General features: G+C 31.6%; 8 protein-coding genes and 1 long non-coding RNA gene across 20 annotated transcripts in view; 2 read left to right on the forward strand and 7 right to left on the reverse strand.

Moving 5' to 3' along the window:
* The window catches only part of LOC108346090 (cyclin-dependent kinase D-3), a 4,608-nt gene extending 1,580 nt beyond the window's left edge, over positions 1-3,028 (forward strand). The window contains exons 5-8 of one of the 2 annotated variants that reach the window (XM_017585061.2): positions 639-764; positions 1,245-1,480; positions 1,560-1,871; positions 2,363-3,028. In XM_017585061.2, coding sequence (XP_017440550.1) covers positions 639-764; positions 1,245-1,480; positions 1,560-1,871; positions 2,363-2,408 — 720 coding nt within the window. In that variant the 3' untranslated portion in view covers positions 2,409-3,028. Of the gene's footprint in view, positions 1-638; positions 765-1,244; positions 1,481-1,559; positions 1,872-2,134; positions 2,336-2,362 lie in introns of those variants that run through there. The other variant, XM_052867526.1, reaches the window with a different exon arrangement.
* A 1,708-nt stretch (positions 3,029-4,736) lies between these two features.
* Positions 4,737-9,639, reverse strand: LOC108345149 (protein DETOXIFICATION 16-like). The gene is made up of 8 exons (XM_017583726.2): positions 9,436-9,639; positions 7,681-8,225; positions 7,067-7,153; positions 6,870-6,926; positions 6,523-6,761; positions 6,080-6,198; positions 5,852-5,938; positions 4,737-4,991 (listed from the first exon to the last, which is right to left on the reverse strand). The coding sequence occupies exons 1-8, from the start codon at positions 9,631-9,633 to the stop codon at positions 4,917-4,919; spliced, it is 1,407 nt and encodes a 468-aa protein (XP_017439215.2). The 5' UTR covers positions 9,634-9,639; the 3' UTR covers positions 4,737-4,916.
* Positions 9,640-10,411: 772 nt separating this feature from the next.
* LOC108345232 (protein DETOXIFICATION 16-like) lies at positions 10,412-15,886 on the reverse strand. The gene is made up of 8 exons (XM_017583815.2): positions 15,678-15,886; positions 13,938-14,482; positions 12,676-12,762; positions 12,470-12,526; positions 12,123-12,361; positions 11,818-11,936; positions 11,581-11,667; positions 10,412-10,668 (listed from the first exon to the last, which is right to left on the reverse strand). The coding sequence occupies exons 1-8, from the start codon at positions 15,873-15,875 to the stop codon at positions 10,594-10,596; spliced, it is 1,407 nt and encodes a 468-aa protein (XP_017439304.2). The 5' UTR covers positions 15,876-15,886; the 3' UTR covers positions 10,412-10,593.
* Positions 15,887-33,996: 18,110 nt separating this feature from the next.
* Positions 33,997-38,008, reverse strand: LOC108344009 (protein DETOXIFICATION 16-like). 2 transcript variants are annotated; one of them, XM_017582471.2, is made up of 8 exons: positions 37,365-38,008; positions 36,184-36,728; positions 35,887-35,973; positions 35,717-35,773; positions 35,306-35,544; positions 34,606-34,724; positions 34,417-34,503; positions 33,997-34,194 (listed from the first exon to the last, which is right to left on the reverse strand). In XM_017582471.2, the coding sequence occupies exons 1-8, from the start codon at positions 37,557-37,559 to the stop codon at positions 34,138-34,140; spliced, it is 1,386 nt and encodes a 461-aa protein (XP_017437960.1). In that variant the 5' UTR covers positions 37,560-38,008; the 3' UTR covers positions 33,997-34,137. The 2 variants fall into 2 exon arrangements, with proteins under 2 accessions (XP_017437960.1, XP_052723143.1); XM_052867183.1 differs by having other exon boundaries at positions 37,415-37,509.
* A 281-nt stretch (positions 38,009-38,289) lies between these two features.
* On the reverse strand, positions 38,290-39,665 carry LOC128193533 (uncharacterized). The gene is made up of 3 exons (XR_008244837.1): positions 39,451-39,665; positions 38,805-38,891; positions 38,290-38,714 (listed from the first exon to the last, which is right to left on the reverse strand). It is a non-coding gene; the product is annotated as an uncharacterized LOC128193533 (long non-coding RNA).
* A 2,444-nt stretch (positions 39,666-42,109) lies between these two features.
* Positions 42,110-45,420, reverse strand: LOC108344739 (protein DETOXIFICATION 16-like). Of its 2 annotated transcripts, XM_017583216.2 has the most exons (9): positions 45,035-45,420; positions 43,923-44,467; positions 43,711-43,797; positions 43,545-43,601; positions 43,192-43,430; positions 42,608-42,726; positions 42,411-42,497; positions 42,271-42,332; positions 42,110-42,182 (listed from the first exon to the last, which is right to left on the reverse strand). In XM_017583216.2, exons 1-8 carry the CDS (start codon positions 45,344-45,346, stop codon positions 42,273-42,275), a joined length of 1,506 nt encoding a protein of 501 aa, XP_017438705.1. In that variant the 5' UTR covers positions 45,347-45,420; the 3' UTR covers positions 42,110-42,182; positions 42,271-42,272. The 2 variants fall into 2 exon arrangements, with proteins under 2 accessions (XP_017438705.1, XP_017438704.1); XM_017583215.2 differs by having other exon boundaries at positions 42,110-42,332.
* A 4,599-nt stretch (positions 45,421-50,019) lies between these two features.
* On the reverse strand, positions 50,020-52,622 carry LOC108345353 (WAT1-related protein At3g18200). Its single transcript, XM_017583952.2, has 7 exons — positions 52,310-52,622; positions 51,998-52,060; positions 51,788-51,904; positions 51,460-51,703; positions 51,089-51,247; positions 50,816-50,967; positions 50,020-50,717 (listed from the first exon to the last, which is right to left on the reverse strand). Exons 1-7 carry the CDS (start codon positions 52,495-52,497, stop codon positions 50,555-50,557), a joined length of 1,086 nt encoding a protein of 361 aa, XP_017439441.1. The 5' UTR covers positions 52,498-52,622; the 3' UTR covers positions 50,020-50,554.
* Positions 52,623-59,553: 6,931 nt separating this feature from the next.
* LOC108344703 (probable protein phosphatase 2C 8) lies at positions 59,554-63,888 on the reverse strand. Of its 5 annotated transcripts, none has more exons than XM_017583163.2 (10): positions 63,558-63,888; positions 62,897-63,005; positions 62,032-62,068; positions 61,869-61,913; positions 61,521-61,573; positions 61,218-61,370; positions 60,557-60,640; positions 60,327-60,416; positions 60,186-60,233; positions 59,554-59,876 (listed from the first exon to the last, which is right to left on the reverse strand). In XM_017583163.2, the coding sequence occupies exons 1-10, from the start codon at positions 63,797-63,799 to the stop codon at positions 59,766-59,768; spliced, it is 972 nt and encodes a 323-aa protein (XP_017438652.1). In that variant the 5' UTR covers positions 63,800-63,888; the 3' UTR covers positions 59,554-59,765. The 5 variants fall into 5 exon arrangements, with proteins under 5 accessions (XP_017438652.1, XP_017438650.1, XP_017438648.1 ...); XM_017583161.2 differs by having other exon boundaries at positions 62,905-63,005; positions 63,558-63,596; XM_017583159.2 differs by lacking the exon at positions 61,869-61,913.
* A 161-nt stretch (positions 63,889-64,049) lies between these two features.
* The window catches only part of LOC108345803 (2-oxoglutarate and iron-dependent oxygenase domain-containing protein CP2), a 7,749-nt gene continuing 1,165 nt past the window's right edge, over positions 64,050-70,633 (forward strand). For 2 of the 5 annotated variants that reach the window (XM_017584564.2, XM_017584565.2), the window contains exons 1-8: positions 64,050-64,878; positions 66,795-66,842; positions 67,811-67,987; positions 68,119-68,269; positions 68,362-68,448; positions 68,712-68,836; positions 69,183-69,301; positions 69,461-69,572. In XM_017584564.2, the coding sequence (XP_017440053.1) occupies positions 64,609-64,878; positions 66,795-66,842; positions 67,811-67,987; positions 68,119-68,269; positions 68,362-68,448; positions 68,712-68,836; positions 69,183-69,301; positions 69,461-69,572 (1,089 nt within the window). In that variant the 5' untranslated portion in view covers positions 64,050-64,608. Of the gene's footprint in view, positions 64,879-66,774; positions 66,843-67,810; positions 67,988-68,118; positions 68,270-68,361; positions 68,449-68,711; positions 68,837-69,182; positions 69,302-69,460; positions 69,573-70,633 lie in introns of all 5 variants that reach the window. The other 3 variants (XM_052867187.1, XM_052867186.1, XM_052867185.1) reach the window with 3 other exon arrangements.

The following is a 70,633-nucleotide window of genomic DNA, read 5'->3' on the forward strand; positions in this document are numbered from 1 at the left end:
TCTGAGTAAATTGTGAATTTAAATAAGACTCAAATAATCTGTTAATTATTCCACTTTCTTCATATTCTTCCATAATAAAACTAGTAAAGTTGCCTAGAATTTGGATGGTTAGAATTTGCATGATTGGAAAATAATTCTCCATAGACATTTTATAATCAAATTTAGTGTTGTATGATTCTTTAGTTCAAATTTGTATGATTCTTTAGTTCAAATTTGTAGGAACCACAATGTAAGTCAAGCTGCTTTTACCATGAAATCTCTATTATTACTGCCTGATTTTGGCCCAAAACTTAAAGCAAATAAGGGAAGGAAAAAGAAATATTATGGGTAAAAAAGTATGGACATGTAATTAGAAGTAGAAGTATTCTAGATTTTTGGTGAATATGTTTTAAGATGGTGGTTCTTTAGGATAAACAACTATTTCATTTCCTGAAGAGTGGAGTACTATTTGTTGAATTAGTAAAAGATTACTTATCAGCCTCTTTGTAACAAAAGTGTTTCTTTTGAATATCATGTCTTCATTGCCTCCTCTAGATATTAGCTTCCGTGTACCATTGAACTTATTATGTTTATTCTTATGTTTGTGCCTTGAACTTCTTTTAATTGGTATGCACTTTTGACGCTTAATACATGAATAGGTGTTTGCAAGGTGGTATAGAGCACCTGAACTATTATTTGGTACCAAGCAGTATGGTCCAGGGGTAGATGTTTGGGCCGCAGCCTGTATTTTTGCTGAACTTCTTCTTCGTCGACCCTTCTTGCAGGTAAACCAATATTGTCATGGTGATCATGATGAACTAGTAAGAAAAGGATATATATTCACTTTTTGTAGGTTAAAAATTAATCAATAGATCCCAAAACTATTTGGGAACTTTTAATTATGTCTAAACTAGAAAGAAAATTCTGGAATACATGGATTTTTTCTAGGAATTTGACCATTTGCATGAGAAACTATTAAACCTTTTTTTTGTGTGTGTATGATATTAACTATTTGACTTCATCTTTTAGTTCAAATTGCACTCTGAATAAAAAGCCTTTAGAAACTGTTTTACTGCTCAGAAGCTGTTGGATATGGTGCTTATCTACATTATTGACACTAACTTTTGCTTCCATGTTGTTATTCCTGTTCTGATAATTCTTTTACGTCACTGGTTTACTTTTTAATTTCAGAGTGTGTATTGTTTTTGTGTACTTAGCTATACTTCTTCTGGTGATTTCATGAGTTTGTGTTTGTGATTTGGTAGGGTTCAAGTGATATTGATCAATTAGGAAAAATTTTCGCAGCATTTGGAACTCCATCTCCTTCTCAGTGGCCCGATATGATCTACCTACCTGATTATGTTGAATATCAACATGTTCCTTCTCCACCTTTGCGTTCTTTGTTTCCAATGGCAAGTGACGATGGTTTAGATTTGTTGTCAAAGATGTTTACCTATGATCCAAAAGCTAGAATTTCAGTGCAGCAGGCATTAGAGCACAGGTACCGTAATCATTCTCTTAAGAAAAATAGTTTCTTTCCTTTCTTGTTCCGATTTTTAATCTTTGCCCTTCCATTTTAGGTACTTCTCTTCTGCACCTCTGCCCACAGATCCTGTTAAACTTCCAAGACCTGCTCCTAAGAAGGAATCTAAGGTTTCGGATGTAATTTCAAACGAAGGTCCTACGGTCTTGTCACCTCCTAGAAAGTCTAGGAGAGTAATGCCAGGGCGTGATGGGTCTGAAGGCAATTCTTTGCAAGGAGATAAGTTTGATGATAGTGTTAATGTCAGACAGGCAGCTGCTGATAATACAGGCAAAAATGAGCCAGTTCCAATGTCCCTAGATTTTTCTCTTTTTGGATTGAAACCTCCAAATAGACCTACAATTACCAGGTAAAACATGTTGATCCTCCTATCATTTTCTAAGTGGCCTAATAGTTTGTAATCAAGGCTCTATATACTATGTTAAATATTTGAGTATAAAATTGAATCTACAGGTAGAGTGTGAAGTTAATAAATTCTGCTAAATTTAAATGATAGAGCTATGTGATAACAGCAATGCTATCAGTTATTACACCTTATTTCTGTGCTACACTTCTTATGTGGCAACTTACACTCTTGCAACCATTTTGATTCCCAACCTTCTGCATGACTAGGATGTTGGAGACCCAAAATGCTGTTAGTGTGAGTGAGGTGTTAAATATTTTTACTCTATATGTAATCCATCAAGAGTATCATGAGAAGCTTAACGGGGAAGGGAAGTGTAGAATGCAATTTCATTTTTTCTATCAGAGTTGAATAATGAAAGTGTGCTACATTTTTTGTCTTTCAATTTATATTTGTAAGTGCTATTTAATTGATTAATTTTATCTCTTATCCTGCAGTGCTGACAGATCACATTTAAAAAGAAAGTTAGATCTAGAATTTTAGCAACCAGGATGAAATATTCTATGATGGTTGCATCGGTACAATGAGAAAAAACACTGCGAATCAGCTTCGCTTGTATGTCATTCCTTCCTTCTCTCTCTGCATGAAGCTACTATGATTATGTTGATTTTTAAAGGAAGAAGAACGTAGCAGTGACAGCGGAATAGCATCTCACTTATATACTAGTTCAAGAGAGTTGAAAGTAACTATCATAGATTAAAAAAATAAGTAACCGTACTCTTTGGATCCCTTTGCTCTGAATTTTTTGTTCTCAGCATTCAACAGAACTTGTATCTCTTCATGGATGCCTTGGTTGAGAGGGCTTTTTCTTGAGCCCTTGTCTGACGCTTGACAAAGTAATGGTGGGGAAAACTGGATGTTAACATTGATTTGGTATTCAACACAAAGAGAAATTATTGTTTACACTCAAAGTGTATAATATGTATTTTCTTGGGGGGTTTTCAAATAGGTTTTGCACTGATCAAATTTTTTTTTGTAGACATTGTGGTTGATTTTGGCTGATTGCATGCTATTCTGGCGTGCCGTGTTTGGTCCTTATTGGTTTCAAATGTGCAGAACCTTGGTTTAGTTTTTGTTTAACAAGCTAATGATTTCGACATTCATTTCAGTGTGTGCTTAATTTACTGTCTTATTGCACTGTGTGCTAATTAAAGCATTGCTGATGTTTCTTATAGCAGTTTTAGATGGAGATGCTGTCGTGCATGTTTGTGTGCAAATTAATTTTGAAAAAAAATGTATTGTTTTTTGAAAGTTGTTTCAGAAAGGTAGAAAAGAACAACAAATAATTAATTACACATGTTCTTATCATCATGTATTAATGTTCTTATCTTCTACGTGTTCCTTTTTTCACAAAAGAATCATTGTAGATAAACTTCTTTTAACTATTGCCATATCGCTGATAAAATATAATCACTATCCAAAACAAAAACACTTAAATAACAATTAATTTTAGAGACAAAAATAGTTAGTTATTATAGTAATTAATTACTTTTTATTTCTAAAATTAATTGTTATTTAAAGATTTTTGTTGTAGTGGATTAAAATTAAATTTAGAAAAAATGGTTAAAAATGTTAATTTTTAGATAAGTTTACCAAATTGTATAAATATTAATTTGAAAAGTTCGCGTATCATTTTTCAGTAAATTTGTATGTACCAAATTGTGATAGGGATGTACGGGATTTAAAATATATAACATCATAATTCAACTATGCACCGTCAAGATAATACAAGGATAAATCAGTGTGAAATATTAAATCAAATTAACATTTTAAAAAAATTATACACGCATATTAAAAAAATAGATTAACCTTATATAAAAGAATAAAATTATATTAAAAAGTTAATTATTTTTTAAATAGTCCATAATAGACCAGCTGTATTAAAGATGGGTGAGAAAAATGCAGTTGGTAATTTATAATAAGATTATGCTAACAACTTTTTTTTTAACAAATTTTTTATAATAGGATAAGTGTCGTCACTTTTTGATCTGCTTGAATTTAATTTTAAAAAAAATATTTAAAATTGACCGATCACAGGTCATATATGTTGTCAAAAAGTTATAAAAAATGTTGTTAAATTTTTTTTTTCTTTATAATAATGCAGACAAAAATCCAAAAGTGAAAAATAATAATGGCATGTCATAAAGTGGAAAGCAAGTTAGAAATCAAATATTAGGAGGAATAGAAAGTATAAAAAGATTCTCTCTTTTATATATATTCATAATAAAATGAATGGATAACTATATTTACTCGATTGATCTGAAATACTTGAATTTCAATATATTCGGAAAAAATTTAAAAAAAAAATATTTGAAACTAAAAATCAAAGAATTTGAATATATAAATATGATAATTATCATTTTTCGAAAGATTTCAAGTAATAGAACCTGATTAACTAGAACCTGATTAACATATCTATATTCATTTATTCTTATAAATATAACATTTATGAAAGGCTTACTTAATTTCTTTTCATCACTTAGTATATAATATTTTTCAATTTTTTATTGAATTGAACGTTAAAAAATTTGTGCAATAAATGATTGTCTTCATTTCTCTTTGTAAATTGGAATTCTTTCACTATGAAACAACAATTTAATTCTTCAAAGTCTCATATTCCATCTTGAAATTCCTCCATCCAAATCCGATAAAAACAATAACATTATTTTAATTTATTTATTACTTTACCATGACAATTTTCTTTCATTTGAACGTTACTTTTACTTCTCAGCAAATAAATATATTTTTTACTCTCTTTCCTTTTTTTTTCTTCACACATTTTATTTTATTTTATTTTCTTGCACCAGAATATAGACTAAAAGAAATTGGTTCATACTTTCTCAGAAAATTGAGGGTTATTGTTTTGACAGTGTGCTGTAAAGTTATAATTATGTTATGCTTAAGTACATTGATGCTAAGTTTGGGATTCATATAATTAAGCAACATTAATTTTCCAAGATAAGTGCTCTACTTAGAACAAATATTGTTAAACTATGAAGCAACATCAACATTTTGGCCTTCAACTTTGGCTGCACTGTTTCTTACTCTTGCAACTGCCCTTTCTGCCTGAACAATAAACAAACTGATATTAGTTAAGGAACAACCACCAAAGAATCAAATTAAGAAAACTAATTAGTTTAATCACTTACAATAAATTTATCTTAAAGTTTTCTTAAAGTTCCCCTAATATATAAATTAGATGTACAATTGGTTAGAAATAATTGCTTGAATATATGACATTGCAACACAATTGCATCATAGTGAGATATCACAAGGAAGACACTAAAACTTCTTTAGAGCACATTCAAAAGATCTAGAATCACAAACAAAATTTCATAGAACACATGTTTAAGACAAGTTCAATCGAGTGAAACTAATGTGATAAAATTATTAAGAAGTGAATTTTAAACTAAACTTAATAACATAAAACCGACTTGTTAGATGAGATTTTCATAAACTTATATATTTTAAATTGATTTTATCTCTAATGAACATGGAATTTTCCACAAAAATAAGATCAAAAACCCAAAATTATATTAGTAGAACTAGAACTGGTTAAAAACTCTGATACCAGATTAAGAAGTGTACTTTAAGCCTAATTAAATCCCATAAAATCAGCTTGTAAAGTGAGATTTACATCATTTATATATTCTAAATTGACCTTATCTCTAGTTGACGTGGAAACTAGCAGTACATAAAACGAATCTTTAGTTATTTAAAGGGAAAATGGACCATGGTCTTGTAGCAAACTTTCATCTTTTATGAGTATGAATCAGATTTTCTCTTCGATCTTTTCTCATTCCTTAACTCTATATTTTGTAAGATGTTAGCAATGACAAATCATTCAAGATTTTGCAGTATCATATTTCTATCTCTGGTAATATTCATAATTCATAACATATTGAGTTGAAGATAGGATAACTTACTTCTTTCTCCCAATTGGCCTGTAAGGTGAGAAGAAGAAAACACACCACTTGCACAGTAAGTGCTAATACAATCCCCAGAAATAGCCCCTATACTCATCAAGAATCAACACATTAATATTTAATAGTTTCAGTTAATAAATTACACAATGCTATTAGCTTAGCTACAAACCAGAAGGATTTTGATATTTACTATAAGATCTTTTCTCAAAAGTTAAATGGCTAATTTACCTGTCCCTTCATGTGGAATACAAAAGCTGAGACAACGGAAAAAGGAATACCCAAAATATAGCAAGATCCTAGATTGATATATGCACCAAGTTTCTGCCAACCACATCCTCTGGCAATACCTGTTCATAATCAGTGAAAAAGTTCACATTTTATAATAAAAAATATTCTTTGACGTACCTAAACTTTTTTAGGTTCATGTAACATTATCTTTCTCTATTTTTTACTTTATTCTTTCTTGAAAAAATAGAAAAAATTTACATTTTTATAAATATTTTACTCTTGTATTATGTATTAAATGAATGGTAATACAAGAGAAATGATGGAACTGGATGAGATTACTTTGTTTTCGTTGAATCAATTTAATGCAATCTTGAACATTTAATCAAAAGTGAAAGGAAAAATGGACTTTTTGAACCTGATCATTGATTGAACTTATTCAATACCTTGAAATGCTGTTTGAATTGAATCTACAAAAGCAGCACTTGCAACAATTGGCATCATGGAAATCACATGTGTGAGAACTTCATGCACATTGGTAAAAGCACGCCCCCAAACTTTCCATAACGACATAAGGACAGAAAATTCTACAAGCCCCACCAAAAAGGCCATGAACATGGTGACTTTAACTGCTAAATATGCAGCTTTTGGTCTACCAGCTCCTAATTCATTTGAGATCCTTGTACTGTTTGAGAGGTAGAATGTAGTTAGCCATGTTATGATCAATAATATGCAAAGTTCATTACATATGTTATTACCATATAAACAATGCAATTCTCTACGAAAGACTAACCTTCCAGCAGCACTAACTCCAAATGGTACCATCCAAAATATACCAGACGTGTTAAGACTGAGATGCAAAAAGAAATACAACTTATCATACATTAAGAAGGAAAGAAAGTGGGGTTTCGATTAAGAAAATATAATAGCATACTGTATACACAGAACAAACATTAGCTTATCAATTCAGATATCAACAAAAAACCTAACCATATAGAAAGAACCGATGTTTCCAATTTCCCATTAGCAAGAATACCAGACAAGATCACAATTGTTTCAAACGTCCATGATTCCAAGCTGCAACATAATGATACAATACAACAGAAGCAACAATCAGAATATCTCAGCATCAGTCATTCACATTCTAGTCACAAGGGAAACGAAACAAGTTCTTACAAGTAAGATTAAAGTAAATGTACATTGCCATCCTCCAAAAGTCACATAACATGATCTTAAGATGATTACATAGTGATATTTGTTTTGCTTAAAGAGCTAAATTGATGACAAAAGCATGGCATGTATGGAGTAAGTTGTGTACATATTTTAATAGGATTAATTTTATGACAAGTAAAACTAATTTACTATGACATGTTTTCGCAATGTCTCAATGTCACATAAAGAGTGAATTTTCTATAACTTTTACAATTTAAAAGCTATAATATTGGTCATAATAAATCCTTTTTATCTGTCATAAAAAGTCCAGTGTATACTAGTAGGGTATCTTTAAAATGATGCATGAAAATGTACTCATTAACTATGTTCTTGCAATGCTAAGTTGTTATATTCTATGAAAGAAAGATGTGGTTCAAAAAACAAGATCTTACCACACCATGACTGCTGAGGGAAAGGCCAGTCTGAGAAATTTTGGGATGTTATGCAATGATTTCTTAGAGAAACCAGTCCAAGTTTGTTTGCATGAAGGGGATAATCGAATGTAAAGTGCAAAGATTATGGTGTTAAACCAATTTGATATGCAAATTGCAATGGCAGATCCTTTGATACCAAGGTCAAGTTTTAGAATGAAAACCCAACAGAGAAGCAAGTGCAACAAGCTAGTCAAGCCAGTGGCTAGCACCATAGGAAAGACTATGTTTTGGGTCTGTAGGAACTTAGTAATGCATCGAAGAAGAGCATTGGCTGAAAGACTTGGGATCAAATATCTGGCATATAGTTGAGCTAGTTTTGCAACTTCTTTGTCTTGATGTAAAAGCACAAGAATAGGCTCTAAGTATACCCAAATAATGGACACTGGTATACTAGCAATGATAAGAACCACCATGGCTCCTTGGGTGTGCACACCAAGCATGTGATACTGCTTTGCTCCATATGCTTGACCACAAAATGTGTCCAATGCACTTGATAGACCCATCTAAGCAAATTGAACCATCAACATTAGTCAATAACATGTGTATAATAATCATATACATAATATAAAACATGTGTTGTACTATTTGATAATAATGAGTTACTCATTCTATTAAATCAAAATGAAATGTAATAAATTTGAATTAATAATGTAAAGAATTTAAGTATGAAATTGTAAGTTTATGAGGAAAAAAATATTAATATATGAACAATATATATATAAAAAGATATCTATAAACCTATTATATTAAAGTTTTAGGTTAAAAAATGTTAAAGTATTATATTCTCTGTAAGATTAATTGAACATTAATTTGATTTGGTTTTGAGATGTTAAACCCTAAATTAAAACAATCTGTGTAAATTAACCAGCAGACAACCTTAATAATTATGCACATCAAGATAGGAAAAAGATGTTTAGGTTTTGAACAGGAAAAAACCTAGAAAACAGACATTCTTATTACCATCCAACAAGACATTAATAACATGTTTGAGTTCCAACACACACCAACCTAAAAATTACTGGTACAGGACTTATTAATAATAATAATAATAATAATAATTATAGTTTTAATCGATTTCTGTAATTCAAATTATTCTCTTTATTTTTTTAGGGGTTAATTGTTTTGAAAGATATTTTTTTTAATTCAAAATTACAATTACTCTTTTCCTATTTATAACAAGTAGAAATAAACAGATAAAAAATACAAGAACTTATTAAAATTAAAAAAATTATTTATCTTTTTATTTATTTTAAAAAAACTTAACAACATTTAAAAAGAGAGTAAAGTGGAAAAAGTAACTTCCCCAAATAAATTCAACTCACATTCAACCCAGATTCTTATCAACTTGTGTAAATCTACAATTCCAAAATGAATAGTGTTGAACACATATCTACCATTATTGAGATCATAATCTGATATTCAAAACTCTAACAGCTCAAGCAAAAAACTATAAAAGATCTGTCATAAACTTGGTACATGTTCTTTTCTTCTTAATCAGCAATGAAATTTGTACTTATTGTTTTATACATTTTTCTTGTTTGAGAAAGATATACAGGAATTATGCAAAACTTGAAAATGGTGTGGCTGAGAAAGAAAACTTCCATATATGACATATAATTATGCAGAGTAATTATAATTAACATGCATGTATAGATCTTATCTGGGAAAACATTCTGCAAGAAGTTGGTAAACTAGAAAATGGTGTAAACTTACCATAACATTGAAACCAGTAGAATTTACAATTGAAGTTGACAGAGATACAGCAGCCAAACTTATCTCACTCAAATGACCTACAAACATGAGAGATATAAGCTGCAAACTGAACTGAAACACACACACAAATATCATAGGTCCTGCCAGCCATAGCTGTTTCTTTGCTTCTTCTTTCATCTCCTTTCTCCACAACGGCATTCTCTCTTTCTCACTATAATGACAGTATTTTCCCCAACAACACAATACTATCTATATAAACAAAATCCTCATGGTAAAAAGGTAAATAAAATATTTACTTTTATTAAATTGATAAAAATACATAAAACATTAATTAGAATCCTGTAAAATATTTATAGGATTTCAAATGAATTTTTGTTTAAAATTAACCTAATTACAATCCAATTTTATCTTATTAATAACTTGAGGTATTCTTAACATACAAGATGAATTACTAATATTGCTAACAACTGGTTGTTTTTGTTTTAGAGATTTTGAAGGATTGACTAATCATTAGCTTTGGATTTGCGTTGACCAGTGTACAATAATTATTATTTAAAAAAAAATTCAAGTAATAGAACCTGATTAATATATCTATATTTATTTACTCATGAACTTATAAATATAACATGAAAAACTTACTTAATTTCTTTTCATCACTCAATATATAATATTTTTAAATTTTTATTGACGTTAGAAAATTTCTGTAATAAATGAATGTCTTCATTTCTCTTTGTAAATTGGAATTCTCTCACTATGAAACAACAATTTAATTCTTCAAAGTCTCATATTCCATCTTGAAAATCTTCCGTGCAAAAATCCGATAAAAACAGTAACACTATTTTAATTTATTTATTACTTTACCATGACAATTTTATTTCATTTTAATGTTACTTTTACTTCTCAGCAAATAAATATGTTTTTTACTTACTTTCCTTTTTTCTTCACACATTTTATTTTATTTTATTGCACCAGAATATAGACTAAAAGAAATTGGTTCATAATTTCTCAGAAAATTGACGGTTATTGTTTTGAGAGTGTGTGCTACAAAGTTATAATTATGTTGTGCTTAAGTACATTGATGCTAAGTTTGGGATTCATATAATTAAACAACATTAATTTTCCAAGATAAGTGCTCTACTTAGAACAAATATTGTTAAACTATGAAGCAACATCAATATTTTGATCCTCAACTTTGGCTCCACTGTTTCTTACTCTTGCAACTGCCCTTTCTGCCTGAACAATAAACAAACCGATATTAGTCAAAGAACAACCACCAAAGAATCAAATTAAGAGAACTAATTAGTTTAATCACTTACAATAAATTTATTTTAAAGTTCCCCTTATATAAATTAGACGTACAATTGGTCAGAAATAATTGCTTGAATATATGACATTGCATCACACTTGCTTCATAGTAAGATATTACAAGGAAGACACTAAAACTTCATTAGAGCACATTCAAAAGATATAGAATCATATTTGTAAAAACAAAATTTCATGGGGCAAGTTCAATCTTGTGAAATCTACAATCACATTTGTAAAAACAAAATTTCGTAGATCACAGGTTTAAGACAAATTTAATTGTGTGAAACCAATTGATAAAATGATTAAGAAGTGAACTTTAAACTCAACTTAATCACACAAAATTGACTTGTTAAGTAAGATTTATATTCATTTATATATTCTAAATTGATCATACGTTTAGTCGACATAAAATTTTCAATAAAAATAAAATCAAAAACCCAAAATTTTATTAGTACAAATAGAATTGGTTAACAAATTGAGCTGTGAAGATATGATAACTTACTCTTGAGATAAACTTAACTTTTAGAATTTTATTAATAATTTTGTTTAAATCTTATTTTATTAGTTTTAGGTCTAGTAATATTTAGTTTTATTTTGATAGAGATAAAATAGGAATAAATAGTTATGATTTTCTATTTATTTAGATAGATTATTATTTTATGATAAATTAAGCAAATTTTATTTTTAAGATAGTTAAAATTTCATTTTCAGATTTTATTTTTATTTTCATAATATGATAAGTATCACGGTAATTTACCCTTCAATTATCAATAAATAACATACTCAATCTCAGAAAAATACGAGAGAGTGTGTATAAAGTGAATTTTTCTCAACACTTACTTCTTTCTCCCAATTGGCCTGTAAGGTGAGAAGAAGAAAACACACCACTTGCACAGTAAGTGCTAATACAATCCCTAAAAATAGCCCCTGTAATCATCAAGAATCAACACATTAATATTTAATAGTTTCAGCTGTTAATAAATTACACAATGCTATTAGATAAGATAAAATCCAGATTCTGATGGATTTTGATATTTACTTTAAGATCTTTTCTCAAAAGTTAAATGGCTAATTTACCTGTCCCTTCATGTGGAATACAAAAGCTGAGACAACGGAAAAAGGAACACCCAAAATATAATAAGATCCTAGATTGATATATGCACCAAGTTTCTGCCAACCACATCCTCTGGCAACACCTGTTCATAATCAGTGAAAAAGTTCACATTCTATAATATAATGGAAATATAAGAGAAATAATGGAATTGGATGAGATTACTTTGTTTTCGTTGAATCAATTTAATGCAATTCTTGAACATTCAATCAAAAGGGAAATGGAAAAATGGACTTTTTGAACCTCATCATTGAATGAACTTATTCAATACCTTGAAATGCTGTTTGAATTGAATCTACAAAGGCAGAACTTGCAAGAATTGGCATCATGGAAATCACATGTGTGAGAACTTCATGCACATTGGTAAAAGCACGCCCCCAAACTTTCCATAACGACATAAGGACAGAAAATTCTACAAGCCCCACCAAAAAGGCCATGAACATGGTGACTTTAACTGCTAAATATGCAGCTTTTGGTCTACCAGCTCCTAATTCATTTGAGATCCTTGTACTGTTTGAGAGGTAGAATGTAGTTAGCCATGTTATGATCAATAATATGCAAAGTTCATTACATATGTTATTACCATATAAACAATGCAATTCTCTACGAAAGACTAACCTTCCAGCAGCACTAACTCCAAATGGTACCATCCAAAATATACCAGACGTGTTAAGACTGAGATGCAAAAAGAAATACAACTGATCATACATTAAGGAAAGAAAATGGGGTTTCCATTAAGAAAGATAAAAATATAACAGCATATTCTATACAGTATCCAGAACAAACATTAGCTTATTACTTCAGATATGAACAGAAAAACTAACCATATAGAAAGAACCGATGTTTCCATTTTCGCATTAGCAAGAACACCCGACAAGATCACAATTATTTCAAACGTCCATGATTCTAAGCTGCAACATAATGATACAATACAACAGAAGCAACAATCAGAATATCTCAGCATCAGTCATTCACATTCTAGTCACAAGGGAAACGAAACAAGTTCTTACAAGTTTAAGATTAAAGTAAATGTACATTGCCATCCTCCAAAAATATACCCTACATTACTCTTTTCTTTACCAGTCACATAACTTGATCTTAAGATGATTAAAGAGTCGGATTTACTATGACAATATTTTGGTTTCATAGTGTAGTAGAGTCTATCGAGGAGGAGGTTCCCTGTGGGTTACATAGTGTAGGGTCTATCGAGGAGGAAGTTTCCTGTGGGTTACACAAACACCAATAACATTGGAGTCAATTATATAAGAGATCGACACCACTCTTTACCAAAAACCTTAAGGCAATGGGTTAATGGGTCTTTTATCTTTATATACCGCTCTACTTTCTTATTTCTATCAAATGTGCGACTTAGACTCACACTTGGATACACAACGCATAGTTCAGGGAGTCATAGTATTAGAAGGTGGGTTTAAAGCCTAACTCGTCCCCACAAAACCGGCTTGTAAGGTGAGGTTTGCACCTCACTTATATATATATATTATAATTTGGCCTTATCTCTAGTCGAGGTATAAACATTTTCTTTTTTTTAAGAAATATGCTCATGTTGTTCTTGTTGGGGGAGGTTCGATACACACATATCTCCAAGATATTGTCCGCTCTGGATTAAGCCTTCATTGATTTGCTATGAGGGCATTCTATTTTAGCGAGTTCTATGTGGACGTTCTATTCTTCTATTCCATCCGCTATCGGGCCGTCATTGGACCACCCAATTTTTACTATCACGCACGAAATGTTTATACCTCAGCGTGAAGGGAGTGTGTTAGAAGTCTCACATCGTCTAGAGATAAGGCCAAAATATAATATATAAGTGAGGTGCAAACCTCACCTTACAAGCCGGTTTTGTGGAGTTGAGTTAGGTTTAAACCCACCTTCTAACACATAGAAAACTCATCCTTTTGATGATGCTGTAAAAACCTATTAGTGTCATAGAAAGTCTATTTTACCTATTATAAAAAGTTTTGTTTAAAATGATGCATGAAAAATGTACTCATTAACTATGTTGGTTGCAATGTTAAGTTGTTATATTCTATGAAAGAAAGTTGTGGTTCAGAAAACAAAAACTTACCACACCATGACTGCTGAGGGAAAGGCCAGTTTGAGAAATTTTGGGATGTTATGCAATGATTTCTTAGAGAAACCAGTCCAAGTTTGTTTGCATGAAGGGGAGAATCGAATGTAAAGTGCAAAGATTATGGTGTTAAACCAATTTGATATACAAATTGCAATGGCAGATCCTTTGATACCAAGGTCAAGTTTTAGAATGAAAATCCAACAGAGAAGCAAGTGCAACAAGCTAGTCAAGCCAGTGGCTAGCACCATAGGAAAGACTATGTTTTGGGTTTGTAGGAACTTAGTAATGCATCGAAGAAGAGCATTGGCTGAAAGACTTGGGATCAAATATCTGGCATATAGTTGAGCTAGTTTTGCAACTTCTTTGTCTTGATGTAAAAGCACAAGAATAGGCTCTAAGTATACCCAAATAATGGACACTGTTATACTAGCAATGATAAGAACCACCATGGCTCCTTGGGTGTGCACACCAAGCATGTGATACTGCTTTGCTCCATATGCTTGACCACAAAATGTGTCCAATGCACTTGATAGACCCATCTAAGCAAATTGAACCATCAACGTTAGTCAATAACATGTGTATAATAATCATATACATAATATAAAACATGTGTTGTACTATTTGATAATAACGAGTTACTCATTCTATTAAATCAAATTGAAATGTAATAAATTTGAATTAATAATGTAAAGAATTTACGTATGAAATTATAAGTTTATGAGGAAAAAAGTATTAATATATGAACAATATATATATATAAAAAGATATCTATAAACCTATTATATTAAAGTTTTAGGTTAAAAAATGCTAAAGTATTTTATTCTCTGTAAGATTAATTGAACATTAATTTGATTTGGTTTTGTGACGTTAAACCCTAAATTAAAACAATCTATGTACATCAACCAGCAGACAACCTTCATAATTATGCACATCAAGATAGGAAAAAGATGTTTAGGTTTTAACAGGGAAGAACCTAGAAAACAGACATTCTTATTACCATCCAACAAGACATTAATAACATGTTTGAGTTCCAACACACACCAACTTAAAAATTACTGGTACAGGACTTAATGATAATAATATCTACAGTTTTAATCGATTTCTCTAATTCAAATTATTCTCTTTAATATTGTTTTGAAAGATTTATTTTTTAATTCAAAATTACAATTTCTCTTTTATTATTTACAACAAGTAGAAATAAAAATAACAAATAAAAAAATACAAGAATTTATTAAAATTAAAAAATTATTTATCTTTTTATTTATTTTAAAAAAACTTAACAACATTTAAAAAGAGAGTAAAGTGGAAAAAAATCTCCCCAAATAAATTCAAACTCATATTCAACCCAGATTCTTATTAACCTGTGTAAATCTACAATTGCAAAATGAACAGTGTTGAACACATATGTACCAGTATATTAAGATCATAATATGATATTGAAAACTCTGACAGCTCAAGCAAAAAACTAGAAAGGATCTGTCATAAACTTGGTGCGTGTTCTTTTCCTCTTAATCAACAATGAAATTTGAACTTATATAGTTTTATACATTTTTCTTGTTTGAGAAAGATATATCTTCAGGAGTTATGCAAGACTTGAAATTGGGGTGGCTGAGAAATTCCATATATATGACATATAATTATGCAGAGTAATTATAATTAACATGCATGTATAGATCTCATCTGAGAAATGCAAAAAGTTGGTAAACTATAACACAGGAAATGGTGTAAACTTACCATGACATTGAAACCAGTAGAATTTACAATTGAAGTGGACAGAGATACAGCAGCCAAACATATCTCACTCAAATGACCTACAAACATGAGAGATATAAGCTGCAAACTGAACTGAAACACACACACAAATATCATAGGTCCTGCCAGCCATAGCTGTTTCTTTGCTTCTTCTCTCATCTCCTTTCTCCATAACTCCATTCTCTCTTTCTCAATATAATAAGACAACTTTCCCGAACAACACAATACTATCTATATAAACAAAATCCTAGTATGGTCAAAAATAAATAAAATATTTACTTTTATTAAATTGATATAAATACATTAATATATAACATTAATTAGAACCCTGTATAACTTTACTGTTACAAATAATTAATAAATCTTAACATGTGTTCATTCTCAAATGTAGGTGCAGATTTTACTATAATTTTTTGGTCAATATTGATAGTTTTTGGTCTTAAAGGGAGTGTTTTCTCATAAATATAAACTGATAAAAAAAACAAGAAAAGACTGAATTTATTACTAGAATACATCATATCATTAAATACTATCTTTTTATTCGAAAGACAGCTTTTTTGGTCTTTGCATGGAAACGTGTGGGTTCGTGGCATGGTTTTTTCCAAAATAAAAATAAACGCATTTAATGACTCACTTTAATTCATTTAGTAACATACTTAAATAATATCATATTATATATTAAAATTTTATATAAAAAATTAAATAATTATTAAATGATGTAATTATTTCCTGATTTAAAAACAATTCAAAAAGTAAACTGAGTTGTAATGCTATTATTAAATTTTCAAACTATTTCCAATAAAATATAATGTTATTATTGAATATATTCAACTATTTTAATCAATTTCAAAAAAATTATTAATTTTATCATTAAATATTGAAAAAAAAATTTAAACAAGCTATAATGATATTATTAAATTTTGTAAACTATGTTACACAATAAATGTTTTGAAGCATTTTAAACAAATTTTAAACTATTTTAAATCACAATATAACTTTATAAGTAAAATTTAATCTAAATATTTATTATTATTATTTAACTATAGGTATATGATAAGATTGATAAGTTTTGAAATTATTAATTTAAAGGTTATATTTAAAATAACATTTAATTAATTAATAATATAATGTGAAGTGTTAATTAGAAATATGTTATTATACCACATTAAAAGTTCTTATATTAATATAAAGCATTTTAATACTTAATTAATGCATATAAGAATTTATGTAATGTATATAAGAATTTATATAATATATATTAACATAAGAATGCACTTGTTGTAAATAATGACTAATATCACTATATATGAAAAAAAAACATATTACTAATTATGTTATGACTGTTTAATTGTTGATTTGTATCTTCTTTGATACATAATTACCAAAATTAATGACTAAGCGTTATTAGAGACCGAAATGATGATGATGATGGACGTATTCTTATTTCAAAATTATATTTATCACCTTAAGCAAGTTTCGAATTTGAAGATTTTTATTTTATTTTTTCTCTTAATCAAATAAAAGAAAATATATCATTATTTATATTTTTTTTTTATTAATCCTTGCATTGAAATAGACAGATGCATGGAGAGGAGAAATGGCTAAAAGACAAAAAAATCATTATAAAATGAAGACACCTTTTAATTTTTGAAAATATAGTGAAACTTTTATATTGGACATTGATGGGACCAACTTTATCAAACAGAGAGATTTATATGATTGGACATGATGACCTTGAAAAGGGCATCAAAAGCATTATTGTCAAAAAAATGTGACATTGGATATGATGCAACATCACAATAGTTCCAAAATACAATGTGTCATATATGTCTACATAAAAAATACAAGTGGGGAAATAAATATATTAATAAAATTGTTATTTTATTTACAATGTAATTTTAACAAGTTTAAAATTAATCAACAAACTTATATTATATTATGAAATATTGTAGTGCACTATATCATGTTTTCTTATCACTAATTAATAATTAATATGAATGAAAGAAAACAAATATTTGATATCTATGGTCTGTTTACTATTCCTAATTTTCCCATGTCTATTAGTAAATTTGTTTTAGATAATACATTATTAGTAACACTTATTTATAAATTTTAATTAAATGTATACATTAATTACAATAGAACTCATTTATTTACAATAGTTGAATCAACGTGTTTATTTATATATTTTTGTTAAGGATTATTATAAAAAGAATAAGTAAAAATTAAAATGTCCACTTACATTACAAATAAATATTATATCATTAAAAAGTTATTGAACAACATTTTAATTTTTAAAAATATTTTACATAATTAAAAATAATAAATAATTATAATAAAATAGTAATTTAAAATTATAAATCCGTGGTGATAGATCAGTGACTTTCAATCAAACTGAAATAATTTAAACCGTATGTTAAGTTTGAATTTATTTTGACCTACAATTAAAAAATTATATTTTTTCTAGTCCAATATAACTTAAACTCATAGTGAGCATAAATAATTTTATATTAATTTTTTTTAATCCTTTTAAAATTAAAGATTATATCAAGAGACACTTATCCACATTGAAATTTATTTTGACCTACAATTAAAAAATTATATTTTTTTCTAGTCCAATATAACTTAAACTCATAGTGAGCATAAATAAATTTCATATTAAAATTTGTTTTGAATCCTTTTAAAATTAAAGATTATATTAAGAGACACTTATCACTAAAGTAAAACAAAAAGACAAATTAAGATTAAAATAGCACTAGAAAGAAGATAAAACTGTACAATAGGAATTTTTTTTAATTGCAGAAGTGGAATTTAAAATTTTTAATTTATATTTAAATTTTATTTTCTCTAAAATCAGAAAAAATTAATAACTAGGCCTATATATATATATATATATATATATATATATATATTAAAATAACTTTTTAGTTACAATTTTTTAGTTGCAAAAGTGTAATTTAAAGATACTATTTAAATTCATAGAAAATTTTAATCTATGATTTGTCACAAACATTAACAAACAAGTGAAAATATTAATTTTTCCTTATCTTTTTTCAACGTTTTCAAGTATATTTTTAGATTGTTTTATCTTTTAACTAACATTATTAAATGCTAGTTACTGAGCTCCTTTCTTATAAGAAAAATATATCCAAATAATGAGAATCATGAAGTCTCATTTAGAGATGAATCAGATTAGTAATATACATTAGAGTCATTTGAAGACAATGACCAGGTGAGAGAGAAAGGAAAATAAGAGAAAGTCTTTCTCGCATAATACAAAGTTTGCATTGGTGTTTTCGTTGTTATGAAGTCGTTCACCTTTAGATTGAGCAGATTTTTTGACAGCAAATTCCATATGTATGGTTCTTCATTCTAAGGGTTCGGATCGTTAATCGAAAGTCTAGTATGGGAGAAAACAGCTTTGCATAAGCAGCTCTGTTTTAGAGGAGTTTCATCTTCTTTATTTTCATTTGTAAACATTTGTGTTTATTTAGATTGGCTGATTGAAAACATCATTCGGTGTTTTTATCAGAGACTCTTTTGTACCCTATTATTAATTATAGTGGATTTTTTTGTTTAGACATCTCGTGATTTTACCCTTGTATTGAGGGGATTTTCTACCTTAAAAATTGTTGGTGTCTATTTGTGTTTTGGATTCTATTTTTGCTCTATTTGTTTTTGGTGCTCCTCGCAGATTCTCGCAAGAAGGTGTGGAATGAATTATTACTTTTTGTGTTAAGTTGCTATTTTTTTTTGCCATTTTTTCCATCATTAAATACTTTTTCATAGTATACACAATTAAAAGAAAGAAAAATATTTTTTTAGCTAAAAATTGTAACATTCCATTAAATAATGTAATATTACTAAATAAAACTTCACATATCTTATAATTCATAAACAACCAAAGACAAACACACAATTATACTATTATAGTTATCCAAAACAATCATACTAGTTAGTATATAGAGGTTCTACATAAACAACTTCAAGGAACTAAAAGCTTACCACAAAACTTTCCAAAGATAAAAACTATACATAGTTTTCACGATCCTACATCTATATAGCTATACTAACATCTTCTCCTATAGTACGTCACCACTTGATTCCTTATTTGCTCACATTTGATAAATGTGATCATCGTAACAGAAAAATAATAAAAAGAAGACACAAACACAAAAATAGATAAATTAGTTTATAGAAAAAATAAACATATAAAAATTAAACTGATTTTATTATAAAATATGTATAATAAGAAATAAAACATAAAATTCATATTATAGAAATCAAATATTATTATAAGATACTATACCTTAAAATTTAAATATGTAAATAACATAATTTTATCATTTTAACCTTTATCAAAATATTATATTCTCTTAGAGTGATTGATCACATGGAAATGTATTACATTGAAAGCAGGACTTCTCAATGCTACTTTGTTACAAGAAAATATCTGAATCAGAAGAAATGGAAAGGTTTTAGCAAGAGAGGATATCTTACTATAACATTTGTAACAGTTGAACATCACAAGTCAGATGAAAAAGTATCAATTAAGCCATAATAATTTTGCAATAACATTCATAAGCAATAAACAGTTCATGTTAAATTTATATAATATGTAGCTTTATCCTCACAGTAGAATAGCTGAAGTAAATTAGTAATTATTATTGTCAAACCTTGGAAAATACTGAAATCCATATGAGGAATTCAGAATACAAGTTAAAAATACCTTACAATAAAATTAGATTAACAGAAAGAAGATCAAAAGGTTGCATTTACAAAATACTTTTAATGTTATATGACTGTGTGCATTGTGAGTTCATATTGGTTGTGATGCAACAAATATGTATTCATTTATGGCCTTTACTTGAATCAACAATCCCCAATTGCATAATTTACACGGTAAATGATTGAAGATCAACCACAACCAAAATAAATACAAAATGAAATACAATAAACACAAATATTTATAAAAAAAGAAACCAAAATTCAATTTAATTTTTAATTTGTATAATTATTTAATATATTAATTAATTTTTCAACTTCCAAAAATAAAAAAATCAAGTTAAAATTTACTTCTGTTACTAAAGATCTTTCACGTAATATTTTTAATTTGAGATATATTGCAAAGTTATTCGAAAATCAGTTCACCCATTTTGACCATAAGTTTGGATGAAAAGAGTTCAAAATTCGTCCATAATTAGTATATTTAATCTATAAAAAAAATTATAATTTTTTTTTATCAACAAACATGGTTATTTAAAATAGAATTGTACGTGAAAAAAAAATCCATGAAATTTGGAATTCGTAAAACTTTAATATTTTTGCAATGGAAGTAATACAACAATTGAAAAGATATTGTTACATATGTGATGTGACCAACTATGTATAATTACTATGAGAATAGTCTTCGTTATTTTGTATTAATTAGCATTGTCTTTTTCTCTAATTAAGATGCCCTCAATAACGTGTCAACCACTATGAAATTATTCATTGTTAAATATTTTTCTATCCTTCATTTTTACCTCGTGTTTTGAAATTTAAATAGGCAGAAACATATTCAATTAATTAGCAATAACACTTTTAAGGAATATTTAGGTATGAATAAGGAAAGATATCAGAGTGAAAAATGAAAAAAATGAAATAATTGGTGTTAATGAAAGATATGGAAGACTAAAAACATGATTAAATATGATTTTAGTCCCTAAACGAATTTGTTTGTAGTCTTTCTTTTAAGAGTGTTTCTCGCTCACCAGTCTCGTCCTGCATCTTCCAAATTTTGTATCATTCCAACTGTGAGCCAGAAACTGGTGAGCGAGAAATCTTCCTTTATTTAGATGACAGTTGTCCGCACTTGAAAGTGTGGCTGCAGTTTGAAATAGTCTAAGCACAGTTGGATGTACGATAAATCATACACGCAGTTTGAAATGTGGTTATCGCATTTGGAAGTGCGGTGAAGCTTTTTCATTCTGTATTTATTACATTTAATTGTTTTGAATTTTATTTGTTTTGCACTTGGAAGTGTGATGAAACTTTTTTATTCTACATTTATTATATTTAATTGTTTTTTAATTTTATTTGCTTTTTATATTTTTTTATTAGTTTATTTAAATATTAAACATTTTGTGGTTAATATTTTGTAATTTATATTTCATATTTTTTAAAATTTTATTTTTAATATAATTATTTTTTCTGAATTTTGAAAATTTAATTTGTTTTTTAAAGTTTTTGAATCTATAATTATTTATTAATATTTTATTTTTTAATATGGATTATTATTTAGTTATTTGTTGTATATTTTTTGATTTATTCATTTATTAATTTAAATTTAATTTGCTGTATTTTTGTGGTCTTTTTAAACTTTTTATATTGAATTGTTAACATTTTTTAATTTTTATTATATTTGATATTTATTTAAATATTATTTATAATATAATTAATTTGAAATTTATATTTGTTTGTTAATATGTAATGTTTTTGAAATTATCTATTTATTTAAAAGATATTTATTATGCGTAAATTTTAGTTTTTGAACTAATAAAAAAAATAAAAAACAAATCAAATTCAAAAAATAGTAAATCAAAACAAAATGAAAGAGAAAAAAACACCGCATTTCTAGTTGCGCCCAAATGAGCCGCACTTCCAAGTATGGCTACCACAATTCCAATTGCGGTGCCGTATGAACCGCGCTTCCAATTGCGACGTGATGTGAACTGCACTTCCAACTACGGTTACGATTGACGCTCAACCCAATTTCCAAGTGTGGCAACCTCTGTAACCGCTTTTTCACTAACCTCTGCAACCGCTCTTTTGTCGGTGTGCTCTCAACCACGTCTCGACTCGACCTTCGTCACATCCAACCCAGAAATACATCCAATCTAGACTTCCATCCCATCCAACCCATAAATGCATCCAATCCAGCACCGACGTCCTCTCAACCACTGCGGTTAAGGTCTCGACTTTCATCCCATCCAACCTAAAATGACATCCAACCTATAAATGCATCCCAGCACATACAAACAAACAACACATACAAATACTACATACAAACAACACATACAAACAATAGTCAAAAAATTATCTGGGTTCTGACAGGTGCACAGTTAGAATAATAAAAAAATTGGGAGGTGCAGGATGAGACTGGTGAGGTGCAAGCAGAAACACTCCTTTTCAAACTTTGGTACACTTTAATCCTTGTCCTTAAAGAAATTATAATTTTTCGTCCTCCATCAATGCCGTTAAATTTAATATGATGTGGCTAATGGTGTGTCACATCACTTTTTTTTTAAAACGTGGGATGGCCGTGAGACTTCTCTCTCTTAAACTTGGTGTATACGAATTTTCTTCTTTTTTAGGAAAAACTAACCAAACTCATTTTTCATAAAAGTTACATTTCCATGAGAGCTGAATAAAGGAGCTTCATACTCCCATGTTTTTCGTTTTTTTATTTATAATAAAATTTTCATATTATTGTATCGATGAGTTTTTTGAAAAAAAAGCCTCATAAAAAGAAATTATTTTCATTAGTTTTTATTTTTTTTAAAACACACCTTCCAAAATACAATTTTTTTTAACTTCGTATTTTAAAAGTTTGAATAGAAAATAAACTACACTATTAACAAGCAATCAAACATTATTTAAAAACACCGTGTTTAACCGTCAATATTTTAAGCCATAAGTGTTTTCTTAAATAAAATACACTACAAAAAGAAGGGCATTACCGAAGGCTATAATCCTTCGGTAACAGCCAGAAGCCGTCGGTAATGACTATTTACCGACGACTTAGCAACGGTCAAGAGATCGTTGGTAAATCTCTTGTCGCTAACATTTACTGACAAGCTTTCAATAGCCTTGGTAAAGCACCCTAAGACAGTTCAGAAGTGAGATTTCAATAGCCTTGGCCGAGAGGAGCAAGCAATCACTACATGACACATCTAAATTGTAGTTTTAAATAAAATAATGAGAGATTTTGATGTTACAGAAAGAGAGAGATTTTGTTTTCTTGCATAGACATGGGATGAACAAGTGGTTGAAATATGTGAGACCCTAGGTGCATGTTGGAGGGGCATGGTCTTGGCGTATGATTTTTGGGTGGAAGTTAAATGAGAAAGGAAGGAGCATAGTGGGGGGAGGGGGGCATGGTCATGGCAGGAGCATAATGAAGAAAGAAATAAAAGGCAAAGATGAGAAGAAGTGTACAATACACATTCTTATTGTTAGTGGCAACCCTAAAGCATGTACTTTATCTCCTTTTTCATTAGGTTTGTTATCAATTGTTATAGTTTTTGAAATTAGAGAACACAAAAGTGTAATCAATGTATAGGCTTTTACACAGATCAATCAGCAACAAACTAAAATAAAGCATCTACATAAGTTTCCATGCTCAATTTGTAGAATTTAATTCTCATGAAGGCTATAATAACAAAATAGACAATTCATACATGCTCAAATTGGTCAAACTACGAAATTAATTAAAAAAATTCAATTGTAATGATGAAACTGTGAACATTAGGTACCTGGAAATGATGAAATCTTGGACACTTGACTTCAACTGCAACCCTTCACCAATTGTACCTCAGCCCCAGATCAAAACACCAAAACCTTGTACAGTAATGAACAAATTACATTAGCTGGAAAACAAATTCTGCACTAGAGTAAAGAATCAAACCTTAGCTGGAAAACAAATTCTGCACTAGAAAAAGTCCCTAGTTTGGTGGTTTGATGCTCAAAAACATATGGAAGTGATTTAAACACACAACTGAATGTTCAAGCAACTTAGTTTGATGATGTTAATTGTCTTTAAACTCTAAAATGAGTTATAAACAACCTCCAACTCAAAATCACTTCTCCACTTCCATTTTAACTCAAATAGTGATGGTTTAGAAAGAAAATCTTCATATAAGGCATTAGCATCAGCATGCCATTGACATGAAGACTTTATATTAAATCCCTGCACAATGCTAGGTAAACCAAATAAGCAATGAAATGAAAAAGCATAGTTCGGTTACCTAAAACTAGTAGCATATTTTTTCTATTTTGGTTAAATTTCTAGCTTTTTTTCACCTTTCTAAATGTGCTTGCAATGTCCAGTTTGAGTTTGATCATGCTTAGTTGTTGTTTTCAAGCTTAGTTTAGTGTATTTACACTTTCTTCAGTCATTTTCATTGATAGCTAGCCGTTTGAATAATTAAAACTTAGAATGAGGTGTGTAATTGTTTAATTTGCTACATTATTAGCTGTTATAAGGTCAAATTTTGGAATCTACTATTTCTATGCCAAATAATAGCTCAAAAAACTTTGTTTTGATGATTTAAAGTTGTTGTAAAATTCTAATTTGACTTATAACCACTGTTGTGCAATTTCACTACTCAAAACCTCAATCTAGAGTTCATTTTTTCTAGTGCAAAGTTGAATCCAACTCTAATTTTTGAATTTGTGCATTTATAATTGGTTTGGGTTGTAACAAAAGCTAGGTTGTGTGATTTGAATTGAAACATGTGCAAAAGAAACGTTATACAAGTGCTAAAAGGCATTTAGAACTTGTGCAATCCAAGTAAAAGCCTCCAAACCGAAAGCCAAAATTTTTGAAAGCATGCCTCAGCCTTTTCTTAACAAAATTGGTCAAATATTTACCTACCAATTTACTCTAATCCTGTAACATTAGACGGGTGCTAATTGATGATTGACAAAGAATTTTGATATGTTGATCTGATCAAATGGGAATAGATAAAACCCAAAGTAACTACATTAATCAAGGTTTATAAAGAGGAGGACAAGGACATTCAAAGAGCTCTGACAGCTTCTATGGAAAGCATGAAAGAATCAACTGCTATGGCTGGTGTAAACAATAAAGATGATGATGTTGTAGTCAATGGGCAAAAAAACAACCTTCGCCAAGAGGCCCAGGTCAGGAGTAATATAAGGTTAATAAGAATTAGAGTTCAATTTTTGTATTCAATAATAAAAATGTGATAGGGAGGATTAGCAGGGTCAGTGAAGAGTTATGGAAAGCAATGGGAGTATGGCTTTCTTGATTACTAGCAGAGGGAGAGAAGTCTCTATGAAATACAAGTAAGCCCTGCTTCAATTCCAAACCTAATTAATTGGAAGAGGTTTTGTGAATTCAAAACCTTTAAACAAAAGCAATGATCCTAAACTAAACCACTAGAATATGAATTTTCTCTTTAGCAAAATATGTAGATAGCGAGCCATTGTTTGTGCCATTATCTACAGCTTTGCTTGTGCCATATGTCTTGAGGGAGGTTGATGAAACTTCGGGACTAAATGCAACTTCCACGGTTGTTGCATGTTTTAAAACACCGAAAATAAGCAGCAAACAAGATGAATAAGATATTAATCACTAAGGTGAAGATAGTTTGTCATTTTGGGCAGGTGTTAACTGCAAAACCAACGGCAAGTGCACCGGTCGCAGCGTAGCAAGTGATAAAAATCGTTCTCTCCCAAGGGACTTGTGCAACACATGATAATTCTTCCATTCATAAATCACTTAGACATCAAAATGTACAAAATAACACAAGAAACTCTTTTTGGTATTTTTAACAAACAGTTGGTGTGCAAGGAATTTAACATAGAGTATTTACAATTTGTCAAGACTAGAATTCATCCATTTCATTCTCATGCATTCACAAACATCTCAATTCCATCCAATATGTGTTCAATTTCGATTCTAGGTTCAATTCATATTTCTCAATACATCAAGAACCAAAATTCATGCATGGGTGATCAATCCAAAACAAGCATTAAGCATAGAAATTGAATACTAACATGAATTGGAACAACATATATCATTAACATTACAAAATACATAAGAATTTCATGTTTTACAACTAATCTCAACAAATAGGAAAAGCCCTCCATGGTGGAGAACTTAGGGTTCTACAAAATTGAAGAGATAAGGAAGAAATTGAAACCATAGAAGTGTGCATAGCCTTTCCCAAGGTTCTTTGCAGCTGCTCCATGCTCAAATTGCGCTTCCCCTTCGTATCTCCATCTCCAATTCGTGACCCATCTTCTTCCTCAACCCAAAAGGGGCAAAATCACCATTGATGAAGCTTGAAGACCCAAGGAGGAAGAAGGGTTGTTCCCACAGCTCCTAGCTCACCTCCAAGTGCTCTAGGTGAAGGAAAATACGTCTAGCTCCAGGAAGATCAAAAGCCCTTCGAGTTTTAGCCATAAATAGACCAAATTTGCCACATCAGCATTGCCACCGCTCAGCTGCACCCCAGCTGCACCCCAGCGGCAACATTCCAGAGAGCTGGCGCTCAACTGCACGCCAGCTGCACACCAGCGACAACATTCCAGAGAGCTGGCGCTCAGCTGCACAGAAACTGTACCGCTCAGCGGCAGCAAGTCGGATCAGGTGGCGCTCAGCTGCACAGAAACTGTACCGCTCAGCTACAGCAAGTCGGATCAGGTGGCGCTCAGCTGCACAGAAACTGTACCGCTCAGCTACAGCAAGTCGGATCAGGTGGCGCTCAGCTGCACGCCAGCTGCACCCCAGCCACAGCACTTTTGTTCATTATTCTTCTTTTCACACTTTTTCTTGCTTCTGTGGTTCATTGATTCTTTGGATTGGCGAATTGATCTTTCATTGTCCAAAAACATGTTCCTTTGATTTATTGTTTGTTTTCCTCCACTAGAATTGCTTCCTATTCATTTATTTCCAACACTCAAACAAAGAGATTAGAGGTAAAAACAAACAAATACTAAATAAAACACAAGAAAACTAGAAAACACACTAAACTTGAGGATAAAACACGGTAAAAGCTATGAAGGAGTTGATTTATTCACAAAATATATACACAAAAACACGTAAAATCAACCGTTATCAGCAGGCCACACAATCAACTAATTAAGGAGCTTTACACAAAATGCTCCACTAATATTTTCCATGGTAAAATGTTTAGAACAAGTTCGGAAAAAATTATAAAAGCTAAAAATTAAAGCAAAACAGTGAAAAGAAGATGAAAAATAGGAAAAATGAGGAGTGAAGAGACTTACATATCGACGCGAGAGAAGTCGAGCAGGTGTGTTGTCTTCGGTTGTTGCCTCCTCCACAAACCCCACTCCGCTCTCAACGTACTAGGAAGCCCCTGTTCACCGTTGTCACCTCCTCCACGAAGCCCTCCTGACGCAGCGACAACTACTTTGTCACGCAGCCTCTGCAACCACAGAACAAACCGCCACCGAAGAATGCTTGTGCGAAGGAGAGAGACGACGTTCGTGAATGAAACCTCGCAGATTTGGGGAATGTTGGTGAGGGTTCGATGGCTCGAAGATAGGGGACATGCTGGTGAAAAGGAGAATGCTGGTGAGGGTTCGAAGAAAGAAAAATGAACTTTGGTTCGAAAAATGAAAGTTGGTAGAGGGAAACCTAAGTCTGTTGGGGTTAATTACACCAACACCTTACCGAGAGTCATATATCCTTTGGTAAGTTAATTCACCAAAGCCAATACCGATTACCCAAAGACCTTCAGAAATAATCTTTCAGTATTAATAGTATTTGATAGAAAAATAATAATTTCTTTATTTTTTTAATCATGTATAACATATATTTATATTCATTTAAAACGTTATAAAAATGAAATGATTATTAAAAAATATTTTTTATTTTTTTTAAAAATAAGAAAAAATAGTATCAAAGATAAAAAAAATTATGTCAAGAATTTTTTTTAATTTTTTTTGGTCACACCCGCTTTTGACTTTTCTTTCCTTTTTATTTAATTTTTGAATTGAAACAGCATTTGTGAAGTGAAAAAGGCAGAAGAAGTGTTGGCCTATAAATTGCGTTGCAAATGAAATTCACAGCACGAAGGTGTGATTTCTGAGAAGTGTATCTGTTTGTGTATGAAAATGGGTGAGACTTCAAAATTCACTATCTTTTTTCTTCTTCTTCTAACGATTTAGTCTGTGGTCTCATAAATAGTATTAATGCTACGATATCCATTAATCATAGAGGGTCTGTCCGATACTCATAGGGGTCATTAATGAAATAAATATCTTCAACGATACACTCAGAATTTGTCGACTCAACACCACGCAATCCTTCCTTTCCATGTAATTCAAATCGACTAAAGATAAAACTAAATTATAAAATATAAGTGGAATGTAAATCTTATTTTATAAACTGGTGTTAGGAAATTGAGTTAGATTTAAAAAAATATTTCCTTGTAATTAATTTTTTGTTAATTAAATTTTTTAAAATGAAGATACTTCTCAAAAGTATGATTTGTTTTGATAATGTACAAACATATTGTATAAAATACATGAGAAAAAAAATAAAAGTAAAAGCTATAAAAGAAACTGAAAAAAAAATAGTATAAGAAAAAGATAACTTATTTAAGTAAATAATTGAAAATAAAGTTGTTGAAATAAATCGGAAAGGATTACAAAAAGCAGCAGAGGATGGAGGAGGATTTTCAATTTATTTTATAATATACCTCTTTTAATTTTAATGAATATTAAAATGTAAAATTAAACATCTTAAAAATAGATGAATTATGTAGAGAAACAAATTAAGATTTTTTTTTTATATTTTTGTCCTCACTTGTTATTTTTTTCCTAATTCTATAAAGTATAAAACTTATTGTATCTACTTATTTTTCATATATTATATGTTAATTAAAAACAATAAAATATCAATTTATTGTTTAGTTTCGTCTCACTTGTTCTATTCCATTTTTATAATAAAGAGAGATAACTCTCTCTTGCTCTATTTGACACTAAAATAAGAGTTTCATACTTGTCTTTTTTTATTTTAAGTTGTTACACTCACTAATTTAATTTAAGTATTCTTATATATTTTGTATGTAAATTCTTTTTGGAAAATTCTTATATTCTTGTATGAAAATTATGTTTGAAAAAAATTATATTTTTATATGAAAATTCTTTTTAAGAACATAAAATGAAATTTTGAGTATTGTATATGTTTTCCTATAGCCAATTTTTAAGTGATAAATCAGATACTTAATGAGAAGGGAGTAGTAAATTTAAGTTTATATTAAAATGTTTTATATATATTTATTTTGTTCTCTAATTAATTATCATTTACATAATATTATTTTCAAATATATATATATATATATATATATATTATATATATATATATATATGAAAATTGTAATATCTCATTTAATAATGAAATATTATAAACAACTTCAAGGAAATAAAAGCTTATTATAAAACTACAAAGCTTTCGAAATATAGAAGCTAAACTTAGTTTTCACAATCCTATATCTATATACCTGCACCAACATCTTTCAGAATACACATTGATAAAAGTGATCATCCCAAAAGAAAAACAACAAACACAAAATATAAACAAAATAGAAAGTAAGCTATTATAGTTTATAAAAGAAATAAACATATTACAATTAAACTGAAATGATTTCATCATAAGAAATGTATAATACCATAAAATTCATATTAGAAATCAAATATTATTTTACTAATTTTTTCAGTAAAATAAGATGCTATACTTAGAAATTTAAATATCTAAATAACATAATTTTATCATTTTAACTTTTATCAAAATATTATATTTTTTTAAAGTGATAGATCTCAACGAAGTCTATTACAATGAAAGAAGGACTTTCCAATGCTACTTTGTTACAAAAATACGAGTCAAAAGAAATTGAAAGGTTTAAGCAAATTAGTATTTAGCTTTATCCTCACAGTCGAATAGCTGAAGTAAATTAGTAAATATTATTGTGAATAGTTGGAAAATACTGAAATCCATATGAGGAAATCAGAAGTTAGAAAAACCTTACAATACAATTAGATTAACATAAAGAAATATCAAAAGGTTGCATTGACAAAATGCTTTTAATGTTATATGAATGTGTGCATTGATTAATGAGTTCATATTGGTTGTGATGCAACAAATATGTATTCATTTATGGCCTTTACTTTAATCAACAATGCCCAATTGCCTAATTTACACGGTAAATGATTGAAGATCACCCACAATAAAAATAAATACAAAATGAAACACAATAAATACAAATATTTATAAAAAAACCAAAATTCAAATATAAATTCTAATTTGTTTATTTATTATACTTCTGACTTAAATCTTTCACGTAATATTTTTAATTTGAGATATATTGCAAAGTTATTTGAAAATCAGTTCACCCATTTCGAATATAAGTTTGATTGAAAAGAGTTAATCTTCGTCCATAATTGATATATTTAATCTATACTTTATTTTTATCAACACACATTGTTATTTTAAATAGAATTGTATGTGAAAAAAATTCCATGAAATTTGGAATTCGTAAAACATCAATATTTTTACAATGGAGGTAATACAAATTGAGAAGATATTGTTACATATGTGATGTGACCAACTATGTCTAATTACTAAGAAAAAAAGTCTTTCTTTGTTATTGTGTATTAATTAGCATTGTCTTTTTCTCTAATTAAGATGCCCTTAATAATGTGGCAACAACTACGAAATTATGTATTGTTAAATATATTTCTATATGTTCTTTTTTTACCTCGTATTCTGAAATTTAAATATATACAAACATGTTCAACTAATTAGCAATAACACTCTTTTAATGAATATTTATGTATGAATAAGGAGATATTAGAGTGAAAAATGAAATAATTGGTGTTAATGAAAGATATGGATGATTAAAAATACGCTTAATTAATGTCATAAAAAATTCATACTCTTTTGTTTTGAAAATCGGATTTGATTGGAGAACGAGATAGCTTAAAAAGAAATTATAAAATCTACCTATGGAAAACTTATTAAAGAATAAAAATATAATTAAAAACTGGTTAAACTTGTTAGAATTGATGAAAGTTTATTTAAACTGAATCAATTAAAAAAATACTCAGTAGTATATTATTTAATAAATAAATAAAAATTAATTTAAAACATTCTTTATTTTTATTTTTCGTACATAATCACTTATATCACTATATAAAGAAAATACACTATTTGATAACTTTTCTGTATCATCTTTTAATAAAATAATTTTACTTTTTAATAAATAAAAAATAATTTATTTTCAATAAATTAAGTAATTAAATAACTTATCTTTGTTTTCAAATAACTAAATATTTTTTACTTTTAAAAATAACCACTAAATTTTTTTAATATTATTTTTTAAAAATTATATATATATTGTATTTTTTTTTATATTTTTCAATTAATTACTTATAAAAATAATAAAATTATATTACTGTAATATAATAAAAAAGTAAATACACGAAACCGTGTTTGCTGTTTAATAACAAATATTATTCAATTTTTAATTTAAATACATGTATTTAATTTATATATGTATTTTAGAAGCTAAGCTGATATTTATAATAATTTTATAATATTGGTTTTATCCAATCCAACTGAAGTTAAATTATTGGACCTGAATGAATTGGCTTAACCCCACTTTAATAAGGTAAGACACTACAAAAATTTGAAATTATCGGTAGATATGTTTAGTCGCTAATATTCAAAATATGTTGATAATTTAATTTTTTTTAAGGAAAACTGACAGACTGAAATTCATTAGTTATGTCTTTGTAAAAACTATTATAATTATTACGAAATTTGATCTTCTATAATTATTTATATTTATTGATAAATATTGGTACTCAATAGTTATTAACAAATGTTACTTTTAATAACGTTCTTATCAAATATATTTACCAACAAATCACGTGCCATCGATAATTATCCGTCGACATTTTCTCTCTGTTAAGAAAAGTGTTATCAAAATTTATTCAAATAAATTAAAAAATTTATAATTTTTTCTCCAAAAAATTCTTTCATACACCTAAATATTTTACATTGATTTGACAGTAGTTTTATTTATTTTTTATTCTCTTTTTTTGTGAAATAATATAAAAGTTTATATTTTTTGACCATTTTATTCTTATAATATGTGTCAAATAAACGTAAAAGTGTGTTATGGTATCATTATTCTTTACAAAATAAAACAGTTTACTGCAAATTTCTCTATAGTTTTTTTCTTGGTATATACTACTTGTGTAATTTGTTTCTCATTTTAAGGAAAAACTAACCAAACTCATTTTCCATAAAAACTCCTACATTTCCATAAAAGCTGAAGAAAGGAGCTTTAAAACCACCGTGTTCGATCTGCAATTTTTTTAGCCATAAGTGTTTTCGTAAATTGAATGATCACATATTTGACTTATGAACTTTCTCTGTACTTTTTGTTGTAGACTAGCCAGCCCTTTCTTTTCGACTTTTCTTTCCTTTTCATTTAATTTTTGAATTGAAGAAACATTTGTGAAGTGAAAAACAGAAGAAGTGTTGATCTATAAAATGTGTTGCAAATGAAGTTCACAGCATTAAGTTGCTATGAAAATGGGTGAGACCTCAAAATCCACTGTCTTTCTTCTTCTTCTTGTTCTCCTTTCGTCTTCAATGGTTAGCTCAGACATCATTCCAGCACTTGTTCAAAACAACCGTTTGATACTCATAATCGAAAACCTTATCCGCGGTGACTTCCTTAAGCAATTTGGCTGTGGTCTCCTAAAAAATACACCGAGTAATGCTACCATTTGCAGTGCATTAGACCGTGTTGCAGACGACATGCATTCAACACCACAAACTATCTTCAACACTACACTCGGAATTTGTGGACTCAACCCCACGCTACCCTTCCCTTGCAACTGACCCATACATATGCATGCATGGACATCCACATCCATCATCATTGTTTAGAGTAAAGGACGTGATCCTGTTACGTTGATGCATATGTATATGCATGGTGCATGCCAATGACAGAACTACATATATCTGTAATATTATAAATAAACGTCCATGTTTATGATATATTAATTAATGTCAATATATAATATATATTGCTATATATACCATTGTTCTGCTAGCTTTTAATTCTGCATGTTCTTCTCTTATATGTATTATGTATTATGTCTCTGTCTGTATACCAATGGACACAACAATATTATGTTTTTTTCTTTATTTGTTTGAAACATATATTTAAATTATTTATAAAAAGCTTGTCAACTCTTTGGAAATTTGACTCATTCATGTTTGGATGAAATGATAAATTTCATCTGCTCAAAGTTTTATAAAAGTTTGTATATATTGTTAAACTATATTCATTTCACATTGTAGAGTTCTTATAGGATTATTTTTAAACCATTTTGTAGATTTAGATACTCTATCATCTCTTTCAATGTATTGACACTTTTATCATATCTCATATAAAGACTATAAATTACCCTCTGAGATTTCAATAATGTTTAGCAGAGTCAATGAAATTAAATAACAGGAAAATGAAAAGTTTGAAAATTTTTGTTTAATGTGGACATTGTTTTTAGTGATTAATAAATGTTATTGAACATGTAAACCCTCTCTCTCATTATTTTGGAAAAATTTCTCATCAACCATTTGAGTTCCATTTTGGTGACTTAAAAGCTAATGTATATCAGCTTGGTCCCCTTTGCCTTTTACTCTTATAGCAGCCTTATTTGCCTGAAAAATCAAGATTACACTATCAGAAAAAAAAAAGTTATTCCTTGAATTTATAAAATAATTTTACATTGTCATTTAATTACAAAGAACTATTCATGCTGAAGTTATTGATTTTTATAATATTACACTATTAATTTTATAAAAATTAAAATCTTATAACATATATTATTACTAAGATTCAAATTTGAAGGCAAAACTGAGTAGAAGACAGGATAACTTTACCTCTTTCTCCCAATTGGTGTGTAAGGTGACTGCAAGAAAACACAGTACTTGTATGCTGAGTGCAAGTACAATCCCTAACAAGAGCCCCTTTTAGGTTTTAAACCAATATCAATTTAAAAGCATTAGGTCCAATTGAACAAGTTTAATACTATGAAATATGGTACAAGATGTGGGTTAAATCTTACTTACCACTCCCTTCATGTGGAGGACAAAAGCTAAAAGGATTGAAAAGGGAACTCCAACAAGATAATATGATCCAAGATTGACAAATGCACCAAGCTTCTGCCAGCCACATCCTCTGGCTATACCTTTTAATTTCACAACCCAAAGAATTAGCCATGGGCAAGTTCATGCAAGGATTTAACATAAAGTCTGCAGGTCAATGGCATGCTGATGCTAATGCCTCTTTTTTTAGGCCATTGATAAAGGGGAATTCATTTTCCACCTCCTAATTCTCGGTAAAACAGTCTTCAGAAATCATGCACAAGAGATAATTTTGATCCAAACTTTGATAGAATATTTGTTTGCTGTTTATCTCTGACGTTTATCCTTTAGATAACAGCTGAGGCACTAAAAGGAGATTCCATGTTTAATGACTAAGATTGGAGAGAAGTTGTATTGAGATTTGAGAAGAATGGCATGAAACATTAAGGCAGCTGATTACATGATACTAGACATATTACGTTTTATCTGTTGAGACTATTTAGACTTAGTTCCTCTTATGCTTTTAGTGTCGTTTTCTTATCAGAATTGAATTTTCTGTTAGTAATTCACTTAACAATGATGATTACCGAATTCCAACTTCACTTCTAAATGGAGAATAGTGCTAAAAGAAACTTCAGAATTGCATCTAAGTTGACTTAAAATCCATGGTGTTTTTATTGAATACCTGAGAATGCTGTTTGAATTGAATCTACAAAGACAAGGCTTGCAAGAATTGGTGTCATGGATTCCACATAACTGACTAGTTCAGGTACATTGGTAAAAATTCGGCCCCAGAAGTTCCTTGTCAGCATAAGGAGAGTAAATTCTAAGGCACCACTGATAAAGGACATTGATAAGGTTACTTTAACAGCTAAAAATGCAGATTTTGGACAGCCAGCCCCTAGTTCATTAGAGATCCTTGTACTGTTGAATGGAAATAAAATGTAATGAGTCTGGTTAAACCAAATATATATTAAAAAATAACTGAGAGATACACTTTGGTGATAGAGTTAGCTATGCCGTTGGAATAGCAGGCACATTTTTTGATCATGAATCGTCTTCATTATAATTTTTTTATTAAGCATGAAAGACTAACCTTGCAGCTGCACCAATTCCAAAGGGTATCATCCAAAAGAGCCCAGATGTTTGAAAACTGGGGATAATTAAGAAAAGTACAATCAATCATTGACAGAAACACATGAAAAAAGGTGCATTCAAACTATCAATACAATATCACATCCCTAAACTCTTAACTCAAGAACTAACCATATAGAAAGTACTGAAGTTTGCAATGTTGGATTAGTAAGAGCACCAGATAGGAGTACCATCAGTTCAAAAGTCCAGGTCTCTAGGCTGTCACAAGATAGTACCACAGAGGAGCAATTAGAAACTTCTTATAAACATTGGTTACTCATATATTATGAGTCACAAGGAATAGAAGTGATATTTTTTAAGGCATTATATATTTGATGATGGAGAAGATCATTATTAACTAGTTTGATTGCAAGTTGCTATACATTTATGGAAGTCAATTTTTGTTGAAAGAGGGATATCAAATCATACCAGACCATGAGTGTTGAGGGAAAGGCAAGCCTGAGAAATTGAGGAATATTATGCAAGGATTTCCTTGAGAAGCCAGTCCAAGTGGTTTTGCAGGAAGAGGAGAGGCTGATGTAAAGTGCTAGTAGCATTGTGTTCAGCCAATTTGAAATGCAAAATGCAATGGCAGCTCCCTTGATGCCATGTCTAAGTTTAAGAATGAAAAGCCAAGAGAGAAGGACATGTGTTAAGGTAGTGAATCCAGAAGCTAGCACCATAGGAAGGACAATGTTCTGTGTTTGTAGGAATTTAACAAAGCACCGAAGAAGAGCATTGGCTGAAAGGCTTGGAATCAAGTATCTGGCATATAGTTGAGCATGTGCAGCAATTCTTTTATCTTGATGCAGAACAACCAGAATAGGCCTCAAATATGCCCAAATGATGGACATTGGTATAGTTGCAAGCATGGTAACCACTATGGCTCTCTGCATGTGTATGCCAACCATATCATACTGCTTTGCGCCATATGATTGACCACAAAATGTGTCCAGTGCACTTGACATGCCTATCTAAATAACCAATCAACATAAGCAACAGATATTGATTTTTTGCATGGAGTAATGCAGATCCAAAAACAACTTTTTGGAGCAAACATATATAAATATATAAAATACATTTGAAGATACGATGGAACACAAACATATTTCTATTTATGGAAGGTATAAAATAAAACAGAACACGACATTTCTATATTTTTTATCCATGTCCATCATTAAACTATGTTCTGTTCAACAAGGCAACTTTGAGAACAAATTGCACATTCCAAGAAATTTCCCTTCAATATATATATATATATATATATATATATATATATATATATATATATATATATATATATATATAAAGTTGTAACCATCATTTACTCAACTCAATTAATAGAGCATTGTTAATTGTATTATACATTTAAAAATTCCACTCTATCACAAATAAATAGTTAGAACTATAAACATAAAACTAACACATAATTTATGGTCATTGGAGTACAGAACCATGTTATTCTTTCTTAATCTGTGTTCCTGGTCTGCACATAGGCTACACAGATCTTAAGAGGTATAAAGTATGCATGTTGAAATTAATAATTAAAACCATACTGAAAAATGTTAACAACTGAAAAATGTTAACAACTGAAAATGATGTGAACATACCAAGATACTGAAACCAGTTACATTTACAAATGAAGCAGCCAAAGAAGCACCTGCTAGAAGAAACTCATCCAAATGACCAACAAACATGAGAGAGATCATCTGCAAACTGTACTGAAACACGCACACAAACACCATTGGACCTGCCAGCCACAGTTGCTTCTTTGCTTCTTCTACAGTCTCCTTCCATATGGCCATTTGTGGCCACTCTTTCCCTCTTGATGAACTCTCTCAGACACCAACAAAGATCTCCAAAACTTATACAAAAATGGTGAGGAGCTCTTAGTGAGGAAATAGGCCTTCCAATATTATATGATCGTGGTCAACTTGAAAGGATAAAAGATACACAAAGTGGAACTATTTTTTAATGCAAGTAGTGTTATGGGGAAACATTTACCTAACAACATTTTTTTTTATGATAAAATATTACATTTAGATAATAATGAAATATATGAATAAAATAAAGTAGACTCACTTTGTCTTCTCTGCCTCATACCTATTTCCTCCATTCATACACTCCCTTTTTAACTCCTGAAGATAACTAAAACGTTTTCAACTTATTCTTAGATACTGACATCATTATTATTTTAAAAAAGCTATCACTCACAAACCATTAACACATGATCTAGAAACCTCTTCATGCATGCCTTGTACTGATGAGAACATACCCACTGCCATTCGCTGGCTATTCTGATTCTCATACCATTAATGTAATATACTATTTTAATAGTATAAAACTATCAAAATGAAACGTTCCATAGATACTAAAAGAACAACTAATAAAAACAAACCTTCTTTAAAGAGATCTACTTAAAAAAGGATTTATATTTTAATACATAAGGCTCTTTTAGATTAATATTTGGAAATACATCTGAGAAATTTGAACTAATAGTTTTGAATATATAAATATATATATTCACCAGCCACATATAAATATAATAACTCTGAAGGAACCTAATATTAGTTTATGTATGTAATAGTTAGAAAATTTGACCTGGACCCTGATTCAATCGAGAAGCAATAATATAAGTAGTCTGAACTATTAGAATAAACATGCATGGGCTGAATGCATTGACTTTAGACAGTCTTTTTTGTAGTTTATAAGCCAAAACCATCGAATAATAGTGATGCAGAACATGATGACTAAACATGTTTATTAACATTAATATCTAATGATTGGTTACTAATGCTTTTAAAAGAAAATTCAAATTGTGTTTATTGCTATAAGTGTAAAAGTTTTTCATCATTACTAAACTCAAACTAAGTCTCATTCTCTAAAGTATCTTTTGCTCCTTCTACACCTTCTCTAGGAGGGACTCTGCTACTTTTGACTCTCCTTGCTGGTTTAGTTGCCTGAACAAGGAAAAAAAAATGCAAATAGTGAATAGTAAAATGTTGACACTGTCATTTGTACAGAAAAATGATCTGAAATAGGTGCCTTACTTCTTTCTCCCAGCTAGTTCTGATAGTAATGACAGCAAAAAATTTCACTTGCACCATGAATGCAGAAACAATCCCCAACCAAAGACCCTATTTCAAGTTATGCATGCATTAGGAAAATTTATCTGAAGAGTATGGCAAGTCAAAATAACTATAAAGACTACTGATAAATTATGTATAATATATAAACCTTCCCTTTCATGTGATAACAAAACCTAACACCACTGCAGAAGGAACTCCCACAAAATAAAATGATCCAAGATTCACAATTGCACTGCCAACCAGAGAACCCCTTGCAATGCCTTGTTTTCCAACATTAAAGTGACTGATTATTTAATACGTAACCAAAAATGGATGTTCTGAAACAGTGGATTTATGTGCCTCCTAGCCAATTAAGAAACCCTGTATTGCATGGAAATGAAAATTTTGACTCACAGTCTCGTTTTGTGTGACTAAAATATTCTTATCAACTACACTACATTGCTACAACTATATATCTACAAGGGAATTTGTTTCTTCATGATAATATTATTGGGGGAAAAATAGTTAATAGTTGCTCAACTAATGTAAGACAAAATAGTCCAATAGTGACAGAAAATAAGATGGAGGGAATACATGAAAGGATTACGTAAGAAGTTCACATGGATACCTGAAAGAACACTTTGAATCCCATCAAGGAAGCTGCAGATAGCAAGAATAGGCATTGTGACTGTTACATAATCTACTACACCTTGTGTTTCACTACTAGAAAGATTTCCCCATATTTTTCTAAGCAGGATCATGAGTAAACCTCAGAAAGGACCAAGAGAGCAACTCTAACTGCAAGACTTATTAATTGTAAGGAATTCTGGGATATTTGGCAAGGCCTTCTTTGTGAAGCCAGTTCTAGATTTTGCACATGACGAAGAAAACTTCACTTTTATTTTGAATTTCCAAAATTAAAAAAAAAATATCCAAATTAAAATCTGACCAAATTCAATAAACTAAATTAAATTTAAAATTAAAAAAATGTAACGTTTGATTTAAAAAAGAAAATCATTTAAATAGACTTAAAGTAATATAGATTTAGATTATTATAGATTGAATTTCTTAATTTGGATATTTATTTATTTCCATTTATGGACTACCGATGCATGTGTATCATGTATATGTATATTATCATTTACATGATGTACATCAATGGATTCGTCTCCTATGAAAGGAGGTTGTAAATGTTCGACACTTGTTCTATTCTTTTGATTCAAAATAAAATACAATAATGTATAATATAATATAAAAATACATATTCAAATTTGTAATATAAAATATATTTCCAAATTTTAGAATTATAAAATTCGTTTTTAGATTGTGTAATTCACAAATATATTTAAAATTACACAATTTGAATTATTAAAAAATACTACAAATGAAATAATAAAATTTATAACATAAAATAGTTAACAAAATAGTGTTGAAATTTCAAAATATGATTAATAATTTATATATAAATATAGAAATCCTCATTATTTATTTTATAGTTATAATCTATTAAATATCATGTGTGCAAAGACAACTAGAGTTGTCAACTTGATCGATAGCTGATGGGTTAGCCTGATTCACCTTTGAATAAACTCTCTTTTAGGAATTGAGAGGAAAAAAAACACTCAGCCTCCAAAGCCCTTCTTAAGTGGGTTAGGATCAGAGTTAAGATTATTTGACTCTACTAGAAAGACTTTAAGTAACTCTTGGAAACAATACTTTTAACTTCAAATATATATCAAGTCGGACAAGTCTAGGCAGAAGGTTGAAACCGACTTTATCAGACCAAGGGTCAACACAGGCTTACCCAGGCTAAAGATTGACATTGGGAAAACCAGACTATAGGTCGAGAATGGTCGAATTGAGTTGAAGGTTGGGATAGGCTGGTGGGGCGAAAGGTTGAGACCAATCGTCTTGAGTCAAAGGTTGAAACGAACAGACCCAGACTGAAAATTGAGACAAGATGGCCTAGGTTGAGACGGATTGATCAAAGTCAATGGTCTAGATAGGCCGACCCAAACAGTAGGTAGAGATGGGTCTGTTCGGGCCAAATGTTGAGACAGGCTAACCTAGACCGATAGTTGAGAAGGATCGACCCGAATCGTAAGTAGAGACGGGTCAAACGAACAAAAGTAGAAACGGGTAAACTTGGGTCAAAATCAACACGGGCTCAACCAAAATTTAACTGATACCTTGATTGAAATTCGGCTGAGTCAATCTATTTTTCTATAGTTTGTGAGATGTATCGAAATAGTTTTAGTTTTAAATTAATCATGTGATGTATTGCAGTCATATTGTTATACCTTCCAATTTTGAAACTTGGCTTGATATGCATATATAATTACTCCTCACATGAAAATACTTCTTAAATTTAGAGTTTATTTGGAATGTCAAATATCAATTGTTTATATCGTAAGTTGCTTCTTCATTATCCTTGTACAAAATTTGAATTTGTGTATAAAATATGAAGTGAAAAATACTTAAATGTTGATGTCTTTGTGTAATTTTAATTCAAGTGTCTATACTTCGTTTTTAATTCTTATAAAGACTCTATCCTTGAGAAAATTAAGAAATCGCATTCAAAATGTTGAATGAATATAAAATCTTTTATAGTTACACTTACACAATATTCTTTAACTACAGAATTGGAGCAGAAGTCATTTTTAGGTTGGGTATAAACTTTGAATGACATTTCTCATGCAAAAAATACCATCTTATTGGCTCTCTGTATAATAATGCAGTTTTTATTAAAAGTCAATTATTAACTAAAAAATTTAATTACTCAGTTATCTTTTTGTTTATCTCCACTAATATTAATTATAACAACTTTTTTAACATACAATTATCTATATGTAAATCTCCTTTAATTAATTTAGACTTATTGAGAAAATTTATTATCTCAATAGAATTTCCTGCTACATTTGTAAGACTGAAAGTAAAAACAAGTAAATAGATTTGAGGAACATCATGGGACAATGATAGAAAAGAGATGTTGATTAAACAGAACATCTAGAGAATGAGGAGAAATCATAGTTACTAAAACTTTCATAAGGGAAATAATGTGTTGACTTTGAGTAGAAGAAAAAACTTTATTGAGAATCAATAAGCAACAGAAAAAATAATTCTCTTGGTTTTGACCAATGGCAAATTAAAGTAATTTTTATGAAATATTGAAAAATGATAAAAAAAATCTACAAGTGGTAAATAATAACCTTAGAAAATGATTTCTCTAATTAGCATCAAAACATCCCAATACTAATACATAGAAAAACAAAATTAAAACCACATTATTTATTTCTAGTGACCAACTGCATCATCTATTATCTTTCAACAATACATAATAAAATTGTCCCTAAAGTTTTCCTGCCAAAAGAAGAATGACAAAACTTATATTGCTTTAATTTCACTCACTAGAATTAACTAAGAATGTGCAACTGCAAAGATATTACACCTTCATGAGACTAAGCTTTCTGCTGTTACTGAATTATAGACTCTATCTGTTGCTTTCTTTGCCTGTATGAGTTAAAAACAGAGGCATGTCAGTACTGAAAGGACCAAAGCAAATGTAAAATAAGAAATGAAAAGTTTCACCTGTTGCTCCCAATCAGTACGAATGGTAATGATCATTAAAGAACAAACTTGAACAATTAGAGCACATATGATTCCTAGCCAGAGCCCCTACACGAAGAAATTAGCATGGAAAACCATAATCAGGTAATTGCAATGTAAAATTGATCATCACCTATTAACATGAAGGTTATGGTAGAAAAGGATGAACTTTTGTTTACCTTCCCACCAATATGCAATACAAAAGCTAACACAATAGCTGATGGAATTCCAACCAAATAGTATGACCCCAGATTCACAAATGCACCAATTTTCTGCCATCCACACCCTCTAGCAGTGCCTGAATTATCATTGACAAAGTGAAGAAAGATGATCATACATCATCTAATTTATTCTTGATTGATGTGCAATAAGTAAACTGTGAGTTCTACAGAAAATTGGCCACAAAATGAACCAATCCTGTTTTAAGTTCCTATCTCTTAAATTTAAGCAATCTGCAATATTAAAGTTTAAAACTAAAGAAAAGAAAATCAAGTCTTATAATTGTCAGACTGAAAGCTTTAAATTAATTTACTTATCTGTAATTTATTTGAACTGCGCACACAAGTTCCTTTCCAGATATTAACTCAGTAATCAGATGTCAATTGAGTGTTGTGTTGGCTAACATTTAAGTGCAACTTTATACTTTTTTTAGCATTTTTTGAATGAGATGTATTGGGAGTTTTCATATGCCTTTCAGCCTATACCAGTGTTTTTGAGTCATAGGTATACTTCAGACAAATAAAAGTAATGGTGAAAGAAAAACCTGAAAGAACACATTGGAGTCCATCCAGAAAGTTGGATGCTGCCAGAATTGGAAACATAATTGCTACATATTCGACCACTTCTACTTCATTGCTATATGCATAGCCCCATATGTTGCGTATAAGTATCATCACTGTTCCCACTAAGATGCCCTGAATAATGGCTATTGCTAAGACAACATGAACTGCTAAGCGTGCAATCCATGGACGACCAGCTCCAAGTTCATTTGAGACACGAATGCTGCAAGAACCATGCAATGATTGATAAAGAAAGAAAAATATTTCAAAAAGAAAATTGAGAAGAGAACAGAATGTCTGACAGATGCATGCTTGAGTGAATTTCAGAAGTACCAACCTTACTGCTCCACTGAGTCCAAAGGGAATCATCCAAACAGTTGCAGAACTGTTCAAGCTAGCAAAACAAATCCAAGTGTGCAATAATGTCAAGTGTCATGTAATACTTATGAAAATAATCAAGCATATGTAACAAATGCGAAAAACATCTCAAGTATGAAACCAACCAGATGGAAAGAACTGATGTTTCCAACTTTGGATTTGGAAGAAGACCAGAAAGGAGAACCATCAATTCAAACGACCACATTTCCAAGCTGCTCACCATAATAATGGTAAAAATTTTTGAAAACAGCATTAGGATCTCAAGAAGAATTGAAAGTGCAAGGTTAAAAAGTTTATTGTAAGAGGTGTTATTAACTTCTTAAGAGAATGCAATTACCAAACCATAACAGCTGAAGGAATGGCAAGCCTAAAAAATGTGGGAATGTTATGCAATGCCTCTTTGGAAAAGCCTTTCCAAGTTTTTGCACATGAAGGAGAAAACTTGATATAGAGTGTGAGCATAGTAACATTCAACCAATAAGATATGGAATTTGCTACAGCAGCTCCTTTGCTTCCCAGTCCTGATTTGAACACCAGAATCCAACATATAAGTACATGCAGTAATGTGGTAATTCCGGAGCTGCACATCATTGGATATACAATATTCTGTGTTTGCAAGAATCTGTTGAGGCATTGTATAAGACCATAGGCAAAAACGGTTGGAAGCATACAAGTAGCATAGCTCCCAGCTGCTGCAGCTATTTCAGGATCCTGACCAAAGAAAATCAGAATGGATCTTGTGTTTGCCCAAATAACTGCAAGTGGGATGCTGACAGTCATGAGAATGAACATGGCTCTCTGCATGTGTATGCCTAACATGTGGTACTGCTTTGCTCCATATGACTGGCCACAAAAAGTGTCCAATGCACTTGCCATTCCTTGCTATTTCAACCAAAAACCAAATAGAAAAGAAAAACCATGATGTGTTATCCTGGACAATATATGTTGCAATGTAAACCACAGACCAATCACTATTTTCTGCTTAAATGATCAGCTCAATTGTTTTGGACAAATAATGTTGAATTTTTCATCCATATCTAATCCTATTTTAAGCAATAGAATATATAAAACTATGGAAGAATGGAACATTTGTAGTCCCCTAACAACTTAAACTCTTGAATTGTTAATTCATGGCAGAGTATCAAAGCCTCTCAGATCAAGTGGTCTGGAATTTGGTCCTCGTATAATTTTTGGAATGAAAGTGAAGAACTAGCTCTCAGAACTCTACTTTTAACTCTCAATTATCAACATTCACTCTGCATCCCAGAAGTCAAAAGGTAATGAATGATGAGCAATTTATTTTGAACTAATAATGTTGACTTTCCCTGCCATTTCCAACCCTAGCAAAACTTCCCAAGTTTTAGATATGTACTATAAAACCATTTAAGTTTAAAACTTGTGGAATCATTGAAAAAGTACACGGTATGAAGGAAAACAGAAGTAACATACCAACAAACTGAAACCTGTGACAGAGGCAAAAGAAGTGGCCATGGAAGCACCAGAGAGAGCCAACTCACCAAGATGCCCCACAAACATAACAGATATAAGATTAAGGCCAAAATTCAAAAGGGTCACTGTTATCAAAGGCCCTGCAAGCCATAACTGCCTTTTCACTTCTTCAACAACATCACTTCTTTCAGTTCTCTTCCAACTGCTCTGCTTTTCCTTTACCACCAATCCATCACCCTGCCCTGATGAATATGAGTGCTGAATCAATGGAGACTGAAGATATCCACTTTGGCTTTGGTCTTCTCTCTCCATTTCTCTTCTCTTTTGCTACTCAACACACACAGAACACAGACAGATGAATGTTGGATACTGCTTATTGCATGGTATAAATAGATTATAAAGGCAGCACATTGCAGGGTTTTTTAATAATAAAATCATATAAAAGAAAGGGTAGAATTTGAGAAATAATGATAAATAAGTGATAAAATATGATTAAATCTTAATTGATAGTAAGTAATTTCCTAAAACAATAATTATATAAACTATTTTCATTAATATCAATAAATTATTTTATTTATTTCTTATCATATAAAACATCAGGGTTATTGCATTCAGTTAGGAGTTATTATAATTAAAACTTCAGCAGTGTTCATTTCAACATACTGTTAACACTCAGTACTGAAGGAGATTCTGTACTATTAAAGCACTAAAAATAGTGTTATACTATTAAAACATTAGATCTGTCTTTTTTTTTCTTTAACCAGTGAAAAATAACTTCCAACCTGTTTAACTGTGTCATTATTCTAATTATTATTATGTATGAAATATTAAAACGTGATGAGTCATGATTATGATTTATGAAGTTGACTTGTTTGGTATGAATTTTAGAAAGAGAAGAGAATTGGTGCACGTCTAAGACAAACAGAGATGTGATGTGCGAAACACAGCTTTTGCTAAGTTACTCTAAAGAAAAATAATAGCCTAAAAAGTAATAACGAAAAATGTAAGTAAGAAAGTATTTTTTAAAATTACTCTCTTGGAAATCTTATGTTGATAAGAAATAAGATTAATATTCATGTATAATTGATGACATCTTTTATTTTATAATTTATTGAGGGTTGAGGAAATTTATTAAAAAAATATAATTTCAATTAAATCTAAATCCAATCATAAAAAGAATTGATATAACTGTGTATTTAAAATATTACAATATTAGTTAATAAATCTTTCACGTTTATTTAGTACTATGTTTTTTATTTTTATCTAATATGAAATTTGGATTTATACTTGAATTTCTATCTCTATGGAAAAAAATATTTGATAATGAATTCTAAATTTATAAATTTTTAAGTTTTAGGTATAAAATAATTTTGGATATATCATTTACTTTTTTTTTGTTAAGAATTCTAATATAAGTTCAATTCTTATGTTGAACAACAATAATTAAGAAAAAAAAGCGTTGAACACTATATAATATAAAGAAAGAACTTACAAATTTATTATTTTATTGAGTTAAAATAATATTAATGTTAAATTCATTGTTTTAGGTATGCCTGTTGGTCTATTTCATTCATTTTCTACTTTTTCCATTTTTGTTTGTTTTTGTTTAATGTTTTCTGTTTGACACTTGGATGCTGCAAGAAAAAGCAAAATTCATGAATACATTTTATAACAAATTTCACTAGTAAAAGATGTAGCTTCCAATTGTTTTATTAAAAATATAAAAATTAGAAGTTATTAAAGTATATACAGTGATCAGTCTGTCAAATTAGACTAAAACAAGCTGCTAAAAAAAGTAGACACTTGGGCCACCCCATTTAAAATGATAGCTACATTCTTTTTCCAGTCAAAATAAGAGTAAATTGTTTAAGTTATAATTCCAATCCAACAAGATTAAAATATGTAAAAATGAAACTCAATCAAATTGAATTCACCTTTTAATACGATGTATCAATTTCATTCCCATGTATAATTAACCTCTAGAAAAAAAAATATAAAGTTTCAATTAAATTATGCTTTTTAAATAAATATTTTAAAATTATTTATTATTATTATTATCATTATTTATATTAAATAGTTTAATAAAATCTAAGTTAAGACTACTCGAAACACAATCAGATTTATTTTTAAGTTTAGTTCATTGGACTTTGACAGTGTTTATAGCTATACTTGGACAACAAGTATTCCTTTTTCCTTTTGGCAGTACTTGTTTGGCATCTTATTTTATTATATTATATGGTCGTTTATGTTGACATTTACTGTTTTCTGAAATTTTCCATATTCAATAGTGGTGGGTAACTTTGGGAAACAAAATTCACGACATAGATTTAACATAAAACACTCTCCTAGATCATCACTTACTCACTTAAAGACATACGATTCTGATAAGGATCACTTTTTTCTAGATGATGGAGAATTGGTCAATGCAGGATTCATTATTTTATTTCTGGTATTTCATTGGACTGATATCTGTAAGATTGAGCAGTGTCATAAATGATATTGAAGAACAGAAAAATAAAAAATGTTGATTTCTGATTAAGGTACAAATGCTGCAAGAAGTTTTTGCAAGCATTCATAATAAACATATGTATGTGTTAATAATGTATAGTGTTTCGGACGTCAAGGGATAGTGATATAAAAATTTCCACGTCCTCGTCTGCTCGTATTTTATGTTTTCGGTTCTCCGTATTTGTTACTCAATTTCCTTCTCAGTCTGCAGGTGGAAGACCTGTGAAAGATTCTTCGATGTCAAAGTCAGTTGAGAGCAATGGTGTTTTTCTATTGAATAGTAATAAATGTGCAATAAATGTCACCTGTCTATCACTCACCCTGTATCTGTATTTATAGTTTTCGCTATGGGCTTGGGATTAGTGAAAAGTTAATCACAGCCCAAATCCAGCCCAATAAGTTTTAACCTCAACTTACTTTAAACCTGAAATTTAGTGGTATAGCCGGCCGGTCTCCTAAGGTTCGGCTTTTGGACCAGCCGATCCCTATAGGTGGCACGTGTAGCAAACGGCATGTCTGACCGGCCTTCTAATGTATTCGGATAACAAGGTAAGATTGCGTGATCTCGGACGCATGGGCGTCCGGTTTGTTGTGTCAAACCTTCGATGACGAACCAAAAATTAGCGTGTTTGGTCCACTGTAGACGTCCGACCTATTTAACGTCCGGTTCCTACCGGTACATATAGAATTATGGTTGTGAAAATAATAATATTGTCAAGCATGTGAAAAACATCTAAAATTCATCTCAGTTTTCACAACTTTTGATAAAGAAATATTTGCAGGCACATCTTTATCAGAAAACAAATGGTTCATCTGAGTTTTAATTAAGTTCACGTGGGAATGATCCATAGAAAATATTTGAACCAGTGGACATCATCTTCGGTCAGAGTCTTTACATAAACTATTTTATAAAGAAAAACAATAGTATTTATTCATTAAATTGTGCTGCTAAATGACCTGCTTCAAATTCATTTCGCTTCTTAAATGATGCAAGAATTAATAAAACACGAATTGTTTAATATGTTTGGATGTATATTTCTTTCTCTTATATTCAAGCTGACTGGTAGCTAGGAATGACTTTTACCTTCATGAAGAGCTACAGATAATGTAGTTTTCAGCATGAGAGTTCCACATCGACCTGTCAAAAAGAAAGCCCATCAAGTAACACCATAAAAGTCACAACAATCATCAGCATGAATCATACCCTTCTTAATCCGTTGGTTATAGTATAAACAAGTTAATGAGAATGTAAATTAGGATATAAATTTTAATTTTCTTGAAATGCTTAGTCTAAATCAAAAATTGAAAGGATAATTTCATGACAAATAAGTCATTTTTAATTTCTTGAAATGATTCTCCCAAAAATCCAGGAAGAATACCATCCAAAAGAATATAAATTCATAAATTTTTAACTTTTGAAAATGCTTTACCTAAAATGAGGATATGTAATACAATCCAAGAGATATATATGTGTGGATGAAAACATAATTCTGCAAATATGTCAATTATTTATAATAATAATAATAATAATAATAATAATAAATACAATTTCTAGAAGTTACTATTGGCTAAGTTAACATATTTTGTTTAATTATGTAAGTGAAAATGTGGATAAACATGACCAATACACTTGTTTGCATGTTTGCACTAATGTTGATACAGAATATTTTGTAAATATTTAGTATACACATAGTAATATTTGTGTTAACCTATGTCAATATTTAATTGTTTACTTTTTAAAATATCAATACATTGCATCTTTAGGTCCTTTAAAGCTGGGACTACTGGGACTAAATAATTGTCATGATCAAAAGGATAGAATGATGGTGAAATCTAAAATGATCTAAAACTTATAACAAAAAAATTTTAATCAATTGTGTCGAACATCATTTAAGGTCAATTTTCTTTATCTTGATACCAACAAAGCAATGTATTGATACCAAGCAGACACAATCAATAATTCTCCTTTTTATGAAACCAAACTGATTAGGAGAAATTACTATTGGAGCAAAAACAGTCCATCTATTGGTCATAATCTTCTTAATCATTAGCTAATGCAATAGGCTTAAAATTCTTCATCTTGTCAGCTCCAGATTATTTAGGGATTAAAACAACAACATTAGAGTTATAACTGGAAGTGAATTATCCTTCTTTAATAATTGTAGTAGTGCTGCATAAACATCCAAATTCACTATTTTGCCAGAATTTCTGAAAGAAGAAACATTCAAGTTCACCTCTTCAGTAGATGGTAGAAGTGTTGCATTTTCATTATCATTCTCAACCTTAATTATCCATTATCAATAAAAAATATACCATAAAAGTGTTTGAGAATATTCCAATGTTTTCTCATCAGACCACCTCTTCCTCAGTTTTCAGTATAGAAATAGGCCTGTTTCTGACTGCTATGATCATCATCACCAGTAGTATCATACTAAATTTATTTATATTTGAAAGAACATTACACGCAATATTTCAAGTTCCCACACCTCTCTCTTAGCAGTAATAAAATGCCCTCACTGATATTTGAACTTTGTATACGCAAGAATACTGAACTTGAGAACTATAGTGCATAAACTCCACCACGTCCAGATATCCAGAAGTTGTGAATTAATAAGGAGAAATGATTTAATAGCTAAACAAGAAAAATGGAGACAATTTCTCAAGATTCTTTTTAATATCTGAAGACTGAAAAGTGAAAGATAGTCAATATTCATAGTATTCATGTATAGTCAGTGTAACATAGAGCTCAAAGAGTCTTGCTTGTATCATTGACATGACACATGATCGGAAAACTATATTTGATCCTGTAATCAAATGTCAATGAAATGACTTCTCAGATGAAAAAAAACAAGCACCAGCAGGCTTATTCCTTAACCAAACTTAGCCATCAACACCATTACTTCAACAGCTATATCCAAAGTTGCACACTTGAAATGCTACTAACTAGGACCATATATCAGTAGTTATTCAAACCAGGACTAGACATAATGTTCTTGTCAACAGATGGACAAGTCATGGTATGTCCTTAGAAGCTGCATCAATTTCTTTATTCTCTTCCTCTGCCTTAAGCAAGGGGTTTGTTAGTGATGGTGATGACTCTCTCACTTTTTTTTCGTTGGTTTTGCCCCATAGGACTAAGTATAGACCAAGCACAATGAGAATTGCACCAATAAGCCTGTAAAAAATTGAATAACTCATTTATGCCGTTGTGTACTTCAGTCATTTCATGAATAGGGAAATATTCCAGTAATGATCAACAAATTTAGAACGTACCCTCCTGAGTATAACTGATCACCAAGAATTAGGGCTGCCATGACAGCAACTAGAATAGTTTGCACAGGCTGGAAGACAGCAACAAACACAGGACCACCCTTTTGAATACACCATGTTTGGAGAGATATGACAACACCAGATGCTATAATTCCCTGCAATTACCACCATCATGCAACAGTGAATTGAGTTAACTTCAAAATTTCCAGTTCTTGGGATCATGTGTCATGTAAATCATATTTAATAATGTTTGAGAATTCAAGTGATGAATATTACAGCATATAGGATAATAAAAAGCTCCTCTAGTGACTGTATCTTCCAATTCTCCAAGTCATCTTCTGCAAAGGCTGCTATGATCAAGAACTGGATCAATCCAAAGAAGCATGTAAACGAAGTGAGGGTTAGTTTTGCTGGATACTTCTTCACCACAGGAGCCTGCACCAAGTTTTTTGCTTTTACCATTCAGGTCACAAAATTGGTGATACTGAGGAAATTAAGTAAATTTCATGAACATATGTCTGGTCACAATAAACTACATTATATATTATATGGATACGTTTATCTTAAGTACGAATCAACATATTGGTTATCTGAACTCTGAAATTTCAGTTTATATATTCTGCTTATGTCATTAGTATTGACAAGACCTGAAAAACTATCCAGCCAGCCCATGACAGACAATGTCCAAGCAAGTATATGCAGCCCCAATTCCAATTTTGCGTTTTTGTTGATTGATCTACTTCTAAAGTGTCTCCTTGTGCTAGGTCCATCTGCAGGTGAAGAAGAGGAGGACCTTTGTAAAGAGTAATTACTGTGGCACCCCCCACACTAGCAATGGTTCCAAGAACTTTTGCCAATCCATCTCTCCTTGTGATGTTGGCTTCCTCAAGCCTGGTACAAATAAAATGAAATCATCAAGTTATGCCAAGATCACAGCATAAAATAATGAAGAATGTTACAAGGAGACTTGGTTACCTTAAAGCCAAAGCCAAGACAAAAGTGATTGCAGGAACTGAGTTTTGCAATGCAGAAGCAAAAGTTGGAGAAGCATAGTATAATCCCAGCAAGTAAAACCCTTGGTTTGCTGTGATCCTTCATTGTCAATGTGTAACAAAAGTGGAAAATATTATAACTTATAGGAAGGAAATATGAGTATGGAAATCTGCAACTTCTATACATTCTTACCCCAGTAATGCAAGTAGGAAGAACTGAACAAGTAAAGATAAAGTGAGGGGTGGTCTTTGATTCCTGATTATAAAGATATTGACATTGCTCAATGTTAAAATTTGAGTAAATAGTATATGCAATGACAGTGTAAAAGGTTTTTTTATGTCAATCAATTAAGGTAATATTGGGAGTCATACATAACATGGTTTCTAATTGATTGACCAAATAAAACTTTTTACAATGATACTGCATAGAAAATGAAGTAAAAATAACAGAAGGATTTTGATAGGAAAGGTGAAAAGTGAAAATAAACTTCATCTGGAAACTCACTTCTCTAACACATAAGCAAATGGGCTTAACAAAAGCAAAGCAATCAAATTTCGATAAACGGGGTAAACAACTTGGCTGACTCCAATATTTAGTGCAAGTCTAGACACAATGTGATATCCTGCAAAGCAGAGCTGCAGGGTAAGTAATGCCACAAGAAGCTTCACTTTCTCTGTCACAACACTAGCCATTGTAGTTTATGAGAGGCTGTAAGACTGAAGGGTGCTTATATAGAGGGAAAAAGTTGATAGGAATATAAAATTATACAACTTGATATTGTTAACATCAGTAGTTAGTTACTCATGGTGTTTGATGTATCAAATAGCAACTACTATGATATGTAAACGTTTAACATATCCTCTGAGTTATTCATGCACTACAAAATCTTGTATATAATACAATATATTTTGCTCGTTGACTTTGAATTTAATAATTTAGGGAGACAGAGTCAAGGTGCATCACGTTACTTGGGTAGCTTGAGACTAACCAACCTCTATCATTTGTATGAACATGTTCCCACCATCCCTTTTTCATACTATGTTTATCAGACCGTTGTCCCATTTCTCTATCTTTGTATAGATTAGTAATTGCGTATCTTTTTAGTTTAAACTATTCCTTTGGTTCCTTTAGTTATTCTCATTAATTTCAAGTTCTAGTTCCTTTTAAAGAAAATTGTACAATTTAATCACAACACAAGTTTTCTGTAACAATTTATAACTGTAAAAAGTTTATGAAGCAGTTTTATACTGTTACAAATTGTTGACTGATGTTAGTCTCAGTGACTAAAACTTCATTATGCATGTGTTGGACTAAAACTTACAATTTGTTTAAAATAAAGATAATATAAGACCAAATGAATAGAATGACCTTTCTTTTATTATTTGCAATAAATGTAATCCAACAGGGGTTTGATTATCTTTTATATATAAAATCCAGATATCAACCATAATAATGATGATGATTGGCTGACTCAATGATTCTTTTGAATGCGTTTAAGTGAGTGGGATAATGAGAATATGAATCCCAGATGCATGTGCTAATGTTTATAACTAGGCATATTTTATGATTAAACTTTCTTTTGGTCTTCTTCATAGCAGAGTCAAATTTTTTCTGTGAATTGATATATTTATGAAGTTGTTAAATGAAATACGGTTCTTTAAAGAATGAAACTACATATTATGTTCATTCTAAGTTCAATATCATGGCTAACCTTGAGATAATTCAGTGATGTGAAACATGATAGAAAATGTGTGGGTTCAATCCTTACGAGGTACTCCACCCTTTTTCTTTTTCTTTATGAGAACTTTCAGAGAGCTTTCTCAGAGTTCTTCAGTGGTAGGTACTCAGTTGAATAAAAAATAATATCTTAATCATTGCAGCAACTAGATCATGGGAGGAAGGAACATTATTGACTGCATGTACTTATTCATGAACCTAAGGTAGACTGGTTCATAAAAGTGTCAATCAGAAAAGGAAAAAGAAATTGAAGAAACATGTAATTGATGAGAGAATATTCGGGATTGAGAGGCTAATTGTTGATGATACATCATGTATCTGCCACGCCGTATAGGTGAGGAAACAAGATTTGTTCACTGAAATTATAAAATCACTAACTAATATGTTGTTCGTTGGTAGCAAAGTTCGTAATTTGTTGTGATTGCATGCTTTAATATTGTTGAAATGTAATATGTTTTTAGATATAGGCTCTGTAGGAGCCTACTATTTACTGTTGATTGTTGATTACTGTTTCTCCATTATTGTATAAGTATGTGTTAGTGTGTATTAGAGGTGATGAGTGAAAATAATAAAGTGTAAGAGTTTATTTCTCTAAATTCTCTAATATGGTATCAAGAGCCAAGCTCCAGGGCTCTCTACTGTAGACGCCGTCAGACCACTGTCGCCGCCGCCGTCGCCTTCGCCGTCGCCCCCGCCGCCGCCGTCGTTGCCGCTGTCGTCGCCGCCGTCGCCGCCGCCGGTACCTCATTTTCTCAGAAAAATTTAGGGGTTTTGTGCGCCTCCGTGAGAGCGACCCAACCCTGGTGGTCGCAGTCCCTGCATCGTCCTCACGCGCCGTCACGCGCCGCCGCAGCCCGCCAAATCTCGCGCGCGTACTGTTCACGCGCCGCCCTACGCTGGTCGGAATTTCACCGCGCACCTAGGGTTCCGCTCGCCTCACTCTCCTGAGCCTGTTTCGGACCTTACTTCACTGTTTTAGGGGGTGTAGTTGATACCTAGGGTTTTCTTTCTCCCAATAGTTGAATATCTCTCAAAGTCTAAGTCTGGTTCATTTTCCAGATCTGTAATGCATCTACTACTGGAATTAATTCCTCTTTATCTGCAACTCCTATCATCACATCTGCAAAACTCAATTGGAAAAATTATTTATCTTGGTCTTCTGCAGTGGAATTATGGTTCCTTGGTCAAGGACACCATGATCATCTTGAACAAGATATCTCTATGGTTCCAGATGAAGAAAAATCTCAATGGCAAAAATTGGATTTTCAGTTATGCGCAATTTTATGGCAGTCAGTGGAGCAAGAGGTTCTAGATATTTTGAGACCCTATAAAACATTTTCATCATTCTGGAAAAGGGCAGAAGATATTTTTGCTAATGATGTACAACGTCTTTTTGATGCTACCCAAAGAGTAGCTTCTCTAAAACAAGTCAACCATGACATGGTTTCTCATATAGCAAAGGCTCGGGCTGCTGTAGAAGAATTGAAGAACTTCTTTGTAGCTGATTCGTTAGAAGGGATCAATAAAAAGCTTGACAAGTTTTACATGGTCCTAATTCTGAGAAGTTTACACTCCGATTATGATCATGTACGTGATCAAGTTTTAGCTGGTGATCAAATCCCTTCAATGGATGGTTTGGTTACTCGACTTCTTCGAGTACCTCCATTGGTGAAAGATGAGAATTCAATTGATGTTATTGGAACATCAGCTATGATAATGTCACAAGGAAGAGGAGTGCCACAAGGAAGAGGAGGAGGCAGAAGCAACCGAGGACGTGGTGGTCGTAGCATACGTCCTCCTCCTCAATGCACATACGGTAAGAAACTAGGCCATACTCGAGACAAATGTTATGTTCTACATGGATATCCAGACAAAGTTGCTCATGTGTCTAAATCTGGTGATCTAGAATCCAGAATTTCAAATGAAGAGTATGAAGAATTTTTACGTTATAAGTATGGAAAACCTTCTAATCCTGGCCAATCCTCTGTCATGACTAGTGTGCCTACAGCCAGCCTATCTCAATCTGTGGAAGGTCATAATCCATGGATTCTGGACTCAGGTGCCTCAGACCATATCTCTGGTAACATTACTTCATTTTCTTCATTGTCTTCTCCAAGAATTCCTCATCTCATTACCGTTGCCAATGGATCAAAAGTGAAATCTCAGGGAATTGGAACAGTTTCCTTATCTCCTTCACTAAATTTAAATTATGTGTTATATGTTCCCAATTGTCCATACAATTTAATCTCTTTGAGTCAGTTGACTCGTACCTTAAATTGTTCCATAACCTTTACGGCCAATTCTTTTGTTATACAGGAACATGGGACAGGTCGTCTGATTGGAGAAGGACATGAGTCTCAAGGACTTTATTTCTTAAAACCTCATTCCTCAAATTCCTGCTTTACCACTTCATCCCCCAAACTTTTGCATGATCGTCTAGGCCATCCAAGTTTGTTCAAGTTGAAGATGATGGTTCCAAGTCTCAAAAACATCCAAGTCTTAGATTGTGAATCTTGTCAATTAGGAAAACATGTGAGATCTTCCTATCCTAAAAGATCTGAGACACAGTGTGATTCTCCTTTTTCAATAATTCATTCAGATATTTGGGGACCAAGTCGTGTTACTTCATTTGGTTTTAATTATTTTGTAACTTTTATTGATGAATTCTCTCGATGTACTTGGGTTTATTTAATGAGAGAGAGATCTGAACTTTTGTCCATATTCAAGTCTTTTTTTATTGAAATTAAGAACCAATTTGGGAAGACAATTAAAATTCTTCGAAGTGATAATGCTAAGGAATACTTCTCTCTAGCATTTTCTTCATTCTTATCTTCCCAAGGAATTTTACACCAGTCAACCTGTCCTCACACTCCACAACAAAATGGCATTGCAGAAAGAAAGAATAGACATCTCATTGAAACTGCACGTTCCTTAATGTTGAATACTAATGTTCCTGTACATCATTGGGGCGATGCAGTCCTCACTGCCTGTTTTCTTATCAATAGGATGCCTTCTTCCTCTCTTAATAATAAAATTCCTCACACTGTCATTTTTCTCAATGACACTTTATACCATGTTTCCCCACGTGTATTTGGGTGTATGTGTTTTGTTCATAATGTTTCTCCAGGTCTTGATAAGCTCTCAGCAAAAGCTATCAAGTGTGTTTTCTTAGGATACTCTCGTCTTCAGAAAGGGTATAAATGTTATTCTCCCTCCACCAAGAGATATTATATGTCAGCTGATGTCACATTCTTTGAGGATACACCCTTTTTCCCTTCCTCCATGGAGGATCGTTCCTCTGTTCAACAAATGTTTCCTTTACCAACATGTGATCCTCTAATTATTCCTGATTCTGTACCTCAAAATCAAAATCCAAATAACATTGTTCCTCCACCTCTTCTCACATATCAGCGTTGAACCCAATCTCGAACTCCTAACACTGACGATCCTCGAGACTCAGATCCTTCTGCATCAGATCCTCAAACCATGGATCCTTCATCATCTTCACCTTCTACTGATTCAGATGATAACTGGCCCATTGCCCTCCGGAAAGGTATTCGTTCTACTCGCAATCCATATCCTATTTATAATTTTGTGAGTTATCATCATTTGTCTCCTACATATTTCTCTTTTGTTTCCTCATTATCATCGACTAAGGTTCCAAATAATATTCATGAGGCACTTGTTCATTCTGGATGGCGACAAGCCATGGTTGATGAGATGAAGGCACTTGAACACAATGGCACTTGGGATCTTGTCCCTCTTCCTCCTGATAAGAAGCCTGTTGGTTGTAGATGGATTTATACTGTTAAAGTTGGTCCTACTGGTAAAATTGATCGCGTTAAAGCTCGACTGGTAGCTAAGGGCTATACTCAAGTTTACGGCCAAGACTATTGTGATACTTTTTCTCCTGTGGCTAAAACCAGTACTGTTCGCATTTTGCTTGCTATGGCTGCCATTCGTCATTGGCCTCTTTTTCAGTTAGACATTAAAAATGCCTTCCTTCATGGTGATCTGGAAGAGGAGATATACATGGAGCAACCTCCTGGATTTGTTGCTCAGGGGGAGTCTGGATTAGTTTGTAAGTTGCGTCGTTCCCTTTATGGCTTAAAGCAATCACCTCGAGCTTGGTTTGGTAAATTTAGTCAGGTGGTGCAAAAATTTGGATTGAAACGTTGTGAGGCGGATCATTCAGTGTTTTATGGTCACTATTCTCCTGACAAATGTGTTTATCTCATGGTGTATGTTGATGATATTGTTATTACAGGGAATGACATCACTAGAATTAATCAGTTAAAGAATCATCTGTTCAATCACTTTCAAACTAAAGATCTGGGTCGTCTAAAATATTTTCTTGGTATTGAAGTGGCACAGTCAAAAGAAGGTGTCATCATTTCACAAAGGAAATATGCTCTTGACATTTTAGAGGAAACAGGTCTGACAAATTGCAAGCCCATTGATAGTCCCATGGACCCAAATCAAAAGTTAATGAGGGATCAGGGTCAACCTTTCTCAGACCCAGAGAGATATAGAAGGCTAGTTGGAAAACTCATTTATCTTACCATAACAAGACCTGATCTTTCTTATCCAGTTGGAGTTGTGAGTCAATTTATGCAAAATCCACATGTTGATCATTGGAATGCAGTACTTCGCATTCTCAGATACATAAAAGGAAGCCCAGGACAGGGACTGTTGTATGAGAACAAGGGAAACACTCGGATTGAAGGATATTGTGATGCAGATTGGGCTGGTAGTCCAATTGATCGAAGATCTACTACAGGATATTGTGTTTTACTTGGTGGGAACCTTGTATCTTGGAAAAGTAAGAAACAAAATGTTGTTGCTCGATCTAGTGCTGAAGCTGAATACCGATCTATGGCTCTAACTACATGTGAACTTGTGTGGATTAGACAACTTCTTCAAGAATTGAAGTTTTGTGAAAATGAGCAAATGAAACTGTACTGTGACAATCAAGCAGCTCTACACATTTCCTCCAATCCTGTGTTTCATGAGAGGACGAAACACATAGAAATTGACTGTCATTTTATTAGAGAGAAGTTGTTGTCAAAGGAACTGGTTACTGAATTTGTCAATTCTAATGAACAACTCGGAGACATGTTGACCAAATCTCTAAGGGGGCCTAGAATTCAATTCATATGTTCCAAGCTTGGGGCATATGACTTATATGCTCCAGCTTGAGGGGGAGTGTTGAAATGTAATATGTTTTTAGATATAGACTCTGTAGGAGCCTACTATTTACTGTTGATTGTTGATTACTGTTTCTCCATTATTGTATAAGTATGTGTTAGTGTGTATTAGAGGTGATGAGTCAAAATAATAAAGTGTGAGAGTTTATTTCTCTAAATTCTCTAATAAATATATTATTGCATTATGTCTCTGCCAAATGCCAAATTGTCAATCCTTCCAAACCAATTCACCTTCCATGAGTCTTCAAACTACTCCTTCGTAGAAAGCAAGACCATCTTTTCTGCATTCAATTCTAGTGTTCTTTTGCACAGATAGTGGTGATAAGGGTTGGTAGAGTCAATCAGTTCCATTAAATTTAAAGTTTTTATTTTCAAATTGGAAGCTTCTCAGCAATTACTCGAATGTCAGCAAACTTGTCGTTTTAATTAGACAGTGTAACTAACTTGAACAAAAACTGAGCGACTGACATAACTTCTTATCAGGATCAAATTTCAATTAGCAAAAGCATAAGGCACATGTTGTGTCCAAAACAAAACTTATTCAATTTGTGATCAAATTAATGTTTATGTCCTACTCATTTTAAAAGTAAACAATAATTTCAAGGGGAATTTGCATGGCATGCACTACTTTTTTGTCTCTATCACGAAAAAATGACATTGAGTTCTTAACTAATATCACTCATTATTCAAATAAGAACTTGATTCTAAGGACTCTGTTCACCTTTATTATCCCCATACTATCAAGGTCGAATGAGCACGATGGGTAGCAGAGCTGTAGAAGTAATGAACTGAAATCAAAGATGCTTTTGCAGCAAAATGATCTTCACTACACTTCAACATGTATTACAATAACAACAACCAGTTTCAAGAGTGATAAACTAGCTGGTATGCATTTAGTGCCACCATTTGTTTGCAGTGGGAAGAAGAAATTCACATATTTTACATTGCTTTTGAAAGCAGCATCCGAAAACAAAATGCATAGCAGCTGGTACAACACATGGGGATCGTGCCATGGATTATTTGTGCTTAAATACAATAATAATGGCAGTGCAGTTATCTTTACAGCGACGCTCACGGACAGCCTCCCTTACAAGACGACGGCACACTGTGGCAACAGGTAGCCCCTCCTACAAAGGTTCAATTCAATTTTTTCTAACGTAAGACAGCATCCTCAATAAGTGAAAGAACATAAAAAGAAAATGTGGTGAGCCTATTTACGAATTATGCAGTATGCAGGTCGCTTGATTGTAAAACTAAAAAGGGCTCGAACTTAGTAAAAGAGAAGACCCTGGAATGGAGATTTTTCTCCTTTCCTTCTGTTCACATTTCATTCACTAACGGATTCATTATTTTCCTTTCCACCACTCATTGGTGTTGGAACAATTGTACACCTCTTTTCAAGTTGCAAGATAGAAAAAGATATAACAAGCACTTACATCCAATAACTTCTGAACAAAATCAACAGCGTCGCTGGGACCAAATACCTGCCACAAACAATGTGCCATATTCATCTCAGAAGCAACTTCTAACCCAGCAAAATGAGTAAAGAAAAGTCTAGGGGAAACAAAGAGACATACCCCCCACAAGCCATCACAGCCAAGAATGATGAAATGCTCAGTATTTGTAACTTCAAAAGTATAGACATCAGGGCTTGCAACAAGACCTACCTGCAAACACAATTCTCCTCAAGATTACAAACATATTTGGGCCAATAAATGCACTTCTTTACTGGTCTAGTTGAAGCTATAAAGAAGTCATCCATAGATTACTAACAAAAATAATGACTAGCTTTGAATATGAGGCAAACCTTTTTAAACTGGCGATCTCCAAAAGCTCTAGAAACTTCAAGACGCCCTAATAATCGTCCATCTGAGCTCACAAAACCCCCTGACTGTAAGTAGAAAATATCATACAATAAAATGAATCAAATATTTGTAGATAAAAGTTCACTCTCCACCCAATGATTCTAAACTAAAATGAAATGCAACAAGTGAATGATTCAATCACTACTGTACTTCAAACAACAATTCCAAAGGCGTACCATACTAGTTAGAACTGGTCCTTGTATATTCTGAGTAATTTAAGTTGTCATGGATTAGTGAATTTTGAATAAATAAATGCACTTTCTTGTCCATCTTGAAAGAGTTTTGGGGAAAAGAAAAAAACAAGATTGTGTTCCCATAAATAATCCCAATCCACCATGCACTCAAATAGCTGGGGTAAAAATTTGTCAGCACAACTAATCATAATACCAGTGCTTTTAACTTAATCTCTACAGTTCCACTTTTGCTCAATAGTGAGTGAAGAAGTATGTTAGGAAGCGTGCAGTTGAAAGCTCCATAAAAGAAGTGGTAACGATGGCAACTTCAGTGTATGACAGGAAGGAGTCAGGGTCTTATTTGCTAACTTCATACTAAGTATCAAATAACTCTGGTGATATAATCAATCATTATTGAGGAATTTCATGCCTTCTGAATGCGTGTACGCTCCAGTGGGAAGATAGGTTTGTGTTCTCTAGTCAGAACAATGGCCTTCAGCGCCTGGACACCATCTGGATTTTGTGATCCATCAGTTGACCGAGCTAATACTGCCTTGGCATCTCCTATATGAGCAATTGCAACCTAACAAATATCAAAAGGGAAAAACATATCAATTTTGTTGCAAGATTGCTCAAAAAAATATCCATAACTATACTGCCTATGATGTCTATTTACAGTAAGCATCAGAAAGAAGCAGTATAAACAACCAGTGACTAATAACAGGAAACTTACTCTTTGTCCCAATACCCAAACACATACGGCTGTAGCCCCATCCTGCCATCCTCCTGAAAACAGTGACTAAGCATCAGCAAGATATGAATCACTTCAGAATATCACATCATTATTAGTACAGGAATCGATAACAGCAATGCTAAAATCAGAATAAAAGGTGCAAATGACAATGCATTGTGGTACATTGTTGCACATAAAGGGAAATTAGATGGGCATTTGAAACCATTAAACTTTGAAATTGAATTAAAAACAAGATTAATCCACTTATATAAACTAAGCTTACACTATATTTAGCCTTTGTATGACAGAATGTCAACAAAATTTTAAAGAATTGAATCAGAAACTTACCTTCAGCACTTTCTTGAAGAAGAGACTCATCAGTTTTTAGAAAACCTAAATCAGAATAAAAATACCGTATGACAACTTATTATGGCAAAGAAACCTAGAATATTTAACAAGGCAACTAACAAAAGGAGAAAAGCAATAGGGACATCATCACCGAAGAGCTTACCATTCAGAATAGATCGTTTAGTTGCCTTTGCATCATACTGAAATATACGCAAAAAGGAAAGAAAACAAAGAAAATACTTAAAATAATGAAACAGATAAAAGTAGATAAAAAAACAAAATTGTTTACATTTTTAAATAAATATCACTAGAGGACACAAAAATTCTTTTGGAATGATCAGATCATTTACTTGTATGTTTTTTATCTTGAAACCTGTGAACTTTTACAATTAATTAATATGGTAATGCCAAGTATTTTTCTAGTTTTTTTAGTATTTATACATAAATGGAATAAATTATTCAATCTATATACAAAATTAAAAACTAAGAGTCATCACACTACATCTTAAAATTATAGCGTTTTTGGGGTCAGCCACCTCACACCACTATCTGAGATTAATAACATATTATAAATCATTAACATTTCAAATTTGTGTTTACATCTGTGTTCCAAACAATACCACTCTGATAGAATGGCTGCACAGAGAAAAACCAAAACCAAGCAATAATTAACTAATATGGTAATGCCAAGTATTTTTCTAGTTTTTTTAGTATTTATACATAAATGGAATAAATTATTCAATCTATATACAAAATTAAAAACTAAGAGTCATCACACTACATCTTAAAATTATAGCGTTTTCGGGGTCAGCCACCTCACACCACTATCTGAGATTGATAACATATTATAAATCATTAACATTTCAAATTTGTGTTTACATCTGTGTTCCAAACAATACCACTCTGATAGAATGGCTGCACAGAGAAAAACCAAAACCAAGCAATAATTTCAATAGATTTTTCAGTTTGCCAGGGTCTTAAGAGCCTATTTGATAAAGTATACACAAAATTAGACCAAGTAAACACACCAACTCACGTGGTAATCCTGCAGAAAGAACATTCCTATGCAAATGCTTTTGAGCATATTCTGCAGCTAACCGCCCTCCATGTCCATCATAAATTGCAAAATGTTGACATCTAAAAACCAAACAGCCAGAGTTACCAAGAAATCAAGTACATAATAAGTCCACAAGTACTACATGAATAGCAATTCTTCCATCAACACAGTCACAACCGACGACCACAACCAATGAAAAACTCATATAACAAGAAAAATAACTTTCACAGGGACTTGGTGGTCTTCAACTATCATTTTAATGTATCTAGAGTCTTTAAATGGTTGTTTTATCATGTGCCATTCCCACTGACGCATCCTTTCACTCAAACTACCCAAGAAAGAACTAACATAAACAACAACCAAGTAAAACAAGAATTTGATAATATATCTAACGAAAGAAAACAGCAGAGTGACAATGCACGGTTGACAGTTTAGTAAAACATATTGCATATGCTCACATTGTTAAGAAATTCCAAACTAAAAGAAAACCCTGCATTTAGAGTAATCAAAACATAGCCCTTTTTTTTCAAAAATCAAGAAACTGGTTCTTAAAAATAAACTTTAAGGAATTTGTCAAACTTTTGCCATAATAATAATAACAATAAATCAGAGTAAAAAAAGAAGAAAAGAACCTCAATTTTCCAGGATAATCTAAACTTGCATCGAGAAGGACAACCCACGCATCCTCCATCGTGAGCCTCGAGCCCTTGTCTTCGGCGGCATCCGCTTCAATGAGAAAAGATGGCTCCTTTACACCATTATCATCGGAACCCTTTGCACAAGACTCAATCTTTGGCTTCTTGGATGCAACACCATCCTTCTCGCCCTTTGAATCAGCAGATTCACGCTTCTGGGTCTCTGAGCTTTCGCTCATTTTCTTCTTCCCTTGTTTTGCAACAACTAGTGGGGAAGGTCTTCAAACCCTAGAAATCAAGTACTCTCCTTTAATCAATTTACAACTCTTTCCAATAAACTAGTTAATTGCATTTTTACTTTTATTTGAAAGACTTTTTATATTATTCATTTAGTGGCATAAAATTTATCTTTTGATTTTTTATATAATATTTAATCTACTTTAGTAAGGTTTTTCTAAGAGAAAATAACCGTTTCTACTATAATTTTTTTCACCTAGTTTTACACGAACTTCATGATTATTACATATTACTATCATTTTAAATTTTATTGAGAAGTGAAATCTATACATATTTATTAGATTTTGTTCAACTGTATGTGAGTAAATAAAATCAAATTCTAGGGTTAGTAAAGTTTTTATAAGAGAAAATAAGTGTTTCTACTGTAATTTTTTTCACCTAGTTTTACATAAACTTCATTATTATTACATATTATTGAGAAGTGAAATAAATGAAATGTGTACATATTTATGAGATTTTTATTAAACTCAAATGGACAACTAAATATTATTTTTTAGCATCTCTTGCTGTTTGTGTTTATTCGAACATGACGAAAAGAAAATAATTCTGACATTTATGTTTCCATATTCATTCATTACTTAATTCATTTATAAATCCAATCAGTTCTCTTAACTCTCTCATCTTCTTCCCTCAACACAACTCAACAAAACCCTAATCTGCAACTCCGATTTTGCTTCTTCTCCGACGAAACCCTAATTTCCCTCCACTCTTCCGCATGACCACCGTCTAACTCACTTACCCCGCTCCGAGAATGTCGCTCCACGGTAGCGACCGCCGCGACATGTCGGGCGTCGGCGGAAACGGCATGGTGGCGGCGGCGAGCCTGAGGCTGCGGCTGAACCCTAACAAGGAGCACAAGCCAGATGGCTACGAGGACCTGCAGTTGGATTTCAGCCCTAACATCTTCAGCTCCTTGGAGAGGTACCTCCCTCCGAGCATGCTCAACGTGCCTCGTGACGATAAGGCCAAGTTCATGCGCGAGATTCTGCTCAAGTATCTACCCCTTGGGGAACGCAGCAGAGTGTGTTTCTCATTTTGGCCCTGATATCTTTTTTCACTGTTAGTAGTTGTGTGTATTTATAAGTTGTTATTGGTTTTTAAATGTTTGTTTATTTGTTTGGGAAATGGAATAAAATTTAGTTAAATGAGGTGATGGATTGGGATTTTTAGTGTTAGTTGCGGGAATTGTGTTACTTGTGTGTCAAGTTAGGCTAGTTACAGGAATGAGGAGTATGCTGTTAATTTATGTTAACATAACCAAGTTGAGTTTAGCGGAAGTACTTGTTACTCACAAAGTAACTTACCGAAGTTTGAATCTTTTGAAGGAGGATATAATATGGAAAACCAAAACAAGTAGAATGATATAAGTGATTTAATTTGTCTCTAAAATGAGGCATCTGCCCCTCTTACAAGCAGGTTTGGTTGGAGGAAGTGTTATCCGGTAGGACCAGTTGAAACCAGACATGATTGGTTTGCTTTGCAAGTAAGATTTGAGCTTTAATGGCGTTGTAGAATTAAACAGAGGAAACTGGTAACTTGCTGGTTCACAATAAATTGTGTGGTCATGTTTGAAAAATATACCTGCTGAAATGGGGTGTGCCTCCTTGCCAGAAGTTTACTTCTATACGAAGGAATAAAACAGAGAATTGCGGGTGGATGTTCTTTCTCTTCTTTAGTGATAGTGTGCATTAGTCGATTAGGGTGGTTTCATAAGCAACCCGGCCCACAACAGCCAATTTTCTCCATTCTTTTGGGCTCCCGTATTGGATGACTTATTTAAATATTATATATATATATATATATATATATATATATATATATATATATATATATATATATATATATATATATATATATATATATATACACACACACACACACACACACATATGCATTTGTATGGAGATTTTTTTAAAGAATTGGGATTTTTCAGTGTGTGTAGTATAGAATTTATACTATTTAACAATTCACTCAATGCCTTGACCGGAGTGAGTGATCAATGGGCTGAGTCTGATAACATTGGTTAGAGTTCTGACTCAAGTATTCATATATAAGTGATGCTTGTGTTGTGCATATACTCATTTGGGAACTTAAATTGCATGTAGCTGTGTTTTATAGTTAACTTTTTAATTTTTTTTATGCCAATACCTGTTTTGGGAATGTTACAATTCTTAGATTAACTGTGGCATTTTCTTACTTAAGTTACAACTTATGATCAGTACCTAAACGTTGATTTCCTCTTTTGATTCAGGATTTGCTTTTTACTCTTATTCCAACTAGGTTGGCATCCTATTTTACATCAATCATCTGCAACATATTCAAATAACATAAATAATGAAAAGAAGTACAAAAGAGTATAGAGATTATACTAAACCTACCCAAGGAGCAAAACCCATAGGAAGGTTGAAAATATCTGTGAAAATCTGGAATGTCATCCTCCCACTGATTACATCTTTCTTTTATACTAAAGCATGCAAGCTTATCAACACAATGATTCCTTCCATATAAATATGAGAAACATGAAATCTCATATTTTTACATTTAAGCTTCATATTATGCCATCTAGATAGAAGATGCACAGCAACAATATGATCATTCTGAAAAGCCTGTACAACCAACATCGAGTCACTCTACAGCCACAAGATATGTCAACCATTATCGTAGGCAATATCAACTGCATGAATAGGTCCATGATTTCAGCATGAAAAGAAGATTGAACTCAAAGAAAATCAGAAAAGCAAATAAGAGTAAATTTGTTTCACCTTATTTTTAAAAAATAATTGCATATTTTTGCATGCTGTCTAAGAGAACTTTTGAAAAATAATTAATCATTTCTGAAAAAATAATCTGTCTTAATCATTATTATCACACCGTTGTGTCTTTTTGTTATTTTACTTCTTATTTTTTTATATGATAGTTCCTATGTTACTTTGGCAGTCTCAAAAGCATAGAGAATACAGACAGAAGATAATAGAAAATTATCAGGTATGTAATAACCAAAATTTCATTTTTTTGACTGTTCTTCTGGCTGTTTCTTTTTGCCTGAAATTAATGTTGAACCTAAAAGAGTTATTTCAGTAAGACTTTGAGAAGAAGAGAGAATGAGTTTCTCATAAAGTAAATTCTTAAAAAAGAAATTGTATATAATAAACCATTATGGCTAAATCTAGCTATGAATCCTATTTCCTGATTTAGACTACTGTTAGTATGAGCAGGCCTGGAATACACAAAATTAGAACCCGATGCCATGGTTATAAATTCTACATTATGTTCAATAGTGGTGATTCATGGCTAGAAGCTGCTGTAGATATCAGTTCACTATGCTTTTGTGTAATGCCCATTGTTCTGTACTTTGCAGCTAAAACAATTGTGTCCATTCAGTGTTGTTTACAATACTATTTTCTCATGTAGGAGGGTAAAGCCCCATGTTATCCCTATTTTTTTACCTCATCCAACCCTGATTATATAGTGGTTTTTCCATTTCCCTCGGAAAATTTGAAATTCACGTTTATCTCTAATCATTATTCATTTTGTAAGCAAGCTTCTGCGTGCCTTGATCCCATGATCTCGCTTTCATTGATCACTAATGATTTTTCTAGCCATTTCTGGCATTTTCAGTCACCCATTTGTTGCCATTGACCCTTTGCTTACTCAATCTCTACCATACACTCGCTACCCTTTCTGCATCTCTCAGTTGCAGTAGTTTGCAATTCTTTTCCCCTTGTTTTACACATTTTTTTAATTAGCGTGTGAATTTGAGTTTTGATATTTTTATTTTTATGTATATACTATAAATTCTGCATATTGAGTTTCTAATCCTTGGACGGCCTTCCTTACCCACTGTGATGTGTTTGGGGCCAGCCACTTCATGCTGCAATTCAGAATTTGATAACATGGCCTTCCTTTCTCATATTTCTTAGCAAATCTTACAGTTTCTTAAACACAATTTGCAGCCTCTGCATCGGGAGTTGTACTCTGTGAATCCTGCTACATTCTTCGTTCCCTCATTTCTGAGAGCAATTAATGATAATACTGAGCAAAGCTTTAGAAGTATAATGTCTGAGCCCTCTCCTGGCATTTTTATATTTGACATATTTCAGACCAACTTTTGTGAGTTATTGCTATCTGAGGTACCTAATCATTTTACTTTCATTACCTATGATATAAGCAGTGTCTTATCTTTTAAATTGGAAGATTAAAAAGATGACGTTGTGTATACTTATGTTTTGTGTATGTTAAAATTTAATTGCGATCTCCCTAGATTGAAAATTTTGAGAAGTGGGTGACTGAAACAAAGTTTCGGATCATGCGTCCCAATACAATGAATAAATATGGTGCTGTTCTTGATGACTTTGGACTTGAAACAATGCTTGACAAGCTTATGGAAGGTTTTATTCGTCCTTTATCCAGAGGTAAATGAAGACTGCATTACAATCTCATGGTGGTCTGACATTCTTTTCATTCTCATAAGACATGTTAAGTCACTCAATTATTTGTTATGCAGTCTTATTTGCGGAAGTTGGTGGGGCAACCCTGGATTCTCATCATGGTTTTGTTGTTGAATATGGTAAAGATAGAGATGTTGACTTGGGTAAGATTTCTGATTGATGTGTTTGTTTTATTATTCCATAGGTCATGTCCATAATATATAATAAATAAACAAATTGGACAATTTAATACTTTTTTTGAAGCTTCAAATTCAAATAAAACTTGGATAGAGACCGTAATTGCTTTACTATGGTCACAAATGTTTTGATGATGATGCTTTCATATGATATGCTTTTTAGTACGGCTATATTGCTGATGTTAATATGCCTCTTGTATTTTACAATTAAGAGTCTCTTGCATCTATAGGTTTCCATGTAGATGACTCAGAAGTAACCTTGAATGTTTGTTTGGGTAAGCAATTTTCTGGAGGGGAATTGTTTTTCCGGGGCATACGATGTGAGAAACATGTAAATACTGGAACTCATTCAGAGGTAAGTCACTGCGATTGAATAACATCAAGTTGTATTGGTGTTAGGAAGATTCAATGCCTTCTATTTCTTTTGGAACTGTAAGTGTTTATTACTCTACTTTCTCTAAATTAGTAATGCCTCAATCAGCAAGAAGCATTAACACCTTTGCCAACATGCAAGTTGACCTCACCACAATGCTTGAGACCATATATATAACATACGTAGTGAAAGCAAATCCAAATATTCTGTTTCAATAAAGTTAGTTAGTGTTGTATGTTTGCTATTGTAACGGGATTTATGGACCATTGCTTCTTGCTACTTCTCATGGTTGTACACTTTTCTTTTGGGGTCCATTATTTGAAAGTAGGAGATCTTTGATTATTCTCATGTTCCTGGACGAGCTGTGCTTCATCGTGGTCGACACCGCCATGGTGCTAGAGCTACAACATCCGGCAATCGGGTCAACCTACTTCTATGGTGCAGAAGGTGATTTCACTTTTTCCTTCAGCTTGTCTAATGATTGTGAGTTGTTTGCTTCATATTAAATTGCTCTGGTAATCACTAGATTCAGAAAACACACAATGTCTGATTTCTGTTCATTTTTTCCCTCGGTAAATTAAGTTTGAAGTTTGCATGTTGTTGTAGTTCTGTCTTTAGGGAGATGAAACGGTATCAAAAAGATTTCTCCAGCTGGTGTGGCGAGTGCAGTCGTGAGAAAAAGGAAAGGCAACGCTCAACAATTGCTGCTACCAAATTGGTAAGTCTTTAATTTGAATGTTGCAGTCATGTGCATTACATTTTTTATGCAAACAGATGTAGGTTGTGTTGTCTTTTTCTTTTTCCCTTTCTACCCATTTCCATCTCATCTTTTGGGTGGCCACTTCTTCATGAGTTACGAGTCAGGAACTTTCAATTACAGATGCTTTTCCATGCTGCTGTTCCTGAAAACATCATTGTTGTACCTTATTTGCCTCTCTCCTGTTCACTCCCCTGAGCTGTGAACACGAATCAATCCAGATCTGTTCCATCATAATCATAGCACATAATTCAAGATCACCCCACTTACACAAAAAAAAATTTCAAGGCGTTCGTTAGGTTCCCTTGTTGCCACAGACTTTTAGGGATTTTCAACGTGTATACTAGCCAATTGATCAACCCTCTTTGTTTTTATTCAGGAAGGGAAACCTTTTTTTGGCCATAGCAACTTTTGTGTTTGATTGTGTTGCAGTGAGGAGGAAGGTGCGGGATGTCTTTGTTCGTGCATTGCTTGTCAATGTTGTTACGTTTTTTTTTTTTTTTTGTGTAGAGGAGTTGTGTGCATGCTTGGAAATTACATGAAATAGAAAATAGGGGGAACAAAGTGAGAAGGAAGGACGGGGAAAGGGGAGTGCTGCGGCCTATGGCTGCTGCTGTAACAGTGAGGTTGAGGTAAACGAAGAAAAGAAAAAAGAAATTGGGAAAGGGAGAGGTAGAATGGGAAAAGGATAACTAAATAAATAATTATTTATTGTATAATTTATATATCTGTAAGAGTGTAAATTTCCTCTCCCCAGAGACATGATTGACCCTCCTACTGTAGCCACTGTTATAAGCACACGCAAATGCACTTGATTTCTAATCTTGTGTTGTTGGAAAATTGCTCCTAGCCTGCTAGCTGCTTCCCAAGGAATAATACTTTAGGATTGCTTGAAATACAGAGGAACTGTCAACTGTATAAAACTTAAAATATAGGAATGTAAGGGAAAAATTGAATTGGAATTCATATTCTTAAAGTAAAAGTCGTGTTTCTTAAAGCAAATTGGACTTTCCAATTTCATA

The sequence above is a fragment of the Vigna angularis genome, chromosome 8 (assembly GCF_016808095.1).
Source record: "Vigna angularis cultivar LongXiaoDou No.4 chromosome 8, ASM1680809v1, whole genome shotgun sequence".
NCBI classification, from domain to species: domain Eukaryota; kingdom Viridiplantae; phylum Streptophyta; class Magnoliopsida; order Fabales; family Fabaceae; genus Vigna; species Vigna angularis.

Coding starts and splice junctions, on each gene's coding strand:
- LOC108345149 (XM_017583726.2), bottom strand. CDS start 9,633: ATGCCGTTGTGGAGAAAGGAGATGAAAGAAGAAGCAAAGAAACAGCTA. Junction 6,762..6,869: donor GGAGTTAGTGCTGCTGGAAG/GTTAGTCTTTCG, acceptor CCTCTCAAACAG/TACAAGGATCTCAAATGAAT. Junction 6,199..6,522: donor AATTCAAACAGCATTTCAAG/GTATTGAATAAG, acceptor GATTATGAACAG/GTATTGCCAGAGGATGTGGT.
- LOC108345232 (XM_017583815.2), bottom strand. CDS start 15,875: ATGGAGTTATGGAGAAAGGAGATGAGAGAAGAAGCAAAGAAACAGCTA. Junction 11,668..11,817: donor TATTCCACATGAAGGGACAG/GTAAATTAGCCA, acceptor TGATGATTACAG/GGGCTATTTTTAGGGATTGT. Junction 10,669..11,580: donor AGGCCAATTGGGAGAAAGAA/GTAAGTGTTGAG, acceptor TTTATTGTTCAG/GCAGAAAGGGCAGTTGCAAG.
- LOC108344009 (XM_017582471.2), bottom strand. CDS start 37,559: ATGGCCATATGGAAGGAGACTGTAGAAGAAGCAAAGAAGCAACTGTGG. Junction 36,729..37,364: donor TAACTGGTTTCAGTATCTTG/GTATGTTCACAT, acceptor TTGGTTATTTAG/ATAGGCATGTCAAGTGCACT. Junction 35,974..36,183: donor CCCTCAACACTCATGGTCTG/GTATGATTTGAT, acceptor ATCTTGTGACAG/CCTAGAGACCTGGACTTTTG.
- LOC108344739 (XM_017583216.2), bottom strand. CDS start 45,346: ATGGAGAGAGAAGACCAAAGCCAAAGTGGATATCTTCAGTCTCCATTG. Junction 43,602..43,710: donor ACATCAGTTCTTTCCATCTG/GTTGGTTTCATA, acceptor TTGTTTTGCTAG/CTTGAACAGTTCTGCAACTG. Junction 42,498..42,607: donor TATTGCATATTGGTGGGAAG/GTAAACAAAAGT, acceptor TTCTTCGTGTAG/GGGCTCTGGCTAGGAATCAT.
- LOC108345353 (XM_017583952.2), bottom strand. CDS start 52,497: ATGGCTAGTGTTGTGACAGAGAAAGTGAAGCTTCTTGTGGCATTACTT. Junction 51,905..51,997: donor TTCCTACTTGCATTACTGGG/GTAAGAATGTAT, acceptor TTGACAATGAAG/GATCACAGCAAACCAAGGGT. Junction 50,968..51,088: donor TTTTTATTATCCTATATGCT/GTAATATTCATC, acceptor TGGTAATTGCAG/GGAATTATAGCATCTGGTGT.
- LOC108344703 (XM_017583163.2), bottom strand. CDS start 63,799: ATGAGCGAAAGCTCAGAGACCCAGAAGCGTGAATCTGCTGATTCAAAG. Junction 63,006..63,557: donor GATTATCCTGGAAAATTGAG/GTTCTTTTCTTC, acceptor TTTGGTTTTTAG/ATGTCAACATTTTGCAATTT. Junction 60,417..60,556: donor GAGATCGCCAGTTTAAAAAG/GTTTGCCTCATA, acceptor TTGTGTTTGCAG/GTAGGTCTTGTTGCAAGCCC.